This window comes from Hemiscyllium ocellatum, chromosome 28 (assembly GCF_020745735.1).
Source record: "Hemiscyllium ocellatum isolate sHemOce1 chromosome 28, sHemOce1.pat.X.cur, whole genome shotgun sequence".
Taxonomy (NCBI): domain Eukaryota; kingdom Metazoa; phylum Chordata; class Chondrichthyes; order Orectolobiformes; family Hemiscylliidae; genus Hemiscyllium; species Hemiscyllium ocellatum.
In genome coordinates, this window is record NC_083428.1 from 53038387 (window position 1) to 53110475 (window position 72089).

The 72089-nt window shown below is 43.4% G+C and overlaps 1 long non-coding RNA gene across 1 annotated transcript; it reads right to left on the reverse strand.

The window, feature by feature from the left end:
* Positions 1 to 56532: 56532 nt before the first annotated feature.
* On the reverse strand, positions 56533 to 57724 carry LOC132829153 (uncharacterized). Its single transcript, XR_009646215.1, has 2 exons — positions 57375 to 57724; positions 56533 to 56872 (listed from the first exon to the last, which is right to left on the reverse strand). It is a non-coding gene; the product is annotated as an uncharacterized LOC132829153 (long non-coding RNA).
* Positions 57725 to 72089: the final 14365 nt, after the last annotated feature.

The window sequence follows — 72089 nt, forward strand, 5'->3', positions numbered from 1 at the left end:
GTGAGCGGAGGACACAGCTGTGTGTGTCCAGGAAGTACAGTAGGGGGCTGAGGACATAGCTGTGCGTGTACAGGGAGTACAGTAGGGGGCTGAGGACACAGCTGTGTGTGTACAGGGAGTACCGTAGCGAGCTGAGGGACACAGCCGTCTGTGTACAGGGAGTACAGTAGGGGGCTGAGGACACAGCCCTGTGTGTACAGGGAGTACAGTAGGGGGCTGAGGGTCACAGCCGTGTGTGTACAGGGAGTACAGTAGCGAGCTGAGGGACACAGCTGTGTGTGTACAGGAGTACAGTAGCGGGCTGAGAGCACAGCCGTGTGTGTACAGGGATACCGTAGTGAGCGGAGGACACAGCCGTGTGTGTCCAGGGAGTACAGTAGGGGGCTGAGGACATAGCTGTGCGTGTGCAGGGAGTACAGTAGGGGGCTGAGGACACAGCCGTGTGTGTACAGGGAGTACCGTAGCGAGCTGAGGGACACAGCCCTGTGTGTACAGGGAGTACAGTAGGGGCTGATGACAAAGCCGTGTCTGTACAGGCGTATGGTAGTGGGCTGAGGGAAAAGCCGTGTGTGTACAGGGAGTACAGTAGCGTGCTGAGGGACACAGCTTTGTGTGTACAGGTAGTACAGTAGGGGGCTGAGGTCACATCTTTTTCTTCATAGGAAGTACAGTCGGGGGTGATGACACCGCCGTATGTGTACAAAGAATACGGTAGGGGGCTGAGGCCACAGCCGTGTGTGTACAGGGAGTACAGTAGGGGGCTGAGGGACACAGCCGTGTGTGTACAGGGAGTACAGTAGGGGGCTGAGGACACATCCTCCAGGAGTTCCAGTGTTGAGTGTTATTGTGGCGGCGTTGCAGATACCTATCTTCACTAATTGTAGTCTGTGGGTCAGAAACTGGGGGATCCAGTTGCAGAGGGTGGAGCCGCGACTAAGGTCACAGAATTTTCAGATCAGTCTGAACGGAATAATGATGTTTAAGTTGCAGCTGTACTCAATGAGCAGGAGTCCGGTGTAGGTGTCTTTGTTGTCCAGATGTCCTAGGGATGAGTGCATGGCTCGGTATACGGCATCTGTTGTGGATCCGTTACATCAGTCGGCATATTATAGGGCACCAAGTAAGGCTGGGAGATTGGTGGTGATGTGGGCCATAACCAGCCTTTCAAATCACCCCATGTTTATTGAGGTTAGAGCCATTTGGCGGTAATCATTATGTCATTAAATTATTAGCTTTCTCACTTACAAGGTTGATGTTATGATTTGGAGATGCCGGTGTTGGACTGGGGTGTACAAAGTTAAAAATCACACAACACCAGGTTATAGTCCAACAGGTTTAATTGGAAGCACAATGATGAAGGTTGATGTTGGTCTTTTTGAAGCAGGTTGAGATTTCAGCTTATGGGAGGGAAAGGCTGAAATTGTATGTGAATACCTCTGTCAGTTGGTCCTCACAGGATCTGAGTGCTCAGCCGGGAACACTATCCATGGCTGTCGCTTTCCTTGATTTGACCAGCAGGAAGACTGATCATACCTGCAGAGATGACAGCGGGCACAGGTACATCCGAGGCTGTCGGGGCAGGTTTCAGCCTGGCAGTCACACAATTATTCATCATAGACATCCCCGACCGACCTCCATCGTCATCAATACACAGTGACATGGTTGATGTGAGCACCAATGAGTTAGTATTGAGACGGAGTGACATCAATAGACTGGGTTTGTGCGCCATAATGAAGTAAACTCTCAACAAAAGGGGGTAGGGTGTGCTTCTACTGAGAGTCAGTGTTGCAGGGAGTGAAGACTTTACAGGTGTAATTCAAGTCAAGCCACTGCTTCAACCTGAATGGAGTCAAGCACTTTGACTGTTGTGCCTTGGAGATGGTGGACGGTCCTTCGGGAGACAGGAAATGTATTATATATGAACAATCTGAACAAAGGACTTGAAGACAGTTTTGCTAAGTATGCAGATGATATTGAGGAAGTGGGGAAGCTGCAGAAAGGTTTGATCAGTTCAGGACTGTGGGGAAACACGTGGCTGATGGAACACAGTATGTGAACGTGTGAGCATATGCACTTTGGTAGGCGGAATAGAGGAGACACCATGTTCTTATAGGATCCATTATATCTGAAGCACAAAATGATTTTGAAGCACTAGTCCTCTCTTATGGTTAACGTGCATGTTCAGTTGGCAGTTAGGAAAGCAAAAGCAATGTTCACATTCATTTCAAGAGAGCAAGAATGCAAGACGGGAGACATACTGCTGAGAATGTAATGGGCTATGGACAGACAGCATTTGGCCAATTGTGAGCTGTTTTGGACACTATCTCTGGAGAAAGATCTGCTGGTGTTGGAGGTGATCCATCCTCGGGATGATGGCTTGTCATATGAGTGGCAGTGTGTGTCCACGATCGAATTTAGAAGAATTGTGGGGGGTGGGGGAGGGGGTTCAGATTGAAACTAATGGATTACTGAAAAGGTTGATATAGTCAGTATGTAGAAGATATTTCCACTTTTCATAGAGACAATGACAAAAAGGCACAGTATCAGAGTGAAGGAATGGGCTGAATGGCCGAAGTCTATTGCTATATCTCATGTTGTTTCGGTCATAGGGTCTATTATTCAGTATAGACTTGTAAGTCTCTGACCTGCTCTTGTAACTCTTGTATTTGTATGTTGATTTGACTTCACGTTCTGGTCAATGGTAACCCCTGTGATATGGATGGTGGGAGGATTCAGTGTCAGCCAGCATTCCATTAATATTTGGAATATGAGCTGCTATCAGTGAGTCTTATCTGGCGGGAGTGCATTCTCTCTACGATGATTGCCATTTTCTGTCTGGTATTTTCAAAGGATTGATCCTGTTACGCCAGTATTGTTGATTTAAACAAAACAGGTGCAATTTATCACAGCAATAATATGTCATCGAATACTGAACACCCTTTAATAACAGAAAAGTCTAAAATGTTCAATATGAGAAACACTGCTTTCCTGTTCGTGTTCAAATCAGATACTCTGTCCCATCGAGATGCTCAACTTGGAACTATTTTTTAAAAAGATTTTTTTGGATGTGGGCATCGCTGGATGTGCCCAGTATTTCTTGCCCTTCTGCAGTTGCCCTTGAGACGGTGGTGGTGAATTGCTTTCTCGAACTGCTGCAACCTACCTGCTGTGCGGTGACACACTAGTGACTAAAGAGGGAATTCCAGGGTTTTCACGCAGCAACAGTGAAGGAACGGCAATACATATCCAAATCAGGATGTTGACTCGTTTGGAGGGGAATTTGAAGGTGGTGGTGTTCCCAAAAGTCTACTGCCCTTGTCATTCCAGATGGAAGTGCTTGTGAGATTGGAAGGAGCTGTCTGAGGATCTTTGGGGAATTTTTTCCATTGTGTCTCGTAGATAGTGCACACTGCTGCTCCTGAGTGACCATGGTGAAGGGAGTGGTGCAAATCAAATGGGCTGTTTTGTCCTGGATTGTGTCAAGCTTCTTTAGTGTTGTTGGGGATGTACCCATTCAGGCAACTGAGGATATTCCATCTCATTCCTGATTTGTGGCTTGTAGATGATGGACAGGCTTTGGGCAGTCAGGAGGTGAGTCACTCGTGCAGTATTTCTAGCCTCTGATCTGCTCTAAGATTCATGTGGCGAGTCCAGTTGATGTTCTGGTCAATGAACACCCCCCATCACCTTCCCCCCCCCCACCATCACTACCACCAGAATATTGATAGTGGGGGAGTTTAGTGATGATAATGCTTCTGAATACAAAGTGGTTATATTGTTTCTTACTGATGACAGTCATTGTCTGAATTTATGTGGCGCAAATGTTACTTGCCACTTGCCAGCCCAAGCCTGGATATTGCTTTGGGAATGGACTGCTTCCATATCTGAACATTTGCGAATCGAGATAAACATTGTGCAGTCATCATCGAATATCCCCACTTCTCACCTTATGATGGAAGGAAGGTCATTGTTCAAGCGGCTGAAGATGCTTGGACCGAGGACATTATCCTAAGGGACTACAGCAGAGATGTTCTGGAGCTGAGATGACTGACCTCCAACAACAATGACTATCTTCCTATCTGTCAGGTATGACTCCAATAATGGAGTGTTGGCCCGCGATACCGTTTTTGCTTGGGGTCCTTGATGTCACATTTGGCAGAATGCAGCCTTGATGTCAAGGGATGGAATTCAGTTAATCTTTCTATGTTTGAACCAAGGCTGTAACGAGGTCAGGAGCTGAGTGACCCTGGCAAACCCAAAACTGGGCGTCACTGAGCAGCTTATTTTTGAGCAGGTGCGGTTTGATAGCACTGTTGATGACACCTTCCATCATTTTACTGATGATAGAGTAGACTGATAAGGCTGTATTTGGACGGGTCGAATTTGTCCTGCGTTTTATGAACAGAACATACTTGAGCAGTTTTTCCCCATTGTCGGTTTGTCAACATACTGGAACAGCTTGCTAGGGGAGCAGGATGTTCTGGAGCACAAGTCTTCAGGACTATTACCGGCATGTTTTCAGGGCCTATAGTCTTTGCAGTATCCAGTGCCTTCAACCGTTTCTTGACATCAGTTAATCAAATTTGCTGAAGGCTGCTATCTGTAATGATGGGGACCACCGGAGGAGGCCGAAATGGATCACCCACTCAAAACTTCTGACTGAAGATTGCAACGAAAGCTTCAGCCTTATATTTTGCACTGATGTGCGGGGCTCTTCCATCTTTGAGGTTGGGGGTATTTGTGGAGACTCCTACTCTGGTGAGTTGTTTAATCGTCAGCCACCCTTCAGGATCAGATTAGGAGGACTGCAGAGCTTAAATCTGATGCATTGGTTCTGTGATCGCTAAGCTCTATCTGTCCCTTGCTGTTTATACTATCTGGCACGCAAGTATTTCTGTTTGGAAGCTTCAGCAGATGAACATTTTATCTTTATATATTCCTGGTTCTGCTCCTGGCATGCCTTCCTGCATTCTCCATTGAACCAGGGTTAATCCTCTGGATTGATCGTAATGATTGAGTGGGGGACATGCTGGGCCGTGATGTTACAGATTGTGCTGGAGTATAGTTCTGCTGCTATTGATGGTCCACAGTGTCTTATGGACGGTTAGTCTTGTGTTGCGAGATCTGCTGAAAGTCTGTGTCATTTAGCATGGTGATAGTACCACCCAACACAGTAGAGTTTATGGAGACAATAGACTTTGTCTCCACAAGGACAGTGTGGTGGTCACTTTTACCGATACTGTCATGGACATATACATCAGCAGTTGGTAGATTGGTAAGGACGAGGCCAGGTATGTTTTTAACCCTCTCGTTCATTGCCTCAACACCTTCTGCAGACCCAAACTAGTAGCTATTTCCTTAGGAGCCGACCAGCGTGATCAGTCGTACTGCTGTAAAACCACTCTTGACAGTCGTCTTTGAAATCCCCCAGACAGAATACACTTTGTGCCCTTCCCACAGTCAATGTTTTCGCCAAGTGTTGTTTAACATGGAGAAGGACTGATTCAGCTGAGGAACGACGTTACGTGGTAATCAGTGAGAGTCTCCTTTGTCCATGTTTAATTTCTGTTGTTTCTGTAAGGTATGATTCCGTGAGTATGGCTATGTCAGGCTGTTGCTTGACTAGTCTGTAAGGTAGTTGTTCCAATGTTGGCACTTGACTTCAGACGTCAGTAAGGAAGACTTTTCAGGTTCTACAGTGATGTTTCTAATGTTGACTTTTCCGGTGCGCATTTCGATGCCAGGTGGTCCATCCGGTTTCATTTGTTTGAAACTTTGTAGCGATTGGTACAACTAAATGACTCATTAGACCTTTTCAGGGGGCGATTGAGAGTCAATGACATTGCTTTGGGTCTGGAGTTGCATGTCAGATTCCTTCATTGCAGGATAATAGTGAACCAGATGGATTCTTCTGACAATCAGCAATGATTTCATTCTCATCAGTAGATTCTTAATTCCAGGGATATTTTTACATTATTGAATTGAATTTCCACCATCTGCAGTGGCGGGATTCAACCTGGATCCCCAGAACATGAGCTGATTTTTCCGGATTGATAATCTATCGGTAATACCATGAGATCTACTTGGAACCACATGTTTTACTCAGCTTCCAATTCTTGTGCTGCCATGTTTTTCATTCATTGCTTATGTTATTCTGGAATCTCATCCTTCATTAAATCCTGATTGAAATACACAGTCATGAACACCTTCTCGACTGCTCGAATTTCATTCAGTCTGTTTAGTTTGAACAGACATTTCAAGGCAGCTGTACACCAGAGAAGAGCAGGAAAAGATAATAGGTGATAGTGCACTGTACCTGTCACCGGACCAGCATGCCTGTCCAGGAAGTATTTATTGTGGGTCAAAGAACCTCAATTATTATGGAGTGGATGGAGGCTAATCAGCCCATTTTGGAGTCACAAGCTCACCAACTGCACAATTGGAGATCGAGAGAGTGTGTGAAGAGAGATTGTGTGTGAGAGAAATAAACAGAGAGAAAGCAAGTGAAGGGAGATCAACTGAGAGAGGATTGAAAGGGGAGCGACTGACTGAGTGTGAGAGGAAGAGGTGTTAGATGAGGGTGAAGTTAGATAGATCACAAGACTGCATTACGGTAGGTAAATATGGACAGACAGAGTTAGAAGCTTTATTCAGAAATTCCTCTGGACGGCAAGCCCTTTGTCTGGGTGCCGTACACTGTGAGCACTGTGCTGATACTGGCTGTCATCCCAAATAATTTAGTTCCAACAATATCACAGAGCTGGGTTACTGACAGCGAAACAGAACCCATTCGGCCAATAGATTAGTTACATAGAGAAAGCATAGTTTTTATATAGACTGTGTCAAGAGCAGCAGGAAATGATAACCACCATCCCGCCTCCAATCCCCCCCCCCCCCGCCCACATCGATACTGTATGAGAGACTAGGCCAGAGAATCTCGATGAGGGTACTCACTGACAGAGGTGAAATCATGATCTTAGTTGTGGGTCAGATAATGATTGATAAAGTTTGCATACCACTTTCATAGTTATGTAATTTACATTTCACTTTATATAGCTCAATATCAGGAGTGTATTTTAACAACCTTATCTCTTTGTACTTTGGTGTGTGCAGAAAATCATTTTGTTTCTGTATTTTATATTGCATAAACAGATTTCATTAATAATATCTCTGCTCATTCCTCATTGTAGGTGTACTCTTGAATCTGTTCTTCATATGAGTTATAAAGAGTTACATTGCAATTCTAGTAACTGGGGAACATCACTGTCCCTCTGCCCAATCTAAAAAGCCATGTCCCCCAGCCCTCTCCATCTTCTGTCTTTTCCCCGGTATCATAATCACAATCTAATTGAAGTCCATTAAATGACACTTCATGACAGTTCCTTAACATCGATAACATCAACAGCATGACCCACACCTGCGAATAACAATCTGAACTGTGTTTGTCATGTGCAATTCTCTGTTCACGTATCCATGCCGTTTGTTTGTTGTAACCCACGATGTTTTTGGCATATTTTGCTATCAGACCATGGATGATAGATATTTTCTAAATGTTTTACAGATATTGCAATGACTGATCAGTAGTTACGGGATTTATTTCTGTATTTATGAACAGAGAAGCATGTTTATGTTCCGTTAAACTTCTGGCCTTACTTCCCTATCCAAGGCTGACTGAATGATTACACACAATCAATCTGCCATCTTCAACATTCCTTCCTTCAGTCATACTCGCATATCACACCCAGAATGCATAAATGTTCAACGTTATTTTAAATTTTAATAAAGTAGCATTGAATTCAAAGGGGTTTACTGGAGCTATTTGTTCAGCCATTGTAATGATGTCAGTCTCCATGGATCGTATGCATCCCTAGAGAGTTTCTCTCTTCTATCACTAAGGGAATGCTTTCAGTGTTTTATACCATGGTGTGAGCGGTAGCATGTCCAACAGCAGTAATAGGGATCAGCAGCTTCAGAGAGAAGGGCAGGAGAGCTGAAAATCTGGGAACATTAGACTGGAATGTTCCAACAATGGATCAGACTCGGGGAACATTAGACTGGAATGTTCCAACAATGGACAGGGGTTTATCCGAAGGTCTTTGCTGGCTTTCACAGCCTTGGATATCATTAGCATATCGGATTGGAGATGTACTGATGGTTATTCAAGCTGGTTACTATCCTATCCTTGCTATAGTTGGTGTTCCTGGAAAGTCACTCTGTCTGTTTATTGAAATGGTCTAAACTGAATCGATTCTGATGATATGCAGACTTTGTAAAGGTGCAAGCCGGCGTTTTCAGCTCCAATCAAATTTCCATTCCTTACAAATTAAAACTAGCAAATTATTATTTACAAATTACTCACCAATACGCGACAGGAAAACACACTGTTCTCAGCCTCTTTGATTCATTTTCTCCTGCAAAGTGTACATCTTCATCTACTCCCCACATACCAGTCCTGTCCATTACCACCGTTAAGACGTCCCAGTCTCCTCCTCAGCCTCAGTTCAATTCCTGAATAAACCATCGTTTGTGCCTTTGTTAATTCCAGATATATCTGTTTCAAGTCCCTTCTAACCATGTGTCCAATACAAAATAATTGCACTTGAGATGTTTAACTTTTTCTCTGCACAAAATCTGAAAGATGGGCAGACAGTGTATGGTGGGTCACATCATTGGCTCGTATTCTAGAGCCACAGAATAATAATCTGTTAATGTCGACTTGCCTTATGCCCATTAGAGAAGCCAGTGAGTCATCCTTCTCTGGTCAAGTTTCTGTTTAACTGCAAACCCACAGCAATTTGCTTTACTATTTATTATCCTGTGGAACCGCTGAAACAGCCACTCAGTTCAAGATCGGCATAACATCCTGCCCTGACCATGGCTACACACATCCCGTGAGGGCAGAACAAAAGGAATAGTAGCTCCCTTCCTCTGCCTGCATCCCATATTCCAACTGCTCATTTCCATTAATGTAGGTAGCCATTCACTGTTTTAGATGTATCCTTTGTGATTGAGTCTCTTCCAAGAGTGATGTCCATCCCCAATGTCACCTCTGGTGCTGGTTCTTTATTAATGCTGACCTCCAGATGTGAGGATGTTTTTAAATTCTACATCAGTGGCAGTGCATTGTAAATGAATTGTTTCCTGTGTCACACAAAAGAATTGGAGCCAACTAAGTGAGGGAAATGAATTATTGTGAGCAAACCTGAGAGTGTTATTGAGGCAGTGTTTGGGGTATTGTGGGCAGATTTTCTTTCCTTTATATGGAGTGATCTCCTGATCACAGAGAGAGTGAAGAGGAGTTCTACCAGATTAATCCCTGGGATGATGGCACCATGAGGAGTGACTGAAGGTTGATCTTTAGCGCTGTGAGAGAATAAGAGGTGATTGCATTGAATCCTGAGAGGGATGGACAATCACTCCTTATATTCTAAACAGTCAATGAGAAGGTGAAAAATTCCATGCCTGCTATTTCACTCAGGATGCATGATTCGGAATATTTTAAGTGTCTGGGCGGATGTTACGCCCACCTACCCCAACCCCTACTCCCCATTGAGAGAGATGGAGTGGTCCAAGTTTTGAATAAACTCTCCCCACATTAATACAGTGCAGTTTGTGTTTGATCCTGCACGGAATGTCATATTATCCACCACCCTGTCAGCAGACACATTACCTTCATTCTAAAACAGTTGACTATTTCCAACAGTCTCTGACCTTCATGAGGAGCAAGAATCTATCTTCTCAGAGATGCAAGGTGCTTCCTTCCGGTTTAGACCAGAAGACTATAAGACATTGGAGCATAAATTAGGACAGTTAGCCCATCGGGTCTGCTCCGTCATTCAATCATCGCTGATAGGTTTCTCAAACCCATTCTCCGACCTTCTCTCCATAATCTTTGATCTCCTGGAGAATCAAAAACTATCGATCTCCGTCTCAAATATACTCAATGACCTGCCCCCACAGCCTTCTGTGGCAATAAATTTCAAAGATTCGCCATTCTATTGTTAAATAACTTTCTCCTTATTACTGTTCTAAAAGATGTTCCCTTTCATCTAAGGCTGTGCCCTCTGATTCTAATCCAATGGAAACATCTTATGAACACCTACTCTCTCCAGGTCATTCAGTATCCTGTCTATTTCACATTCCCTCTCATCCTTTCAAACTTTATCAAGTATAGACCCAGAGTACTCAAACATTCCTCATGCAATAAGCTTTTCTTTCCTATGACCATTCTCGTGAAAATATTCTGAACACGCTCCAGGACCAGTACATCCTTCCTGAGGTATGGAGCTCAAAAATGAGCACAATACTCCAAATGTGGTCTGACCAGAGCAGGATACATTCAGTTCTTATATTCAATTTTTCTCGTAGTAAATGCTCCCAATCATAATTGCAAATACTCTCCTAAATGCTGCCTCAACCTGCAAGCTGACCTTGAGAGAACCCTGCACTACAACTCCCAAGTCCCTTTGCACTTCAGATTTCTGAATTTTCTCGCCATTTGGAAAATTGACTATGCCTCTATTCTTCGTGCTAAAGTGCATGGCCTCACACTTTCCAACGTTGGAATACATCTGACGATCTCTTTATCTGACTAAATCCTTGTTCAGCCTCTCCGCTTCCTCAATATGACCTGTCCATGTGCCTATCTTTGTATCGTGTGCAAACCTAGCCGGAATGCCCTCGATTCCCTCATCTAGATTGTTAATGGAACAAGCCAAAATTTATGATTCCAACACTGAGCATTCTGGGTCACCACTTGTCCCCGGCTGCCATCCTGTGAAGTACACTTTTATCCCAACTCTCTGCTTTCTTCCAGACAGACACGCTTCTATCCATGTCACCACCTTGCCTCTAACACCACGGACCCTTATCATATTCAGTAATCGCCCGTGTGACACCTTGTCAAAGGCCTTCTTGAATTCCAGGTGGATACCATCCATTGGCTGTGCTTGGTAGAGCCTGCTCATTTCCTCTTCAAAGAATTCCAATAGATTTGTCAGGCTTGAACTTCCCTTGATGAAATCATGCCGACTTTGCCCTATTTTACCAAACACGTTCAAGTTTTCAGAAACCTCATCCTTCACAATGGATTCCAGGATCTTACCCATGACAGAGGTTAAACTATTCATGGTGGGGTTTTTTTGTCTTTTTCCTTACTCCCTTGTTAAAAAGGGGTGTCACGTTAGTGGGTTTCCGATGGTCTGGGATCGTTCCTTACTCTAGTGATTGCTGAAAGATCTCCACGATTGCCTCCACTCCATCTTCAGTATCTTCCTTATAATACTGGGATGTAGTCCATCTGGTCAAGGTTATTTAACCACCTTCGAGTCATTACATTTTTATCTAGCATGTTCTCCATGGTGGGGGCCATCATACTCAGCTCTGGCTCCTCTCTTAAATGTTTAAGGTACTACTCGTGCCTTCCACCATGAAAGCTGATGCAAAGTAATTATTCAGTACCTTTTCCATTTTCTCGTTCCCCAATACCATCTCTCCAGTATCATTTTCCAGCAGTCCAATGTTCATTTTTGCCGCTCTTTTGTACTTTATATATCGAAAGAAACTGTTACAATCTTCCTTTATCTTACTGGCTAGCTTACCCCCATATTTAATAATATCCCTCCTTATTTGATTTTGTTTGCCCTCTGTTTTGTCTTTGTAAGCTTTCCAATCCTCAGGTTTCCCACTGCACTTTGCCACATTATATCATTTCTCTTTTGCTTTTATGCTATACCTGACTTCCCTCGTCAGCTGTGGTTGTCCCATCCTCCCTATACAAGTCTCTTTTTCCTCAGGATAAATCTCTGCTGTATCCTGAATTAGTCCAGAAATGTCCTGCCATTGCTGTTGCACTGTCGTTCCTGCTGGGCCCGTCTCCCAGTTAATTCTACCCAGCTCCTCACTCATGTCTGTGCAATTGCCTTTATTCAGGTGTAATACCGTTACTTCTGAGTCTATCTTCTCCATCTGAAACTGCAGCTTAAATTCAATCATATTATGATCACTGTCACCTTAACATCCCCTCATCTAGTCTGCCTGCACAAGCTGCTCCAAAAAGCCATCACGTAGACATTCCACAAATTCCTTTTCCTGCCAACCACGATCAATCTGAATTCCCAGTCCATCTGTAAAATAAAATTCCACATGATCACTGTAACTTTGCCTTTCCTGCAGATCTTTCCAGCTCCTGGTGTATCTTACACCCCAGCTCCCTGTATATAATTCCAACTACATTGTCTCACTTTTTTGATTCCTCAATTCTACCGACACAGATTCTACACCATCTGACCTTATTACATTTCTTATTATTGATTATTGATTCGATTCCAATCTTAATACTGAGACAACTCTATCTCTCTGCCTACCTGCCTAGCTTTTCGGCAGGATGAATATCCTTGAATATTCTGCTCCCAATCCTGATCCTCTTGCAGCGATGCCACTGTAATGCCCACTATGTCGTACCTGCCAATTTATGGATGAGTTACCTTATTCCTTATACTGCATGCTTTCTGATATAATAGTTCAGTCCTGTGTTACTCGTCGCTCTTCTCATTGTCATTTGTTTGTCCAGCCGTTGGTACCTACACGGACCCTGACCACAGGATCATTCCCCTCCCGCTCCAGGTTCTGCAACCCAGATGATATATACCATGTAGGCAACACAACCTTCAGGACTCTTAATCCCGATCACGGAGAACAGTATCTATGCTTTTAACTATACTATCCCCAATTATCCAGCATTGGCCAGCATGGTGACACAGGAATGCTGCCTCACAGTGCTTGGGACTTGGGTTCATTTCTAATCTCTGGACTCTGTCTGTGTGGACTTTGTAGATTCACCCGTATCTGCATTGGGAGCATTAACTGTTTTTTCTCTCCACAGTACGTCTCTGTGTTTGCTTCAGATTTCTACCATCTACAGTATTTTTGCTTTTGTTCGATGGAGAAATGCAGCAAATGTGACAGGTTTTTGTAAAAGCAGCAGTGGTTCGGGAGTTCCTCTGGGTCTTTAGGAATCTTGCCCGGCCACTTGTCTGAGTGAAGTGTCCCTGGATGCCCATTCCATCTGTCTCAGTTCCCGCAGTCCACCGTCACTACATGCAGCCATTCCTTGTGCCATCCCTGGGACTCCCCACATCCCATTGCCTGGCACTAGATACTCCCTTCGCAGGACTGTGCACACAACGACACTGGGCACTTTCTGACCCGCTGGGGATGCTGGGTAAAGACCCTGCCATTGAAAGGAACAGAATAAATAGAATCCAATTAAATAGCAAAGCTGAGTAAACAGGCTGAATTACATCCATCTGCTCTGACGTTTTCTAATCTTCTGTTTATCCTCGTCCATCTGCAAATAGATGGTCCATATGTACGCCTTGTCAAACAGGTTTGGTGGCGGGGATAGATATCAGATCCGGTGGTCATTGGACTGATTCAGTGGTCTCACTTTCCTGACGTCACACTTAAGTTTTTATTATCAAGTCTAATCAGTTTTAAAAAGAAGGCCTTGCTGGAGTTGTGCTGAAAGGATATTTGAATTCTGGAGACATTAGAATATGTCACGTGCAAATGACGTACGGAATCGTAAGGTAACACAGTTACATACACGATCAAAGAGCTGGCAGCGGAGGCAGCACTTCCGATATGTGGATCATTGGGATTCCCGAGTCGGGAGGATACACACAAAAAGGACGGTATGATCCTGAACTGGCAGCAATTTATGAAATGTGGATTATTGGGATTCACGGGTCAGTATGATACACACAAGAAGGACGGGATGCACTTGAACTGATAACACTCTCCGATATGTGGATAGTTGGGATTCCCGGTTGATAGGATATAAACAAGATGGACGGGATGGACTTGAACTGGCAGCAACCTCCTGGCAGGCAGGTTTGCTATCGTCCTTTACGAGTGTTTAAACTTATGTGTGGCGGCGGTGGGGTGGGGTGTGTGGAACCACAGCAGTAGGTCCACAGGTGCAGTGACTGAGGAGGAGTTGGAGACTAATCCCAGTCCAGCTAAGACCAACAAAACAAAACAGTGTACTGAACACAATGGCCTGGCAGTCTGCAGTGTGCTGATGTTAATATGAGGAATCTGTTTGTTGGAACAGATATTTCGACGTCGCTGCATGTCAGAAAATAGGAAGAGATAATGGTTAATTGCCCACTGTGTCCTTCACTGGACCAGCTTGTCTCTCCAGGCAACAAAACTTGTTACTGTGGGTCAGAGAACTTCAGAATTAATACAACAGATTGGGGGCCATTCAGCCCAATATGCGTCCATGAGCTCTCCAACTTGAAAATAGAGGTAATGATCGGAGCTAGACTGAGAGGGAGAGAAATAAACAGAGAGAAAGACAATGAAGTGAGATAAACAGAGAGAAAAAAAGAGCGACAGAGTGAGTGAGAGCAAGGGGTGTCAGACGAATGTGAAGTTAGATCAGGAGACAGCATGAGGAGAAATACACAGAAACCTTTCTTAGAAACTCTCACAGACTGTCTGGTGCCATACCCTGTGAGCACCATGCTGATACTGGCTGTCATCCCAGATCATTTATCGCCAATAACATCCCAGAGCTGTGTTGCTGACAGCTAAACACAATCCAATAAACCAATAGATTGGTTCCAGGGAGAAGTTGGATTAATTTATATATTCTGGGCCAACAGGAACTTGTAGCCCCTCTAGACACTGCGTGAGAGGCAGGGTGGAATCTCAGTGAAGGGAATCACTGGCAGAGGGGAAATCAGGATCTCAGCTGTGGGTCAAATAATGATTGATAAAGTTTGCACACCACTTCCATGGTTTTGTAATTAACATTATAATTGATATAGTTCCACACAGTAAGTGTATTTTAACAATATTGTATTTTTGTAGTTTTCATATTTTGGGATGTACAGAAACTCTTTTTTAATCTTTGTATTTTGTGTTGAATAAACACATTTTATTACTGAGGAAGAAAGGACCTGCTCCGATGGCACAGTGGTCATCTGAACCTTGCTGAGACAAAGTCCGAGTGAATCCTAACTGGGGCTGCAGACAGAGCTTTAAACTGATTAGGAGTGCATGTGTGTGTGTGTGCGGGGTGGGGGTGCAGTTATAAGGTTTAATTAGAAAAGCCGAATTAAAAGAAGAGGCAAAAGTACAGAACTCAGTAGAGGTTATTAAAATCTCCAGCGCAGGCACAAATAGGATAGAGCATCTGGAAATGTTTAACATATCAATCTTCAGGCTCACTGCACAAATGAATGACAATGAGAAGAGGGACGGTCAATGCAGGACTGAAGGGGTTACAACTGAATGCATGCTGTATAATGAATAAGGTAAATCAGCTTGTGGCGCAGAATTAAATCAGCAGGTAAGAAGCGAGGGGCATCACAGAGATGTGGCTGCAAGGGGATCTGAATATTTAAGGATATTTATCCTATCGAAAAGATAGGCAGGTGGGCAGAGGGAGTGGATTTGCATTGTTAGTAAGAAATGAAATTAAATCAATAGTAAGAAAAAAAGTAAGGGCAGATGGTGTATAATCTGCGTGGGTAGAATTGAGGAACCACAAAGGTAAGACAACCACAGTTGAAGTCTTGTACAGGGCTCCAAAGAGTAGTCAGGAGCTGGGGCACAAGATACACCAGGAGATAGAAAAGATGTGTAGGAAAGGCAAAGTACAGTAATCATGGATGATTTCAGTATGCAGGGGAACTAGGAACATTAGATTGGTAGTGGTTCGGTTCGCAAGAAAAGGAATTTTAGGAATGTTTATGAGATGGCTTTTTGGAGCAACTTCTGGTGGAGCCCACTCGGGAACAGATGATACTGCATTTAATGACGCAGGATTCGTGATGGAGATTAGGGTGAAGGTAAATTTCGGAAGCAATGATCAGAACACGATTGAATTTATTCTGCAATTGGGAGAGAGAAGATAGAATCAGAGGTAACAGTATTTCAGCTGGCTAAAGGCAACTACAGAGGCATAAGGGAGAAGCTGTGTAGAATTGACTGGGGGAGTGGTCAAGCATCAAAAACAGGGGAACGGCAATGGCAGCAGATTCCAAGATTAATTCAGGAGTCACAGCAGCGATTCTTGCCGAGGAATAGAGGCATGGTACAGGGAGGATGAGGCAGTCAGAACTGACGACGGAAGTCAGGGATTGCATACAAGCAAAAGAGCAAGCGTATAATTTGGTGAGGGGCAGTGGGAAACTAGAGAATTGGGAAACTTACAAAGACTAACAGAGGGCAAAAAAAGGACAGAGAAGATTAGATATGGAGATAAGCTAACCAGTAATACAAAGGAGACTGTAAGAGGATCTTTAGATATATAAAGTGCAAAAGAGACGCAAAAGTGAATATGGACCACTGGAAAATGATGCTGGAGAGACAGGAGTGAAAAACAAAGACAGAATGAGGAACTTTGCATCAATGTTCATGGTGGAAGACACAAGTAATTTCCCAAAAATTGAAGAGAGTGAGAGGGCAGAGCTGGTATGGTGGTCATCACCAAGGAGAACATGCGAGAAAACAGAACGGTCTGAATTTGGATAAATCACCTGAACCATATGGACTACACCCTGGCATTGTAAGGGAGGTAGCTGAAGAGGTAGTGAAAGCGAAAGTGGTAATCTTTCAGGAATGACTAAAATCAGGAATGGCTGGAAAATTGCTAACGTGACACTCCATTTAATAAGGGAGTTAGGCAGAAGATGGAAAAGTACAGATTGATTAGCCTAACCTTGTTTGTGGGTAACAACCTGGAATCCATCGTGAAGGATGGGATTTCTGAATACTTGGATTTAGCAAAATAGTCCAAAGTCAGCATTGTTTCATCAATGGGAGGTCATGTCCAACTGGAATACTTTGAGGGAGTAACGAGCACATTTGACCAATGAGAACCAGTAGATGTTATCCACCTGTTTCTATAAAATCCTTTGATAAAGTGGCACGCAGGAGGCTATTGAAAAAGATTAGTGCCCCTGGTGTTACAAGCAAGGTGCTAGCTTGGATAGATGCATAGCTGTCTGATAGAAAGCAGAGATGGGCATAAAAGTGTCCTGCTCAGGATGGCATCCAGTGACAAGTGGTATTCTTCAAGACTCAGTGTTGGGACCACAAAATTCGCTTTGTGCATTAATGGTCTACATGAAGGAACTGAGTGCATTCTGACTAAGTTTTCAAACAGTGCAAAGATGGAATAGAGGGATAGGTAGCATCGAAGAGGTGGTTTGGCTGCAGGAGCGTGCAGTAGCATCCTCTAGCAACCCTTCTGATGCTCGGCTTCCAGACCACCAACCTCAGGATACAACGCATCATCCTCCGCCATTTCTGTCACCAACAGTAAGACCACACCACCAGAGATATACTTCCCTCCCCAACCCTATCAGCATTCTACTGAGACCATTCCCTTCACGACTCCGTAGTTAGTTCACGCGTCCCCCCTCCCACACCCCAACAAGCCACCTTCCACTCCCAGCATCTTCCCTTGCCATTGCAAGAGGTATGAAACCTGTGCCAACAACTTTCTCCTCACCTCAATCCAAGGCCCAAAAGGATTCTTCCACATCAGGCAGAGAAGATCCTGTGCATCCAAACACCTCATCTACTCTGTCAATTGCTCCTGGTCTCCTCTACACTGGGGAGACAGGGCGTCAACTTGCAGAACGGTTCAGAGAACACTCTCCGTCACAGACCCAACAACCCCACTTCCCTGTGGATGAATACTTCGCCTCTCCCACCACAGCTCCAAGGACATGTAAGTTCTTGGCTTCCTCCACTGCCACATTCTACCCACCAGACGTCTGGATGAAGAGCGCTTCGTCTTCCACCTTGGAACCCTTCAGCCACATGGTATCCAGCGCAATGTCACCAGTTTCCTCATCTCCCCTCCCTCCACCTTATCCCAGATCTAACCCTCCAACTGAACACCGCCTGTTGAACTGTTCTACCTGTCTATCCTCCTTCCCATATATCCACTCCACCTTCCGCTCTCACCACTCACCTCGATTTAGACATCGTCTTCCAAGCTGCTTTCCTCCCAGCTCCTCCCATTCATCTCTCAATCCCTTTCCGCCCACCCACTTCATTCCCGATAAAGGATTTATGTCTGAAACGTCGAATATCGTGTTCCTCAGAGTCCGTCTGACAGGCTGTGCTTTTCTAGCACCACATTTGTTGACTCTAATGTCCAGCATCTGCGGTCCTCACTTTCTCCTGCTGAAGGATTTGCACAGGTTAGGGGAGTGAGCAAAAAAGTGGCAGGTGGAGTATAACGTGGGCAAGTGTGAGGTCATGCAGTTTGCAAGGAAAATTAATGGCATGGACTATTTTCTAAATAGCGAGCTAGTTCAGAAGACTCGTGGGTGGGGGGTGGGTGGGTTGCTAGTCCCAGGATCTTGAAAGGTAAACCTGCAGGTTATCAGCAGTTGGGAATGCAAGTAAAATGATTCCATTTATTTCAAGAAGGTTTGAATATAAATGTAGGGATGTACTTCTGAGGCTTTGTAAGGTTTTGGTCAGGCTACAGTTGGATTATTGTGCACAGTTTTGGGTCCCATATCTCAGAAAGGATGTACTAGCCCTGGAGCATTTTCCAATAAGATTCACGAAAGTGGTCACAGGAATGAAAAGCTTAACATATGAAGAACATCTGAGGGCTCTGAGTCTATATTTGATAGAGTTCAGAAGAATGTTAGGAGGTCTAATTGAAACTTATAGAGTAATGAATGAGTTGAACAGGGTGGATTTTGGGAAGATATTTCCAATGGAGGGGAGACTAGGACCCAAGGGGACAGAGTAAAGAGAAGACCTTTTCAAACACAGATAAAGATGAACCCCTTCAGCCAGAGAGTGGTGAATCTAGGGAAATCACTGCTACAGAAGGCTGTCGAGGCCAGGTTATTGAGTATATTTAAGAGTAAGACAGATAGGTTCTTGATTGTAAAGGGGAAGAAGGGTTACAGATAGAAAGTGGAAGAATGGTGTTGACAAGCTTAACAGCCATCATTGAATGGCGGAGCAGGCTCAATGGGCTGAATGGCCAAATTTCTGCTCCAATGTATTCTGGTCGTATGGTTAATATTGGCTCTCCTCACTCCTCATTGGAGATGTATCCTGGAATTTGATTTTCTTATGATTTATAAAGACTAACATCCCAATACTGATGACTGGGAAATATCATGTTCCCTCCCTCCAGTCTCTGCAGCCATGTCCCCAATAACATAATCACACTGAAATTGAAAACCAATGCATGGTACTTAATCACACTTGATTGACATCGACAACATTAACAGCGTGACACTCACATGCCCTCTCTGATCCTGGACTAACCATCTGAATTGTGTGTCATATCATATTCTCTGTTAACACATCCATGCCATTTGTCTGTTATAGCTCATGTTGTCGAAGGACATTGGTCAGATTATGGACTAGAAAAGTTCTCTCCATATTTTACTGACATTATAATCACTGATCAGTAGTTACAGACTGTATGATTCCATTTATAAACGGAGAAACTTGTTTATATTCTGACAATCCTTTAACATTACTCCCATATCCAAGGCAGATTGAATGATTACACGCAATCAATCTACCATCTCCAATATTCCTTCTCTCCGCCACCCTCACATATCCCAAGCTAAATGATTAAATTTTAAACGTTCTTTTGAATTTTTATAAAATCAATATTGAACTCAAAGAGGTTAAATTGAGTTATTTGTTCAGTGACTGTGATTAATGTCAATCTCCGTGGATCCTAATCATCCCAGTGGAGAGTTTCCATCGTTGGAAGATAAGTGGGCTCTGTTCAATGTGCTATCCCATAGTGTGTGTAGGAGCATCACTTACAACACTAACAGGGATCAGCAGCTCGAGAGAGAGGGAGAGGAGAAATCAGAATCTGAGAACATTAGACAGGAACGTTACAATAACGGTTCATATTCTGAGGACAATGGATTAGAATGTTCCAACAATGGATCCGAATCTGAGAATATTAGACTGGAATGTTCAAACAATGGACAGGAGTTTATCCGATGGTCTTTACTGGCTTTCTCAGCCTTGGGTATCATTAGCATGGCGGATCCAGGATATCCTTTGGATTATTCAAGGTGGTTACTATCCCATTCTCGCGATAATTGGTGTTCCTGGTAAGTCTTTATATTTGTCCAGTAAACTGGGTTGAACTGAATTTCGGCTCATGATATGTATATTTTGGAAAGTGCAAGTCAATATCTTCAGTTCCAAACAAAAAATCATTTCCTTATATATTATAACCATCAAACTACGATTTATAAATTACTCACTGATATGCAAAAAGGAACCAGACTCTTCTCAAACTCCATAATCCATTTTGTCCTTCACAGATTTACATCTCCATGTCCTCCCAACTCACCAATCCTGTCCAATACCACCATCATGATATACCAGTCTCATCCTCGGTCTCAGTGCAATATCTGAATAAACCATTTGTGCCTTTGTTCAATCCGGATGCAAAAGTTTCACGTTCCTAGTAACCATGTCCGTCACTAAATAATTGCTATTGAGAATGTTTAACTTGTTCTCTGCACATACGGGAAGACAGTTTATAGTGGTCAAGCCATTGACTCATAATCTAGAGCCACAGAATAATGGTCTGTTGATATCTCATGAAAGAAATTGGGGAGTTTAAAAGCAACCATTATCATTTGTTATAAAAACCAATCTGTTTGCCTCAAGACCTTTAGGGAAGTCAATGTGTCATGATTCCCTCCTCAGGTTTCCGTGTGACTTCTGTGATGAACACGTGGGTGTACTGTACCTTTTAGAGAATTAAAAGCCAAAAATAACGACCTGACAGCACAAAGAGTTCTGAATAATAGATATAATGTAACATTTGGTCGAACAACCTGATTAGCTCATTGTCTCGAAACAAATTCAGCAAAACATTTTAAATTATACCCCAACATACCCACCTCCAACCAAGTTTCAATTTATTATATTGACAATCTTAACAACCAATGATACAATCCAATAGTTTGGCGGTACAAGACCATGGAAAATTGAAAAAATTGAGAGAAGAACGGCCAAGCTACCAGCATGCAAAGACTGTCTGAAAAATAGCTTTCCTATAGGTACCTTTAACTGGTGAAGCAGAGTCCCCAAGAAGAAAAGAAGACAGGAAAATGGAGAAGAACCAAAAGCTTCCTGGTTTTGAGATAAGCAGTTTTGTTTTGTATATCTTAATTAGGAGTCTTGTCGACCTAGTATTGTGGAGGGGGAAGGTTAAAGACAGGTTAGAGGAAGAAGTTGTAAATAGTCGTTCGTTTATTATTTTCTGTTATACTTTAAGAAACAATGTTGTTATTTTTTACTTTAAATAGATTTGGACTCTAGAATTATCACAGATTACTGCATGGGATAAATCTTTTCTCTGTTGCTGGTTTTAATTAAGCAGGAAGATTTATCCTCTGTTGTGACACTAAAAATCCAAAGCTTTGCGTTTTACTATTTATGGTACTGTGGAACAGCTGGACCAGCCACTCAGTTCAAGATCTGTATAACATGCTGCCCGGACCAGGGCTTCGTACATCCTGTGAGAGAAGAATAAAGGTAAAGATAGCTCCCTTTTTCTGTCTGTTTTCTGTATTGCTGCATCTCATTTCCATTCAGGTACGTGATCATCCCCTATTTTAGGTGTATTCAATCTCATTGAAATTCTCCCCGAGAGTGATGCACATCTCCATAGGAATCTCTGGTGCTGGCTTTATTGATGCTGACGTACAGATCTAAGGCATTTATAAATTCCATGTCAGTCGTTGTGCACAGAGAAGGAATGGCTTTTTGTGGCACATGAAATAAATGGCGAAGTCTAAATGAGAGAAAAGATGTTTTTGACAATCCCTAAGAGTGTTGTTGAGGCAGTACTTGGGGTATTGTGGATAGACTTTATCTCAAGTTTAAGCAGACTAATCCCTGGGATGATGGCACCATGAGCAGTGAGTGAAACTCAGTGAGAGAATAAGAGGTGATTGCATTGAACCTTAAGGGGGATGGACAATCACCCATGATGTTCTAAACAGACACTGATACAGTGATAAGTTCCATGGCTTTTTTCACTCAGATTACATGATTCTCGATAGTTTAAGAGCCTCTGAGAACGTTCGACCCAACCACCCCCACTCCCTATTTCAACTGAGACAGAGAGAGAAAGAGAGGGGAGAGAGAGAGAGAGAGGGGGGGGGGGGTGGTTTCAGTCTTTTGAATAAACTCTCCCAACGTTAATACAGTTCAATTGTTGCGTGATCCTGCCATGAACGTCATGTTATCCATAATCCCGACAGCAGCAACAGTACCTTCATTATAAAAGTGTTAACTCTCTCCAGCATTATAGAGAGAAGGAAAGTCTTTTTTATGCCACAGGAAAGAAACGGAGATGTCTAAGAGGAAAAAGAGTTATTGTAATCATCGCTGAGAATGTTGTTGAGGCAGCATTTGGGACACTGTGGACAGACTTTCTCTCCTTTATAAGGAATGATCGCCTTGCCACAGAGAGTGCGCAATGAGGTTTGACCAGACTAATCCCTGGGATTATGATACCACGAGAAGACAGTGAAGATTAATCTCTGGCGTTGTGAGAGAATGAGAGGCGATTGCATTGAAACTTGAGGATGAGGGACAGTCACTCACGATGTTCTAAATAGACACTGATACAGTGAAAAATTCCATGGCTTCTTTTTTATTCGGGTTACATGATTGTCGATAGTTTAAGAGCCTCTGAGAATATTCCCCTCACTCCATACCCAATCCCCATGTCGCATGAGAGAGCCAGTCTTTGAATAAACTCTCCCCACATTAATACAGTGCATTTGGTGTATGGTCCTGCACTGAAAGTCTCGTTATCTGCAATCCCTACAGCAGCCACAATACCTTCATAATAAAACAGTTAACTATTCCCACCAGATTCTGACTTCCATGGAGACGATGGGTGTGTCTTCTCGGCGATGGAAGATGCTTCCTTGAGACTTGGCACAAATCATTTGGCTTCCCTCCTCATTGCCAGCAAACTATGTTAAAGCAACACACGTTCTACAGCAATGGAAACATGATTAACATCATGGAGTCCTCTATCAGTGCAGTCTCGGTTTCATTGGTTTGTCATGTTGGAATATCAATGACCCCCTCATGTTCCGTATAACTGTCTCGTAGGGATGAATAGACACCTCCTGGCCTCATGGAACAGGTTTAAATGTCTGATTGGGCTCTGCCTGTTCCTGTTTAACAGCTCGATGCACTGAACAGACCACTTTCCTTCCTGTCTAACAGGCAGGAGTATTGAACGTACGTCACTCTTCCTGTTCCTGAATGCCAGCTCATACCCGTGTGCAACCAGTTTGAGATGCTGAATGATCTCCTTTTCTAGCTGTGGAAATGTGCAGTGTCTGGCAGCGCTGTTACATAAATGTTACCGACACTTTAACAGCACAAACCGGAATGCTGTCCGGGTCTTGCTGCACATGGACACAGAATGGTTCAGGAGCTGGTGGGGGACAAAATGTTCTGAACATTCTGTGATCTTCAGTCATCATACCTTCTTCAGATCTTATGATAGGAAAATACATTGATGGAGCAGCTGAAGATATTTGTGCTGAGGGGGCTAACCTGTGGATCTCCTGCAGGGATGTACCGAGACTGAGAGGATTATTGGTGACTGACCCCAAACCTCTTTATTTGTGTTTCAAAAGACCCGGTCCAGTGGGAAGGTGACACCTGATTTACATTCAGATCAAATAAGTAGGTGGTCCCGATGCCATCCTCAGTCAAATACTGCCTTGGTATCAAAACCATTCGCTCTTTCTTGAGCCCCTGTGTTCGCCTCTTGTTCATATCAACAGGTGTTGGTGTATGTGTAGGGAGGGCTTTCCTCTCACAGAAAGTAATCACTGTCAGGAATTATCTGGGCGAGAGAGTTAGGGGAGCTTTATCTCTGAAAGCATTTAAGGAAGACGTAGATGGATTTTTGATCTGTCAGAGAGCTAAGGGGTGAAGAATTGGGCATTAAAGAGGGGTTACTGTCAACAGTAGATCAGCCATGATGTTATGCAATGGCTTGATCATCCAAATTACCTGATACTGTTCCTTTTGTCCTCATATTCAGTAATTGCAAAGTTAATGGCTGTAATTTTCCCGAATGTTCTTTTATTGAATGTTGCAAACAGAGAGAGTAAAGTATTTTGTGAGTTATCTCTGGTTGAAGTATGGGGACTGTATTCACGGTGAATCTGGGTCTATGATATCACCAACAAATGAACCACAAGTTGCGGAGAGGAAACATTCTGTAAAGAAACCAGAAGCATCTGTGGAAACAAATAACCATTTTCCAACCAACACCAAACTATGTGTGACAGTCTTGAGGGACTGAAAGACATTCTGTATTACTGTTGAACAGGTATTTGGAGCAAGTAGCCTCCATCTATTCCTTGCAGGAGATGTGAGGGGTTGAATAGAACATAGCAACACAGGACTGAGCAGCAGGAGTGGGCTATTAAATACTTTGTCACCGCTTCATATGCTTTTGCTCAGAGCAGCGCATTTCTGTCTGTATAACATTTTACGACATACCAAAACAAATTTGAATAAATGCAAACATCCAGGCACCACAATCCTCTGGGGAAGGGAATTTCCACTTGAACAGCCCTTTTAGAAATTCTCATTTGTGTTCCAACAAATGTTGAAGGGTTACTATGTCCTTTTCCAGTCCCAACCCTCCACTGTTTACACCAATCTTAAATGCAGCCAGTTTCGTGAGGTGGTTCATGATTTAGATCTCAGACTCCGCCATTTTCTTGAAAAATGTGAGCCACAGAAAGTTGAACTCATAACAAATGGTAAAATGATAGAGTGCCCCATAATGTTATTCTGCCTTTGAAGTTATTCTGCTCACACAAGTTACTGGTAGTGGGATTGTTTTCTGGAACAGTGGGATTTGGCTGAATTCCCTTCGTTTCAGGCAGTGGAGAGATTTCAATGAATCCTCACAAGGAACACTTCACAAGTGGTAAAGATGACGCAAGGATTTTATGATCTCACACTTTGCTATCTGGCGGAACAAAGTCAGAGAGAGGGATCAATCGGCTGCTTCTCAGGCAGGGAACAATTTTCCCCCTTTCTGTGTTGGAACATACAATTTTGTCACTGAACACCAAACTGGGCCATATGCGATCTCCTGGAACATTCTCTGGAAAACCTGATGATGGATTATATGCAGGTGCGTCATTGCTCTTGTTGTACGCAATTCCTTCCAATCACAAAAAAAGTCCCCACTTTATAATTTGCTGACATGCTTACATGTGTCTGTGTAATTTGTAAATTTTGGTAGGTGTCTTCATAGTATGTGTGTTAATATTAATACATCTTTTTCTTCAAGTTTATTCTCTCGTTCTGATCTCGCTGACAGGAGATAATAAGTATCCAGCTGATACACTTTCCAGAAAGACATGAATGGTTCAATACTATTTCTCAGCTAAGATCGAAACTGATAATCCCCCATAACAAAAGGCCGGCATTCCTGGAATGAGTAAAGGGAAACCTCTTTGAAAATCTTCGAAAATAATTATATCTTTTTATTTTAGTTTGGGGAGCAATCCTGCACACAGTACATCGGGTGTGGTCTCAGCAATGCCCTGTACAGATGCAGTAAAACATTCCTGTAATTAAACCTGATACCTTTTGCCAAAAACAGCATCATTCCACTTACCTTCCAAATCACTTGCTGCATCTGACTTCATATGATTCATGTCGCAAGAACATGGAAACCTCCTGTATCACAGAGTTCGGCAATCTCTCTCCATTTAAATTGTTTACCATTGTTTCATCCTTCATGCCAAAATAGACAACTTACCTTATGTTATTTCTGCTGAAGGTTTGCTCACTAACCTTCCCTGCCTATATCACATTGCAGACTCACTACCTCCATTTGATGACACATTGAATGACCATCTTGGTTTATGAACTAATTGAGCTCCAAGTCATTCCCTTCCCTTCCTCCAGATCTTTGATACAGATTGTTGATCATTGATGTCCCCACAATGATCTCTGAGGCACTCCATCAGTTACAGCTTTGCAGCCTGAAAATAAACATTTATCTCTACTTTCTATTTCTTGTTAGTGACAGCTTCCCTATTCCTGTGTAGCGGCTCAGGTGGGATGAATGGCCTCCTCCTGGACTGTGTAGTGTACTGAATGAGCTGAATGACTTCATTCTATATTATGTGTAATTACCTAGAGGGACAGAATGGTCTCCTCCTGTGTCATTGTAACGATCCTGTCTGACTGAATGGAGTGGTTCCCAACCCTGTTACAGTCTCGAGGGTGGATTGAGAAAACAACACATGGAACAGGGCCAGCAGTATATCTTTGTTTGTTCCTCGAAGAGTGGATTAAGGGAACAATACATGGGATAGGGGCAGAAGTTACCCATTCGGCTGCATCATACTGAATGTTCATGGCTGATCCGACCATCCATTTCCTGTCTGTTCCCAATAAACACTGACCCTTCTGTCCAGTAAAGATGAGTCGACCTGAGCCTTGAATATCTTCAATAACCGAGTCTTCACTGCTCCCTGTGGATGAGGACACCACAGGTAGCACAACACTAAAGTGAAAGGGACATCCTTATTTCATTTTGGGACTGTTATTTTAAAACTGTATCAAATCACCACCTCTTTTCAGACACAAGGACAGAAAAGTTAATAATAATTAGGAACATAATCTATTCCGGACTCCAAACCTATCCGACACTCTCACTGACCTTTTCCAATCAACTATGTATCACACCCAGCCTCTGCTGCTGTCTTAGGAAGAGAATGCCTGATAGCATAATACTGCAGGAGCATGAAGGAAATGAGCAGATTGAGGCCTTTCAGCCAATCACGTCGGGAAATCCATTCAATAATTTCTTATGTGTAACTCGACCTCATTCTTCTGCCTTCTCCCTAGAATCCTTGATCCCCTTACAAATCAAAAACATATCGATTTGTGTCTTAATAACACTAGTATCTGTGTCTCTGTGTATCTGTATGAGAGTAAGTGTTTGTGCGTATGTATGTGTGTGTGTGCGTGTATGTGTCCATGTGCTTGTTATCTGTGTGTTTGCGTGTCTACATCTGTCTGTCTGTGTCTCAGCCTGTGTTTCCATCTCTATTTATGTCGATTTGTATGTAACTATATATGTATTTGTGTGTTTATACGTGTATGTATACGTATCTCCTTGTAGAAAGTTACAAATCACACAACACCAGGTTATATTCAAACAGGTTTAATTGGAAGCACACTAGCTTTCGGAGCGACGCTCCTTCATCAGGTGATAGTGGAGGGCTCGATCGTAACTCAAAATTGATAGCAAAAATTTACAGTGTGATGTAACTGAAAGTATACATTGAAAAATTGATTGTCCGTTAAGCCTTTCCTCAGTTAGAATACAGTGATAGTTTCACTTCTTTCATGTGTAAATCACAAAACCTTTTTTTTAAGTTGCATTCTTGGGTTAGCTGTTAACAATGGTGATAGCTAGACAATATGTTGAAGGTGTTAGCCCCTGTGTTATTTGTCTATGCCATGATGTTTAGTTTGATTCACTCTTTGGTCAGCGATGATAGAAAAGAGCCAAGCAGTGCTCCCGCATTTTCTTCTCTATCCTCCTGCGGTGTTCCTGCACATATCTGGTCAGGACCAGGAGTTTTTAGAAATACTACAAAGTCTAAAACATGCGTCCATTTATTTCAGGTACAAACACCAAAGTGTGAGAAAGTGACTCAATGATGGTTAACATAACAAATTGGAAAATATGTTAATCATAGTAAGTGAGTTCAGACGAATTCCAGCTATTGTGGAAGCCTGAGAATTCTCAGAAATTAATCATCCCAAAAAGGAAGGCCATGAAACTGAAAAGGAAATCAAGAAGAGAACATACATGCTAACAAACAGGAATACAAAGACTGCATCAATCTACGATCTATATTACAAAGGAAAAAAGCAAAGTCAAACGTGGAAATTTGTAATTGGGAGAGGAGAGGTCATTGTGGAGAACAGGGAAATGGCCAAGAAAACAACCAGTTACTTTGCATCTGTCTTCATGGAGGAAGATCCAGAAAATCACCCAGTAATACCAAGTGATCATATCGGACACCTGGAGCTAAAGACATAAAGTCAATTCATATCAGTAACAAGGTAGTACTTGAACATGGAGCTGGATTGAGCATTGCTAAGTCTGACGAAACAGATGTACTTGCTATCAAAATGTCAGAAATAAATCACCAATAGTAGTATTAATTGCACTGTCGATGACTGTGTTTTATTTTCCTGTACATTCTGCAGAGACCGGAAACTATTGTGGATAAACGTGAATCAAGCACTATAAATGAATGGCAGGGATCCAAACAGCTACAAAGGGAAAAAGACACAGTGTGGAAAACTGCAGACCAGTTAACTTGACATTTGTAGGGAAACTGTTGGAAGCTATTACACTGGACGACATTTTTGCTATTTAGAAATTAACAGCTACAATGAAGAGAATCAGCATGCTTGATAACATACTTGATAAACTTCGGAATTGTTTGAAGTTGTTTCTTACAGCATAGATAATGGGGAACCAGTAGAAGTGGCATAGATTGGATTTTCGGGAGGGTTTCTATAAGATCTCAGTGAGATCGTAAATGCAATGAATGTGAAGGAAATTTGGAGGAATATATGTAAGTGGAAAGTTAAAGTTTGGTTCGCCTTCATTTAAGAGAGTCAGAACATTGATGTAAAGACATGTTGAACCAGTTTCACTGCGTGTTGATAGGACTGTACCTGGAGTATTGTGTACAGTTTTGGTTACCGAATCTCAGAAAGAATATACTGACCACAGAGGAAGTGCAATGGATATTCTCCAGATTAATCCCTCAGATGGTGAGATTGCCTGATGAGGAAACTCGGCCTGTGTTCTCTAGAGTTTCAAAGAAAGACAGGTGGGTCACAGTGAAATTTAGAAAATGCATAAAACATATGACAAGTTGGAAATTAACAGAAGGCTCCCCTCGCTGTCTATTCCACATTCAAGTCAAATAATGGCAGGATCTGGGACAGGCCAGTTAAGACTACAATAAGGTGGAAATTCTTCACTTGGAGGGGACTAACTAACACAGGGGCATGGCAACCTACTGACAGGCAAGATTAGTGAGAATCTCCAGATATTCTACAAGTGTGTCTAGCGGAACAGAATAACCAGGGAACAGGTAGGACTAATTAGTGACTTGCCAAGTAGCATCCTAATCAACTTTAGTGGTCGGAGACAGACGGTGGTGGTAGAAGGCTGTTTGTGTGATTGGAGGCTCTTGTCCAATGGTGTACCACAGGGATCAGTGCTGCGTCTCTTAGTATTTGTGATTCGGAAGTGTTGGTGTTGGACTGGGGTGGACAAAGCTAAAAATTGCATAACACCAGGTTATATTCCAAAAGTTTTATTCGGCGACATTAGCATTTGAAGTGCTTCATCAAAGTGCACAAACACCTGATGAGAGGGGAATTGTCATGGTAACCTCAAAACCATTAAAAAATACATGGTTGTGCACTTGAACTGCCATAGGATTCACAGCGACGGGTTTTGTGTTGGAAGGTTCGGCTAATGTAGACCGTGCTGCATTTCTGATAGTACAGAGTTTGTGCTTCCGTGATTGCATGGCTGAGGAAGGTGAATCATTTAGTAGCTCATGGTAGGAATTGATGGGTTTCTGAAGAATATGTCATCAAAATGTATATGAGTGAACTTGTAATATCTTCTGAAAATACGTCAATGGCAAAATTAAGAGAAAAAGGTGCAGCTTTCTTAAAGTCTGATACCAGATAATTGAGGACAGGGAAATAGCAGATCAATGGAGCAAATACTTCAGTTATGCCTTCACAGAAGGAAGCAAAACAAAACTAAAATTTCCTCGCAATACTAGGGAACTTGAGTCTGGTGAGAAAAAGGGAATAGAATGAAATTAGCAACTAAAATGTTTTAGAGAAAATATTGGACTGAAATTAGTAGGCATAGATAAAGTCAACAGGATTCATATTTGAGAAAGTGGCTTTTAGCAAAATTATGGAGAATGTATCAACGCAATACGATTGGAATCTCAGAAAGAGTTTTGATTAAGCCCCAGTTTGTGCAAATTCGAATTCTATGGCACTAGGGTTAATATATGGTCATTGTTTTAGAATGGGAGAGCTGGCAGGAAACAGTGAGTAGGAATAAAACCATGTTTTTTTGAATGGAAGGCTTGGAGGATATAGCAAGGATCGAGATTTGGCATCCAGCTATTCCCAATACACATCATATCTTTGGTTAGATTAGACTTACAGTGTGGAAACAGGCCCTTCGGCCCAACAAGTCCACACCGACCCGCCGAAGCGCAACCCACCCATACCACTAACCTAACACTATGGGCAATTTAGCTTGGCCAATTCACCTGACCCGCACATCTTTGTGACTGTGGGAGGAAACCCACGCAGACACGGGTAGAACGTGCAAACTCCACACAGTCAGTCGCCTGAGTCGGGAATTGAACCCGGGTCTACAGGCGCTGTGAGGCAGCAGTGCTAACCACTGTGCCACCGTGCCGCCCACACGGTGGTTGAGGGGCTCAGTTGCAGTATTCACAATTCTGCTGACAGCACTAAACGATATCAGCTTGTGAGTGGATGAGGAGGATGGAAAAAATGCTCCAAGGTGATTGAGACAAGTGGAGTGACTAGGCAAATACCTGGCAGATGGAGAGCAGTGGCAGAGATGAGAGGTTGTGTACTTTGATGGGATCAATTGAATGGCAGCCTATTATTTGAAAAGGGATTGGTTAAAAAATGTTGATCTGTAGATGAACTTAAGCTGCATTTTTGTTTATTTCTACGCAGCCTTCAGAGTCCATGTAGGGCAGTGAGTTCTGAACACGGAAATCGATACTGGGAATGGCATTGGCACGCTGTATACAGTGTACATAGACCCAGCATGTGGGAGCTGTAACAGTGAACAAAATCTGGATCTCCCTGTACACCAGTCACTGAAAGCAATATTGCAGGTTGAGAAAGTAGGCAGGAAGATAAATGGTTTATTTACCTTCATTTCATGGGGTTTTAGAATACAGGAGTAAGGGTAATTTACTGCAACTGTACAGGGCCTTGGTGGGACCCCATCTCTAACATTGTGCAGATTAGGTGTCCTTCCCTAATAAAGGGCAACCCTGACATTGAGGGAGTGCAGTGACCAGACTGATCTCTGGGATGACAGGTTAGTTGTGGGAGCAGAGTTTGGGGTGACTGGGCCTGTATTCCATGGGCTTTAGGAAAATGAATGGAGATCTCAGTGAGATATATAAAACTCTGACAGGGTATGACAGATTGGGAGCAGGGATGATAGTTCACTTTGTAGAAAATAGTTCACAAATCGCATTGCAGTCACATCGTAGTTAATAAACAAGTGTTATCAGAGAACTCCCGAGATATTGATGGACCTAAGGCACTATATTTCATAATGTTTAAACATATTTTGGGATATGAACATTGTGTGGGGAAAACTGCATTGAGGAGATGTTTGGCCATGAAATATCATGGGGAAAGCTCAATGTGCTGATTGACCTCCTCCTTTCCCGATGTTTCTGTGTAGTCTGTGAGAAAGCTCTGTAAAGGTTGTCCCAAGCTCTCAGATGTTAGGAAGGCTGTCTATGCAGGGTCAACAGGACTTTGTTTCCCATTCCCTTTTCTGATAACGAGGGTTGAAGCCGGATGTTCTGTCAGGTTTTATCCTTTAAGACCTCAGAGTAGTTTGATACAACTGAGTGTCTCACGTGGCAGATTCAGAGACCATGTCTGTGCGTCTGGAGTCTCTTTTAGACCAGACCAAGAAAGCACGGGAGGTTCACTTCCTGAAAGTACATTGGTGAAGGAGATCGATGTTTACAATCAACATTAGGCACAAGATCACTATTACTGTCACCAGATTTTCGGTCTCGATATTTTATTAATTATTTCTAACTTCCACCAGCTGCCAGAGCATTGGCCTGGTCTGGATTCGTAATCCAATGATATGTCCACTGCAGCACCATCTCCACATGGGGACATATCGGAAACCACAATGTCCTGATTATTTCGGTGCTACTTGACAGCTCTATCAAAAAGAATTCCCACCAATTTGACTATCGTGATGGGACTGAGGGTGTGGTAATTGGTCAGATTGTAATTATTCTCCTATTCAGGGACTCATAGTTGAGTAATTTTCCACACTAGAGAAAGTGAGGACTGCAGATGCTGGAGACCAGAGCTGAAAATGTGTTGCTGGAAAAGCGCAGCAGGTCAGGCAGCATATAAGGAGCAGGAGAATCGACGTTTCGGGCATGAGCCTGAAGAAGGGCTCATACTCGAAACGTCAATTTTCCTGCTCCTTGGATGTTGTCTGACGTGCTGCGCTTTTTCCAGCAACAGATTTTCAGCTAATTTTTCACATTACCAGGGAGATGTCAGAGTTGGAGCTGGAATGAAACAGCTTCCCCAGGGACACGGCTTGTTGTGCAGCACAAGTCTTCAGTCCGATTGCAAGAATGGGGTCAGGGCCTATTGCCTTTGTCACATTTATAGTGTTCAGGTGTTTCCTCAAGACCGTACAGCAAATCGAATTGCTTGAAGACTGGCATCTGTGATTCTGTGGGAAGCATGATGAGTGTGAGGTGGATCATCCACTCAACACGTCTGGCTGAGGATAGTGCAGACACCACATCCTTGACTTTTTTCACTGACGTACAGAGCTGTTCCGATATTTAGGATGAGGATATTTGTGGAGTACTCTGCTCCAGTAAATTGTTTAATAGTCCATCGATATTTATGTTTGGATTTGGCAGGACGACAGAGCTTAGATCTGATCTGTTAGTCTTGGGATCATTTTCCCTCTCCATCAGACATTAGTTCTGCTGGTCGGAATTTAACCAGTTAAGCGTGGTAGCTTTAATGGGTTGTCAACAGGTTTAGATCCACGTGATTCCGACCCTGGCATGTTCACCCACATTCATCACTGAACCACGGACTGGCTTAATGGTAATGGTAGACTGATGAATTATCGTCTGGAAAATGTTACAGATTGTTGTTCAAAACAATTCTGTTTCTGCTGCTGCTGTGATCTACAAAATCAAATGATAACCCAGTTTGAGTTGCAATATCTACAACTCAATTCTACTGACTGTCCCACAGTTCACACCGGGACCCATTCACCCATCAGCCCTGTATTCTATACCTAACCTGGTTTCTGATGCGGTAACACTTGTATTTTCATATTCTCATTCTGCTGAGAGCCTCTCCCTGATGTCACACCTCCAATTTGTTATTTGAACTCAATCCATTTAAACTAATGATCTAAATCGTATCTCTTCCACAATGTCGACTTCTGTATTTGAAGAGAATGTGTTTCCCTCTGTTTTTCTCCCTGACAATTTTTTAGAGCTCTGCAGTGTCAGTGATGCTAACCTTATGCAATTTCAGAGTCAAGGAATTTCTGCACCATGCGTTATTGTTCAGTTCCCAGTGTACGTCTCTCCATGTTGGACAGGATGTTTGGGCATCTTTGACATACGTCAATGGAAATTGTTCAGAAACAGAAATTGCTGAAGAAATTGATGAAGATGTTGCAGCATCTTCTGGAATGAATGTAGTGTTAATCTTTCAGGTCCAGTGACCCGAGACAAAGTTCCCAGTTTCTCAAGAAATTTTGGTATTTTTATTACCAGTAGCCATAGTTATTTGTTTTGCGAAAAGGTGTTCTGTGCCTATTCATTTCTGGAGAAACTCAGCAGGTCTGTCAGCATCTGCAGAGACAGAGAAACGGCGTTAGCATTTGAAGCGCAGTGTGACACGTCTTCGTAACTGAAAAGCATTGGAAACTTTGCTTTTTAATACCTGGGCAGAGGTGGGAGATTTGTGACAAGGAAAAGAGGGCGTGGCAAAGATAAACCGGCTTTTCACAGTGGTGAACGAGAAGATGATAGAAAATGGGTTTAAATTAAAGTGTGAATGGGGAAAGGAGTTCTCTTTATTGAGTGCAAGATAAAGAAGACACAATCACACAACGTCATAGGGAGGCCAGGAGGGAGAATGTTGACTATGTGGCACTATAAAGGTCTGGCCATAAATAGATTCTCACTATCGAGATCATCACCCGCTTTAGACAAAGGATTTCAGGTGCTTGACTTCTTATTGGCACTAGTAAGCGTTTCATGCTGCCTTAGTTTTGCAATAGGGAGAAAAAACACAAATCACAGAATAAAGTTTGGGCTGAGTATTGTTTACCTGTCATGTTTACTATAGATTCAAATTTGCAGTATTTATCTTTAACTGCTTGTTCTTGAAGTTATTATTGGATGGAGTGTAGAAGGTTGAGGGATGGCATTATAGAAGTTTCTAAAATCATGAGGGGTATGGACAGCATGAATAGCCAAGATCTTTTCCACGGGATGGGGGAGTTCAGCCCAAGAAGGCATAGGTTTAAGGTGACACAGGGAAAATTTACAAGGGATGCAGGGGCAGTGTTTTTACCCAGAGGGTGGTGTGGGTATGGAATGAGCTGCCAGAGGAAGAGTGGTAGATGGATGTATAGCTAAAACATTTAAAACTCATTTGTACAAACATATCAATGGGAAACATTTCGAGGCATATGGGGCCAAATGAAAGCAGATGGGACGAGCTTAATTTGGAAAACCTAGCCAGCATGGACATTTCGAAAAGCTTCACGCAGAATCAGTGTGATTTTGTGAAATCATGCAAAGTATTTCAGGAGGTGCCTGAGAATGTAACAAGTGGACTTGATAAAGGAGATCTGGTAGACACCAAGCTTTCCAGAGATTTTCCACAACGTATTACAAAGTAAAAGTTCTTACACAAGACAGAAGCTGGTAGGATGATGGATAATGTATTAACATGGGACATTGATTGGTTAGCGCATCGAAATTGGAGAGTCAGGATAAATGAATCTTCATGATAAAGGTGTATCTGTTGGAGGACTACAGCTATCAGTCCGATGGCAACAGTTATTTACACTCTATACTGGTAGTCTGAAGGAGGGAGCTGAGTGCAATATACATCCGAGTTTGAGGATGACACTGAGCATCAAAAGCATGTTGTTATTTAATGGAGAACGTTTCCAGAAAAGAACAGTACAAAGGGATTGGAGGGTTCCTGTGTCTGAAACATAACGTCAGCATGCTGATGCAGCAAGTAACTAGGTTGGCTCATTCGCCAGCTTCCAGGGATGAAAGGGTTGTGTTATTGAGAATCTCTAAAATGGTGAGGTGATAATTCATTGGGGTTTAAATAAATGAGGAGTGATACTGCTCAAAATTACAAGACACAGAAGGGATTTGAGAAGGTCGATGTTGAGATGTTGTTGCCATACTTGAGTGGAGTCTCGAACTCGTGGACATGGATACCGAATATGGAATATCGATTTCTATCTGAGACACAGAGTGATGCCTTCTCTCAGAAGGTAGTGAATGTCTGGGAGTCCCTAATCCGGAGAGGTATGGAGGGATACAAGGAGTCGGCAAGAAAGTGGCGTTAGACCTGGAGTAGATCAGTCATGTTCTTATTAAATAACAGGGCAAGCTTGAGGGGCCGAATAGCCTACTCTTGTTCCTATTTATTAATTTCACATGTTATGCTTTTGCAAAGTAACTGGTTATTTTCCCAGAAGTTGTGTTGTGTAATACTACATCCGTATGAGCAGAGGATTTGTTTGAGTTAACACTGGGTGGCGTATGGGGGCTGTATTCACAGTAAATCTGGGTCTGTAACACGACCCACATCTGGAGCAGACATCGCCGAGAGGGGAAGCCTGGAAACAGGGATGAAGGGGGGGGGGGGTGAGTGTCACTTCCAGACCCAGCCTCGATTTTCCAAGTATATTTCCAAAACTGCACCTAACCATCAGAGTGGCCTTGATCTGCCCCTGTGTAGCACGTCTCAAGGGCTGAATGGAATATCAGAACACAGGACTGAGGGACAATTCGGCCTTTGACCCTCCTCCACCAGTAAATAAACTCGTGGTTCATCTCATTGTGGTCCCAGCTAGACTTTTCTCTCTATGCACCATTATCCCTGATTCACATGTCGATGGAAAATTAGACAAAGCGTGCTTCGATATAATATAAAGATTCAGCCATCCATCTTCTGGGAAAGAGAATTCCCACTTGAAGGAATTCCCACTTTCTGATTTTATTTCACACTCCAGTTGTGACTGAGGATGGAGGGTGTCACTCTTTCCTTTTCTAGTCCTACAAATTTTTTTTTGTAACCAGGTTGGGTGATTTGGCCGATGATAAAGGTCTCAGACTGGGTCAGGTTCAGTGATAAGAACAAGTCAGGCAGATTTCTTTAGTCAGCCACAACTTACTAACAGAACTAACAGAGGGATATGTTGGATCTGTGTGTAGCACTGCTGCCTCACATCACCAAGGAGCTGGGTTCAATTCCAACCTCGGGCGACCCTGTATGCGGAGTTTGAACATTCTCCCCATGCCTGTGTGGGTTTCCTCCCAGTGCTCCAGTTTCCTGCCACAGTCCAAAGATGTGCAGTTTAAAGTGGATTGCCCATAGTGCCCAGGGAAGTGTAGGTTAGATGGGTTAGTATGGGAAATGCAGGGTTACATGGATAAGATTGGGGCACGTCCAGGTGGGTTACTGTTTGGTGGGTAAGTGTGTACTTAATGGACGGAATGCCCTGTCTCCACACTGTAGAGGTTCTATGACAATGACAATAAATTTGGACTTTACAAACACCCAGTGGGTACATACTAATCCACACTTATCAAGGTCTTGTCTGTTTCAATCTCATTCCAAGAGTAACCTGTTAAAGCCTTTATAATATAAGCCCTTTACCCCAGGAATACGTGAAATGAAATATCTCTGAACTGCTTCCAATGTAATTATATCCTTTCTCACATCAGGAGATACAAAAGACTAATCTCACACTCAGATCATAATGCTTATAATTGTTTTCTCAAAGTGCTGAGAGTGTTTGGAACACTCTTCACCACAGACCATTTTAGCCAGAGATATTGAATATTTTTGAGGCACAGATGGAAGGTTCATAAATAACAACACAGTCAAGGATTATCGAGGAATGGGCAGCAATGTGCAGAGTGGGCGGACATGTAGACAGTGGTATCAAATAACACGGCTTCAGAACCTCCAGGAATATAATGCAAAATGAAATGATAATATCGATAAAATGTTAAGGGGGAATACAAGATGGCTGCGATCCAGAAGGTCTGCTTTTCTGGGCTCTGCATCAACACACGGGCAAAGTGGTTCGCTAACCTACCCCATCCCAGCCATTTACTTAAATTCCAACACTAAAAGAGCGATAGAATCTTTACTGATCCCGATTTGTCAAAGGGAAATGACAAAACATGGGGAAAGGATCGAGTACTCCCAACAAGTGTTGCACCCGTCAGAAGAATCGAGCATACTGAGGCGATATCTGCAACCCATTCTGCTCGTTCGAAGGACCAAGTTACTCACCAGGCCTTGGTCACTGAGTTCACCAAGTTACGTGAAATGATTGAAGCCATGATTGAAGAACAGTTCAGCCGTGGCTCGAGCCGCTCACAGCCGTGCTCCAAAAACATGAGCAGCAACTTGACAGCCTTGGAAAAAGAACAGACGATGCCAAGCACCGAACTGCAGCGGCAGAGACCGTGATCGATTCCTCTCGGGAGAGGATCCTCGTCCTTGAAAAACAGGTCTGCACCTTAACTGACCAAGATGACGACCACGGGGACAGGGGTAGGATGAAGAATATTCACGTTGTCGGTTTGCTGGAGCGGACAGAAGGTGATCAGCCGGTGAGTTTTTTCAAGAACTGGCTGCAGTGATTCCTTCACTTCGAAACTGAGGAGGGTGAAGACTGAGACAGTTCATCGGGTTACGGCACAGAAGTCAGACTCAGACCAATGCCTTCATCCTGTCCTTGCGCAGTTACATAGTGATGGGGACAAACAAAGACTGATGGAAGCTTTCAGAACCCGGGGAAAGATCCGATGGGTTTAATTCACGAGAGCTCCAGGATTATGTTCTTTCAGGACTTTTCAGCGGCGGTGATTCAGGAAAGAAAATATTTTGCTGAGATCAAAGGAAGAGTAAGGGAACTCTGGATTCAGTATTCCTTACGGTACCCAGCGGTGCTCCGTGTTGCTTTCAGTGAATTCATGAACTCGTTTGACTGTCCAGAGAAAGCGAAAATTTTATGGACATTTTAAAGTAAGCTGGATATTTAGATAATCATATTTCTCCTAAAGACATTTTGTTGATTTTTCTGGTATTAAGCCATATTAAATTATAGCTGAGACTGGGTTGAGTACTCATTTTTAACTTCTTCATTAGTATTACTACTCTTTTTCTCTTACTTTGCTTGTGTTAGGGGTGCAGCTCAAGATGGAGGGAGTTACAAAAGTAGTTGTCATGTCTAAGTGCCAACCGAAGGGCAGTTCAAGCCCGATTTTTGTTGTTAATTGCCCAGGATTCCATATTGGTAGTGGGCACAAGATAAAGTTTTGAGATATGTTAGCGTCCCCAGTAGGCGGTAAATTCCCCAATCGAGTGTGATTGGCATTTTGGATTTTATTTCATTCTTTGTTTTTTTAATGTGTTTAGCTTTGGAAAGTTTTAAGACCTTTTTAGTTGTACTAGTTTTAGGTTGTACAGTTTTTAGGCTCAATGAGTCATTTTTTTCATTAATCATCAGCGATGTGTAATTCGATGTGAAACTCTAGAGTTAAAATGTTGCTACAATGAGTTATGGATAATGATGTGCTGAAATGTTGTACCTGGAACATTAAGGGGAGCCATCTGCCAGTCAAGAGGAAAAATGTACTTTCTAGTCTTCAAAAAGAGAGGGTGAATGTTGTCCAATAGCAGGAGGTGCACCTTGATGGCAAGGAACATTTGGCGTTAAAGCATGGCAGTTTGCTCGTTTTTCTCTCTCGTCTTTTAATACAAGGAGTAGGGGAGAAGCTATCCTAGTAAAGAAGAATCTTCCATTTAAATTACTAGATTGCATTAGACACTCACGGGACGATCATCATCCCCAAAGTCTTGAACTATGGGAAGTAATACAGTATTTTGAATGTTTATTGCCCCCCGGTGCACCATCTTAAAATCCTGGTAGATGCATTTTCCAAATTCAGTTATCTTACATCGTGGCACATAACTGTAGAAGGAGGTTTCAACTGTCTTATGGACCCACGGTGGACAGAGTGTCCAAATGTCCCCCAATACCCTCGTTATAATGTAAACAATTAGTTCTCTAGCAGAATTAGAGCTGATGGAAGTCTGGAGGCAGATCTACCTCACAAGTAGGGATTTTATTTTCTCCTTTAAGCCGCAGAAATGGCACACGAGGGTTGATCTCTTCCCCATCCCTGCAACAATCTTAGATACGGTGGCATCCTACACAGTTGGGAATATTATTCCAACATTCCTGCCCCGGAAGTAAGATAGAAGTAACATAAGATTATGGTGTATGCAGATGAGGGTCTTATGTTTTTGTCAAATCCCACAGTTTCAGCAACTAACGTGATGCAATGCATTAATTCGCTTATCACCTTTTCGGGCTATAAGATTAATTTTACAAAGTTTGTGTCCATCCCTATGGGAGGTCTCAGGGAAATACCTGATGTTGAAGGCAAATCCTGGTTTCCTTTTAAATGGTCACGAGGGTGGTTTACCTATTTTAGTATATTCATTACATCCGTCTTTGATCTTTTATTTAACGTGAACTATGTTCATTTGTTTGACAAAATTAAACAAGACCTTCAAAGCTGGGATGCACTTCCAATATCCTGGCTAGGTCGGATCGCTGTTCTTCCAATGAATGTCCTTCCTTATTTGCTATACCCCGTGTGCATGCTTCCTTTGATGTTTCCCAGACAGATATTTAGGAGACGTAATGGCTGGTTTAGCTCTTTTATTTGGTACCATAAGCGACTCTTTATCAAGCTAACCAAATTACAACTACCCAACAGGTTGTGGGGAGTAGATGTCCCAGATTAAAAGCTATCAATTAAGCTCTTTTTTTATCCTATGTTAGTGTCTGGGCCACTGAGGACTCGGTGTCAAAACGGTTAGATATTGAACCCTCTCAGACAAAGTGAACCCTTATTAGTCTGTTGTTCTTAGGCAAAATGACAACATTTATGGAGTATTGTCATAACCCAATAATTATCAATAAAGTTAAAGCATGAATGCCAATATGTCAGGTCGAGGGCAATATAGCAAAAACTATGCTGCTTACCCCTATAATTGGTATAACGAGTTGTCAACCGGGGATAATGGATTCCATGGTTAAACTGTGGGAAGCCAGGGGTGCAACTTGCTTGAGTGATTTAGAATTAATAGAACCCCTACAGTGTGGAATCAAGCCCTTGGGCTCAACAAGTCGACTTCGATCCACACAGACCTATTCCCCTGGTATCCTATATTTACCCTTACTAATGCTCCAACCTATATATCCCTGATCACCATGGGTGATTTATGAATAGCCAATTCATCTAACCTGCACATCTTTGGATCCTGGTCCTTTGAGGCCGCAGTGCTAAATACTGAGCCACCACATGTTATTTGAGGGAGAGAGAATGACATCATTTGATCAAATAACTCGTAAGTATGGACTACCTAGTAGAGACCTCTTCTGTTTTTTTTTATCCAGATCAGTGATTTGATTTTTAAAAAATGCACCTTTAACAGACTCTCACAGATCGGATAGAGAGAAATGGGTGCTGATTGCTTAGAATACACTCTCTGTCAGTACCCTTTATCATTAGTTGGAGTGTGTACCCTTAGATGAGACTGTGCAGCTTTGTGATGTCTGCGAGAGAGAGATATTGGGGTTCAGAACACCTCGGAGAGATGGGACGATATTTGTGAAAATTCTCAAAGGATTTTTATCTGTAATAGGACCCATTCCATGCAGTTGAAAATTCTTCATAGGGTCTATTTGACCCCAGATTGACCTTCAAAATGTGAAGTCGGATTATCTTCAGCCTGTCGTAAATGCAGAATGACTACAGGTACTCTTACTCATTGCTTGTTGTCCTGCTACAGGCTTCAAATGTATTGGAGCACTGTGGTAGCTGTGATAGAGTAGATATTGGGGACTGAATTGGAGATGGACCCAGTTTTTCTTTTCCTGGGCTTGCTCAGGGTACCTTATGCAGATGCACATGATGAAAAAATTATATCCTTACTTTCTGTGCTAGGAAACATGTTCTGTTGTGTGGGATGTCTGAAAAACGTGGGTCTGTTGTGTCGTCGTCAGTTCTTCATGGAGAATATACCTTTGGACTTTCTCACCAGTATAAAGCATTAAAAAAACAGAGATTTATATAAGACATGGCAGCTCTTTTTGGATTACCATGATGCAGGTTTATCTGTCACATTAAGAAGGGCTTTTATATAGCCATGACTATATTGTCTAATGAATCTAATATCCAGCAAGGAACAATTATGAACTTAAAAATGCGTATCAGTTAATGCTCTTGAAGAACGAGAGCTATTGTTTTGTTATGCTGAGGTGTACTATTTTTTTCATTACTTATTGTTTATTTTTGTTTTTCTTCTGTCCATTTTGTGTTTTTAAGTTGTTTTGTAAGTACATGCACATGAGTGTAATTTTGTTCAGTTATTTGAGTTGTGTTGTTATTGGGTTATTATAATATAAAAATCTCTTTTCAATAAGATTACGTTTAAAAAAAATAAAATGCTAACATTGATAGAATAGAGACCCAAAGAACTCTCATTGGAGAGACCACACATGCTGGTTTACCCTCAGGGTCACCACATCTCGGGTGATGGGGTGAGGTTGAGGTTGAGAGAGCGTCCCCTTCATGGTAACCTCTGTCAGTGTGAGGAACTGAACCTGCGCTGTTGGCCTCCCTCTACATCACAAACCTACTGTCCAACTAACTTAGTGGGAGACTGTGCAACTGTCACAAACAGAAACAGTCACAGGGAAAGGGCAAGAGAAACTTTTATAACAATGAAAATGGTACAATTCAGATAATGGTCAAGATAACGGCTGAGAGTAAAAACGTTCTCTGCTCGAAATTATATTTTATAACAAGATGTGTTAAGAATCTGTTTTTGATTTAATATCATTAAGGTGAGTCAAGTGAAATAACCAGAATTACTAAGTGTGAGTGGACATCTAAACCATAAAATAAGTGTAGATTTTTTGTTTGGTCGGTGTAAAGCATGCTGGCTGTCGTATGAAAGTATAAAGCAGAAGGAATATAGTGTTAGGACAGTGCGTTCCATGGGAAATGCCCTCGAACAGGCACTTGAAGAAAACTGGGGTAAAAGTGCCGGAGTGCCGTCTGGTCAATCGTGATGGGTGGGGGAATCAGGCTGGTATTGAATGAGACGGACACCATGGGGTGGGATGGGTAGCTAATGAGGTGAGTTCAATAAGATAGCACCACAAAACTAGCTCAGCTTTGTACAGACAATCCCTCTGTCACACTCAACGAAAATGAAACTGAGCCAAATTACTGTTTTATGCAGCTCAATGTCTCGAAGACTCTGCAGTCCTCCCTCCCAGTTACAAAGCTGCAGGACAAATGCTCATTCAAAACTCTCCATCGCCTGAACTCATACTAATATACCATTCACTCATAATTCTTCATAATACTGACCCGTGTTGCATGATACTATCAAAATGTCTTAATATCAGCATTCTGGAATCAGTGAACATATCTTTCCATGACATTTTTTCTCAGTCTCCACCTCGCTGTCTCTATCCCAAAACACACGTATTTACAGTCATATAGTTCTACAGACGGAAACAGGCCCTTCTGCCCAGCTGTTCCATGCCGAACCAAATGTCCATCCACACTCATCCAATTTCTCTGCCCTTGCTCTGTATCCTTTAATATTTTCCTATCTGTGTACTTGTTCAAATGCCTTTTCAATGTTGTTATTGTATGCACCTCAACCACTTCCAGTGGCAGCTCAGTCCATATGTGTACCATACTCTGTGTAAAAAAGTTGCCCCTACGGGCTAATTTTTATTTCATTTCTCTCGAAGCATTGATGGATTACCTCTAGCCCTCCAATCCCCAACCTTGTGAAAAAAAATGAAGTATTCACCCCGATGCACGACTCTCATAATTTGATAAGATCTAAACTTCCTGCTGTGGTTCTGTTCGCCGAGCTGGGAATTGATGTTTCAGATATTTCGTCCCCTGTCTAGGGGACATCCTCAGTGCTTGGGGGTCTCCTGTGAAGCGCTTCTGTGATGTTTCCTCCGGCATTTATAATGGTTTGTCCCAGTCTATGTTAGTATAATTAAAATCGCCTATTATGACAATACAATTGCTCCTGCAAGTCTCCCCAGCCTCCCTGCATATTTGTTTCTCTAATTCCCATTGATTATTTGGAGGCTTATAGTGCAACCACTATAACATCACCAACCCCCTCTTACTTCTGTGCACCATCCACAAAACCTCACTCAACATTATCTCAGTTGTTTCATCTTTAAATACTGGTGTGTTATGCGCCTGAATCGGAACTATTGCTATTGAAACTGTTTCAATTTACATCTCTCCCTTCCAGTGATTTTCACTCCCACAGCACCCCTTGTCAAGGTGCAATGGAGATATAAAGCTGTAAATGGATGGGAGCTGCACATTCTGTTACTTCCAGCATTGGCTGCAAGTTTCCCCACGCTGGGCAGTGATCCAACACAGTGTTACCGAACAATGCAAAAGCCTGAGGTTATATATGAATGAACCAGTGTGGTCTGCACAGCTCCCTATGCTGGACATTTGGCAAATGATTATGGATCAAGCATTGGTGTGTGCTGCACAGATATCCACTCTGGATATTGCTGGGTTGCATTCAGCAGTACGCTAGCTGGATCTACACAGTGCTCCATACTGAATGTACAATGGATGGGCTGCTTATGTGAGTTGGATTGCAATTGTGAGAGAACTAAACATCTGGCAGTGCCTTTATTTTGCGTTTTCATTCTCGTGATTAGACCCTTCAAATCCTGACTCATCTGATTAGACCCGATCCTCTGGATGAGTCATGGTGACTGTTGTTACAGCATCAGGGTCTGCAACACGACGAATAAATGGAGCAGAGGCTGCAGAGAGGGGGTCTCCGTAAAATGGCATGAGGGAATCACTATCAGATCAGCTGTGCTCTGAGTTTATGGTGGGGCGGATTGTGTGGACTCATGAATGCAACTTATTCATCTATTTCTGTTTGCAACAGGCAAACTCCCCTTCTCTGCCAGTGCTCAAAGCTGGTGGGGAGTGAGTCACCTCCTGCTGTCCCTGCGTAACAGGATCCTGGGGCCTCACAAGCCTCCAGATTTCCCAGTGCCAGCCTCGAGCAGTTGAGTGACTCCCTCCTGCTCCTGTGTCCCAGTCTCGAGCAGTTGCGTGACTCCCTCCTGTTCCTGTTTCCCAATCTCGAGCAGTTGAATGACTGGCTCCTGTCCCTGAGTCCCAGTCTCGAGCAGTTGAATGACACCCTCCTGTTTCTGTGTCCCAGTCTCGAGCAGTTGAATGACTCCCTCCTGTTACTGCGTACCAGTCTCGAGCAGTTGAGTGACTCCCTCCTGTTCCTGTGTCCCAGTCTCGAGGAGTTGAATGACTGCCTCCTGTTCCTGCGTCTCAGTCTCGAGCAGTTGCGTGACTCCCTCCTGTTCCTGTGTCCTAGTCTCGAGTAGTTGAGTGACTCCTTCCTGTTCCTTTTGTCCTAGTCTCGAGCAGCTGATTGACTGCCTCCTGTTCCTGAGTCCCACTCTCGAGCAGTTGAATGACTGCCTCCTGTTCCTGCATCCCAGTCTCGAGAAGTTGAGTGACTGCCTCCTGTTCCTGTATCCTAGTATCGGGAAGTTGAGTGACTGCCTCCTGTTCCTGTGTCCCAGTCTTGAGCAACTGAGTGATGCCTCCTGATCCCAAGTTTGTGAAAATAGATGTCCTCCTCTTGCTACTGACTAACAGGCTCCAATCGCTCTCTGCTCACCTGCTGCTCCTGTGGAATGGACTTGAGGAACTGAATGGTCGCTTCACATTCCTTACAGCTTCTCTTGACTAATAGCCTTTCTCCTGTTTCTGTAAAATATCATCAAATTCTGAATGATGTATTTTTGTATTTGACTCTCAGTAATTGAGCAAACAAGCTGACTGACAGAATTCAGAACCTGAATAGCCTCTTCCTGTTCCTGTGTTATATACTCAAGAGTCAACAGAGTCTCAGTGATGTACAGCATGGAAAAAGACCCTTCGATCCAGTCGTCCATTCTGACCAAATATCCTAATTTAATCTCGTCCCCCTTGCCAGCACTTGGCCCATATCCCTCTAAACCCTTCCCATGCACGTACCCATTCAAATGCTTTTTAAATGGTGTAACTGTGCCTGCCTCCAGCAGCTCTTTTGGTGTTCAGTCCATAAACACAGCAGTCTCTCTTTGAAAGTGTTGTGCCTCATTTCCCTTTACAAATCTTTTCCCTCTCACTTAAACCTTTGTCCAGTAATTTTCGACTCGCCTATCCTGGTGTAAAGACATTGACTGTTTACCTTATCTATGCCCCTCATGATTTTATAAACCTCTTTAAGTTCACCCCTCAGCCTCAACACTTGAAGGTAGTCCCAGCCTATTCAAACTCTCCCTGTAACTCTAACCCTCCAACACCTGCAACATTCTTTTAAATCTCTTCTGCACCCTTTAAAGTTTGATAACATCTTTCCGACAGCAGGGGGACCAGAATTAAAGGCAATATTGCAAAAGTAGCCAAACCAATGTCCTGTACAGATGCAACATGTCATGCAAACGCATAGACTCAAAGCACGCACCAATAAAGGGATGATCACCAAGTGCCTTCTGTACTGCGCTATCTCCCTGTGACAGCACTTTCAAGGAACTGAGAACCTGCATCACAAGGTGACACAGTAGCTCAGTGGCTAGCATTGCTACCTCAGAGCGCAGCGATCTGGGTTTAATTCCATCCTTGAATGACTGCCTGTGTGGAGTTTGCACATTCTCCCCGTGTCTGTGTGAGTTTCTTCCCAGTGCTACGTTTTCCTGCCACAGTACAAAGATATACAGGCAAGTGTAGATTGGCCATGCTAAATTGCCACAAGTACCCAGGGATGTGTGGGCGAGGTGGATTAGCCATGGGAAATGCAGGCTCAGAGGGACAGAGTAGGGGTTTCTCCAGTAGGATACTGTTTAGAGGGTCGTTGTGGCCTCGATGGGCCGAATAGCCTGTTTCCTCACTGTAGGGATTCGATAATTTCAATTGAGTTCTCTTTGAGTGGCAACTTTTGACAGAACCCTACCTACATATCTTGCCCTGATTTGTCTTGCCAAAGTTCAACACCTCATATTTATCTAAATTTAACTCCATCCACCACCCCTCGGCTCACCTAATCAACTTTCACTTTGTTCGGAGATATAATTTTTCACTGTCGATTACACCACCAAATTTGGAATTATCTACAAGCTTACTGACCATACTCCATATTCTCAAATGCAAATGATTTGCATAAGTGACAAAAGGCAGTGAACTCACTATTGACCTTCGCGGCACACCACTGGTCACAGGTCTCCAAGGTCATTGAACAAATATCCAGTGTCAGGCCCTGTCTCCAATATTCAAGAAAATGTTGGATCTAAATATTGAACTCTCTCTGGATCCTAGGCAGTCTGACCGTGCTAACCAGTCTACCGTGTAGAACATTTTGGTTTTCTTACTGAGTTCCATAAAGACCACATCAACTGTCCTGCCTTCATCAATCATCTTCATCATTTCCTCAAAAACTTCCACCGAGTCAGTGAGATGTGATCTCCAATCTACAAAGCCTTCTTCAGTCCTTGTCTGTCCAAATGCGGAAACATCCTTTCTCTCAAAATCTCCTCCAACAATTTAGTCACCATTGATGTCAGGCTCACCGATCTATATTTACCTGGTTTTCCCTTCCTTTCTTAAATAATGACACTACGTTAGCAGCCCTCCAATATTTTGGCACCTCACCTGTGGAAATAAATGATGCAAATATATCAACAAAATGCAGAGAAGTCTCTTTCCTAGCTTCCCACAAATGTCTGAGATACAACTGATCAGGTCCCAAGGATTTGTTCACCTTTATGTGTTTTAAAATGTCCAACACGTCCTTGTAATATAGACAAGATATCACTATACATTTCCTCATTCTCTCGCTCTTGTAACTCCCTCCACATTAAATACTGAGGAGAAATGCTCGTTTCATTTCCCTCCCATCTCTTGAGGTTCCACATATAGGTAGCCTTACTGAACTTTAAGGTGCCCTATTCTCTCCCTAGTTAATCTTTTGCCATGAAAAGATTTGTAGAATTTCTTCGATACCTCGTTAACCTTATTTCTAAAGCCAACTCATATTCATATTTTTCTAGCCCGATTTGCCAATTGACTATATACTTACTGCCCTTATCCTCTGGGGATCCACTTGATTTCAGTTCTATTTACCTGATATCTGCCTCCTTTCTTACCTTGATCAGCGCATCAATATGTCTAGCCACCCAGCACTCCCTGCACTCACCAGCCTTGCCCCTCTCACTAACAGGAACACGTTGGCTCTGGACTCTCTAAAACCAAGTATTGATGGCCTTGCATTTACCAACCATCACTTTACCTGCAAATCGAGTATTCCTATTAGCCTTTCACAGGGCTCGACTAACACTTTCAAAATTAGCCTTGTTCAAAGTTAGAACCTTATTGTTTACATCAAGTCTTTCCTATTCCATAACTACTTTAAACGTAATATTTATGCGTAACAGACTTGAAATGTTAAATAAACTCTTCCTGCTCCTCTGTAACAGGCTCGAGAGGCTGCATGGGATCCTCCTGTCCCTGTCTAACAGCCACAAGACATTAAATGACACAGCAACCCCTGGATTACGAGAAGCCAATAAACTGTATCTGATGGAGGTCCATCCCTTCTCAGTTACAGAAAAAATGAATTCCAGGTGCCCTCTCAGTGACACCTCATACAGCTGCAGCGACAAATCCTTTTATTTTGAATGATTTTGTTGGCAAAATGTGCTAATATTCCAGAGTTCCACCTTTTCAAGTAGCAACAGGCCAATATTGGCTGAATTGCCTTCTCTTATCCCTCTGTAAGAGGTCCACAGGACAGAATTGCTTTGGCCTGTTCCTAAGCAGCAGTCTCAATGTTCTGTATCGAGGTCATGAAAGGATTTGATAACCGGGCATTAAAACCAGGAGTAGCCTCACACTGGTTAGTAAGTACCGTACTTTGGGTTAAGGCATCTAGAAACTTGCCCACCCGACCTTTTTTTATGTAGCCGATCTGTTATTTTATAACTGCTTTCTTTCATAAACAGAGTGGAACACATATAGACCCCTGCAGTGTTCTGTTAATACTCTCAGATACAAGGAAAAAGAAATAAAAATTGAAAGATTTATGGTCTATCTCTCAGCACCCTCATCCATTCTATCCAAAACCAGTAAATGTCCCTTTTATAGTGATATGAAAAGTGATGTATGGAACTGGTTAACTGATCCTATTTGTTCAGTGACTGTGATTAATGCCAATCTCGATGGATATTAATTATCCCAATGGAGGGTTCCCATCTTTTAATGATAATTGGGCGCCGTTCAATGTGTTATTCCATAACATAAGAGGGACCATCACCGACAGCACTGACAGGGATCAGCAGATCCAGAGAGAGGGGGAGGAGAGATCAGAATCTGAGAACATTAGACTGGAATGTTTCAACAATGGATCAGAATCTGAGAACATTAGACTGGAATGTTCCAACAATGGATCATAATCTGAGAACATTAGACTGGAATATTTCAACAATAGACAGGAGTTTATCCTATTATGTTTGGCGTATTTCTACATATTATTGGATGTCATTATCATCAAAGATCTATTACGCTCTTCGCATTATTCAACATTTTTATTATCCCTTCCTGGCTATCATTGGTGTTCCTGGTAAGTGTCACTGTCCATTTTTTTCTATAAACTAGTTATGACTGTATTACTGTTCTTTCATATAGTCTACACTTCTTGTCACTATTATTGTTCCTGTTAAAACTCTGAATCCAGATATTTACTCTACGGACCACAACTAACTACATCAATGAAGGTGTTCAATTACTGCCTCCCTCTTCTCTGGCAATGTTACTCATGGGTCTCTGTGTTGACCGACTCAGTTTCAGTAGATAACCGCAATATACTGTATCTTTGCCTTTGTAATTTAAATATTAAGAGCATGGAGGTCACTGCCTACTGTTCTGGTTACAAACTCCACTTCCTTCCAGTGTTTCCATCCCATGCCTGGCCAATGTTTGCAGCTGAAGCAGACGAGTCATAAATGTGGGAGATCCCTTTGACCATGAGCTGATTCCTGACACCATGCCCTGTCCACTTCTACTTTGAAATACTCACCACTCCACAATGTATCTCACTGACTTATTCCATCTCCTGTTTGAACTTTGAATTATAAACTACAGTCTTTAATTAAGTTAATAATCTGCTGCTGACGCTCCTGGCTTCAAACCTGTTGAAGCAAATCTGATTCGAACACACACCAACCTCCCATCCATCTGTCATTCATGTTCACGCAGATATATATTGCTATTTTTATGGCAATGCCTTTATTTTAACATTTTCAAACACTTTACCTCATCTGTCCATGAAAATTCTCTCGTTTTCTCTCTCTCTCAATTAAATAAAAGCCTGCCAGTTGTTCGTATTTAAAATAGTTTCCTGCATGTGCGTTTCTTCTCAATCATTGAGTTTCACATTCAACCACGCCAATCGCGAACGCGCACACACTCTCCCTCAGTCTCTGATGAACACACACACACAGATAGAGCAAACCTTCCCATTGTAGGCAGTCATGTGATGCAAGTATAGTTAGCATATGATAGTAAAGTTTGCAATGCTCTCCATACTGGGCAGTTACTGCAGTTTACTGAGCAACACACTAGCATGGTCTGCACAGCCCTCGATGCTGGGCTGTCATCTTGTCCCAGTTTATGTTGTTTGTGGTGTTCTGTCAAGCAGATTCAGAATTTGATGTAACAAACCATTTCAGATGATCTGACAATGCCTTTATTCAATGTTCTCATTCTTGTAATTTTACTCTCGAAGATCTCTCTTCTCCAGTTAGTCCCACTGCTGTCTTTTTCCCCATATTTCCACAACCTCCTCCCAGTTAATTAACTGCCTGTTTCTGTATTTAATGTGAATCTCTCTGTCCCTCTGTATCTTTCCCTGGCCTTGGGTTTTGTCTCCCTAGTGTATCGAGTGCTGGCATTGTGTAGCTCAGAAACAGTGAAATGGTGTGTGTCAGGCTGTTGTTCACTTCCCGGTATGTCCCATGTGATGGCCCATGGACAGGTGTGTTTCAGAAGTTATGCGACACATCCTTGTAACTTGGAGTGTACCTGTGTTTGCCAACTCAGGTGACCTTGCGATCAGTAACATAGTGAAGCTCATTGAGTAAAGGACCAGGCGTCTAAATTGTGTGAAAATGCTGTCACATTTCATTTTAAATGAAGTTATTTTCTCTTTTTTTTAACAAGAGATCTTAAAGTCCAAACTGCCTACTGTAAACGGCTCAAGTAAATAACTTTCAGGGTTTTTGGGTTTTAAATAAGTAGTAGTAACAATGGTCAGCTCGCACAGACCAGGCTTTCTAGTTTTTTCCTTATAGCTGTAAGTCATTAGGTGCTTGTGTCCCAGAAGGGTTGGAAGTTTTAGTAAATTATCCCTAACTGCTATTCTCTCTGAAGTTTCACTTGATGCTGTTCCCTCCTGGATTGGAGAACTGCATGTCTGAATGCACCTTGTTACCATGGGGTGTGTTTAGGTGATGTTAGTATATAGGAACAGTTCATTTGTAGAAGATACTGTATCCATTGTTCGCTTAAGGTTTCCAATAGTTAAGTTATTCTCAAATCCTCTTCATTTTGTATGGATTTTCATTACACTGTTTAAATATATTGTGTTTTAATTAATGGTGATTGGCTTGACTAGTAGCATCATATCTGGAACTGCCACTTCGCATCTGCCTTTAAAATAAGAAATTGTTGGCATCCAAGCGACTTTCTTGAAATAGTTTGAGACAGTCTGGTTGGTCTATAGCAAACTGGGGACTCTTGTCTGGTTCTAAATTGATAATTCCAAATTGGGTTTACAATTACAATCCCTACAATGTGCAAACAGGCCATTTGACCCAACAAGTCCACCCTGACCCTCCGAGGAGTGACCTACCCAGAAACATTCCTTTACCCTATTATTACACATTTTCCCCAACTAAGGCATCTAACCCACACATCCCTGAAAACCACAAACAATTTAGCATGGCCAATTCACCTGATATGCACATCTTTAGATTGTGGGAGGAAACCAGAGCATCCAGAATACTCTCATGCAGACACTGGAGAGGATGCAATGGAGACTATTGGGTTCAAAAGTCACGTATGGTAGTTGTTCCAGATGTTGAATTTTCGGTTGGTTTAAAACGTGTTTTGTGTATAAAGATTCTTTCAGTCACTGAGAGTTCTCTGCGTGTGGACGAAGTGAAGTTGGGGGTTTTACAAAAGGTAATGAAGGCAAAGCTGGAGGAATTGACAGACAAGCTGGAGTTGGAGTTGTGTTTGTCTGTGAGAAAATGAGAGATAATTACAGCGATAGCTCGGCAATGACATTTGGTGGAACCGCCATCAGACTCTTTGGAAATGGCTCGAATTCAATTTGAAATGAGGCGCCTTGAACATGAGAAGGAATTGAAACCATTTAAATTAAAATGAGAAGTAGAAATAAAAGAAAAGGAAATGAAGAAGAAAGAGAGAAAGAGAGAGAAGAAAACCAGAGATTTTCAACTTCAAAAGTTAGTAATTAGAGAGGAAAGTGGACATAGAAGTTGGAGATGAAGGTAGACAGTAGGTTGGAAAAGGATGATAGTGAGGATGAGCAATCCTTTAGTAGCCAAAAGCCTGATGGGGTTCTGTTTAAATATGCCCAGGCATTGTCCAAATTTGATGAGAAGGATGGAGAAGCCTTTTTAATTTTATTTGAGAAAGTGGCTAAACAAATACAGTGATCAGTGACCATGTGGATTTAGTTGATCCACCCAGAGCTGGTAGGTATTTGCATCCCGATCAGTGGAGGTACCTGGCCAGTAGGAGGAGGTGAAGAAAGCCATCTGAAGGGCATATGAACTTGGGCCAGAAGCTGCAGACAGCGTTTCTGGAATCTAAAACAAACCTCCCTCGTTAAGCGTGCATTGAATTTGAAAGAATCAAACAAAGTAATTTTGAAAGGTGGGTATTGGTATTAAAAACAGAGCAAAGGCTATGGCACTCTTAGAGAGATTCTTATTTTGGAGAAGTTCAATAATTCACTTCCTGCAGTCGTGAGAACTCGTGTGGAAGAGCAGAGAGTTACAACGGCAAGATTAGAAGCTGAAATGGCTGATGATGATTGGGTTCAGAAATCAAAGTTTGGATTCTGTGAGAGATGGAGAAGAATGTGTGATATCTTCTTGAAACATATACCTGTGAGAGTAAGGTTTACCGGCATAGGCCAGGAGTAGCAGGTAAAGAGGTTATAGCATTAAGCGGTACAGAAGTATGTAATTCTTTTATGCAGAGACATGAGGAGCTATGTCACTCAGAGGGAGTATTGGAGAGATGAGAAGTGCTCCATTATGTAACGTGCGGTTGGAGTGTCCAGTGGAAACATCAACAGATTTATTCCACAATGGAGAAGGAGGCCTTCAGCTTAATGTTGGCGTTACGACATTTCAGCATTTAAATTGCAAATAACATACATGAGACAAATCTTTATCACTGATCGTGACCCCTTAAAACTTTGGGGGCATTCAGGTGAAAAAATACCAGTCTGTTTCGAGTGAGCTTATCATTGCTGCCATTCAATTTGAAATTATACAGGTGACAGGGCGAGAAAACTAAGTTTTGGCACATTCTGGAGACATGGATGAAGAAAGACAAAGGCATTCTGTGGCAGTAGTAAAATGATTGAAATCGAATCTCGTTGTGAACATTTATATGCTCAGAGTCAATATTATATAGTCATAGAATCACAGAGTCATAGACATGAACAGCTTGGAAGCAGAAACTTCAGTCCAACCCGTCCATGCCCCCAGATATCCCAACCCAATCTCGTCCCACCTGCCAGCACCCGGCCCATATCCCTCCAAACCCTTCCTATTCATATACCCATCCAAATGCCTCTTAAATTGTATCAGCCTCCACCAAATCCTCTGGCAGCTCATTTCATACACGTATCACCCTCTGCATGAAAAAGGTTGCCCCTTAGGTCTCTTTGATATCTTTCCCCTCTCACCCTAAACCTATGCCCTCTAGTTCTGGACTCCCGACCCCAGGGAAAGACTTTGCCTATTTATCCTATCCATGCCCCTCAAAATTTAATGAACATTTATAAGGTCACCCCTCAGCCTCCGACGCTCCAGGGAAGTTAGCTCCAGCCTGTTCAGCCTCTCCCTATAGCTCAAATCCTCTAGTCCTGACAACATTCTTGTAAATCTTTTCTAAACCTTTTCAAGTTTCACAACATCTTTTCGATAGGAAGGAGACCAGAATTGCATGCAATATTCCAACAGTGGCTGAACCAATGTCCTGTCCAGCCGCAACATGACATCCCAACTCCTGTACTCAATACTATGACCAATAAGGTAAAGCATACCAAACACCTTTTTCACTATCCTTTCTATCTGCTACTAATAGAGGAAGATTAGGAGGTCTAAAACGAATCCATCTTTGTATATTGACAGATCATTTTATTAAAGGTGGAGTTGTGAGGATACTATCACTATAAAAAGGTTATTTTCTCTTGCTTTTTTTAAGAGAGGTTTTAAAGGCAGAGTTGCGGATCTGCTGTCTGAAAACAGTTTAAGTAAATAACTGAGGATGCCTTTAGGTTTTATTAAAACGGTGATAACAATGGAAGGGCAGTGGCCAGCTCTCCCAGACCAGGGTTTCACGTTTTGTTTTTAGCTGCAGCATTCAGAAGCTGTTGGAGATCCCAGCAGGGTTAGAAGTTTCCATACATGATCCCTAGCTGCCTTTCTCTCTGAGATGGTTGTCGATGTTGATTTCTCCTGGATCAAAAAACTGCATGTAAGAATCTGTATTTGAATTGATCTTTGTCCCAAGCAGTGTATACCAAGAAGGTACGGTATCTATTGTTTGTGTAAGTGTACCAACATATAAGCTCTCGCAAAATTTTCTTTTCTTTGATTGTATTTTAACTGAAGCATTTGAATAGATTATATTTGGCTTAATGTCGTTTGGTTTGACCAGTCACAACATATCGGAATGCACACTTCACATCTATATTCAAAATAAGGAAAGGTTTGGATCAAAGCGGCCTTCTTAAAATATTTTGCGGGGATCTGGTCTCATCGACAATACTTGTAGCTGAGGGGTTTCTGACTGACTCCTGTAATTGAAAAGTTAGTGGAGGTGCTGGGGATGGTTTGCTGGAGGTTGTGCTGTGAGCTGCCTCAGACATTCAGTGAGACCGGAGGATTTGGTGACCCAACCTTGGATGGAGCATGGGGACTGTGGTAACAGCATCTGGGTGTGTAACATGAACACCAAATGGAGCAGAGGCTGCAGACAGGGGAAGCTCTGAAACCACGGAGTGAGTGTGTGTAGGGAAAGGGATCTGCTGTATCCACTCCGGGTTTTCCAGGTGCAGCTTCCCAAGCTACACTTAACCCAGGAACAGAGTGTTGAGGGGATCTGGACTGAACAAGGAGCTGGTCACAGAGCGGTGTCACCTTCTTCAACACGACCTGCAGCTTCACACCAGGGGGAAGACGGTGCTGCCGGTGGCTATTAGGGTCAGGGTTTCATTCAGCTTCTGTGATCCGAAACTTTCCAGGCCGTAGTCAGTGACAGCTCCATCATCTCCCAGTATCTCAACATCAATGTCACCATTCGGTGATGGAGGATGTATATGGTGGATGAGGTCAATACATTGCTTCTCCCTCAGCGGGAGCTGCCATGTGTATCTTTATTTTCCCAGTATAGTGGGATTCCTGAAGGTGTACATGGAATCTGCAGAGTAGCCATTAAATGGGGAGAGGTAGAGGAACTGAAGGAGCTCTCACTCTATTAATGTTACAGTGTGTCCATGCACAATACATTATGTTGGTGAATACCCCTGTCCTGAAAGCAGCCACAGTTCTTTCATTCAGAAGCAGGCAGCCGTTCCCATCGTCTACGGGTCTCCATGTAGAAAGGAATAATTGTATCTTGGATAAAGGCCATCCCCTTGATACACATTTCAAAACACCATCCCCACCACCAACCAACCACATCAAAATATTCTATGTGTACGGAGAGCAATGTGGTCACTTAGAGTGTCAATGAGCAGACGATCAGGAATGGAGCAAAACCTTCCATGTCCGAACGGGTCTCAGTGAATCCCCCAATACCCAGTATCACTGAGTCCTGTAATCCCTCTCCATTTCAGTAACATACTGCCTTCCATTATTCCTGTAAATGAAATTACAGGTTATATTATGTTGTATTGCTCCTTCCAAATTATTATCCATTGCCTTGAACTTTCTGTATCTATTTGCAGACACTCCACCCTCTCTTGATAATTTAATCTCTTGCTTATCCAAGCGACATCACCAAACTCAGTATCTGGATATCTGTTCCAAACTCCTGATCATTGATATAGATTGTAAATAGTTGAGGTCCCCGCAGTGGTCACTGTGTGACTCCACTGGTGACATTCTGACAAACTGATTAAGACTGACTTATCCGGAGAGCCTGCTTCCTGTTTGATAGACAGTCCTCCCTCTATACTGTGTAACACGGTCGAAAGGCTGAGTATGGATGAGGAGCATCAGTCAGGAATTCAACCTCTCGAACCAGCTCCGCCATTGAATACAATCATGGCTGATGTTATCGCGGCCTCTGTTCCATTTTCTTGCTATCTCTCCATCCTAAGACATTTTCTTTGCAGGAATCAGTTGAGGGAACCATCTCTGAGCTCCTTCCAACATAACAATACACTTTCTTCATTGAGTAGAAAAGTTCTTTACACACTACTCCAGTGTCATCTCACTAAGATCCTGTACAGAGGCAGCAAAAACATTACCAGGGTGCTGAAAGGTTCCCACCCAGTTTAGAGCAGTCTCAGCTCTCTAGGGTAATACACAGCATTGTCTAAAATCATTGTCCTTCTCTACTCCACATGCATAACGGGAGATCTAGAGAAAATCTCACAATAATGCTTGAGAAGAGCATGAATAACATGGCGAGATGACCTCTAACATTAATTTTGTTTAGAATCTGACTAGGCGAGGTGCCAGAGTACTGGAGAACGATTAATATGATTCCACTTCACAGTAATCATGATTTGGAAATGCCAGTGTTGGACTGGGGTGTACTAAGTTAAAAATCACACAACACCAGGTTATAGTCCAACAGGTTTAATTGGAAGCACACTAGCTTTCAAAGAACCGCACCTTCTTCAGGTGATTGTGGGGGACAAAATTGTAAGGCACAGCATTTATAGCAAAAAATTACAGTATGATGTAACTGAAACTACACATTGAAAATTACCTTGATTGTTGAGTCTTTCATCTGTTCGAAAACCATGATAGTTTAGCTTCTTCCGTGTGTAAATCAAAAAACCTTTTTTTTAAAGTTGCATTCTCAGGTTAACTGTAACAATTGGGTTAGTTACACAATATGTAGAAGGTGTTAGCGCCCTGTGTTCTCTGTCTATGCCATGATTTTAGATCGATTCTAACCTAAAAAGTCAGATAACAGAGTTTTACTGTTTTTGAGCAAAGTGCAATGTAACTCTGCAAGTACAAATTCACCCCACAAAATGTATGTGCGCATGTGGGTCTTTGTGTCTGTCTGTGTGTATGTCTGTCTGGCTTGGTGGGGGGGGGGGTTGTAAGTGTGAGAGAGAGTGTACATGTGTGTGCAGTGATTGCAGAGTGTCTTACTTCAGTGAGGGGGTGCATGTGTGAGTGTGGTAGTGTGTATGTGTCTGGGGTGGGGGTTTGCGAGTGTCTGTGAGAGAGAGGGTATATGTGCCTGCATGAGTGTAGAGTGGTCTCAGTCTCTGAGAGGATGCATGTGTGAGTATGGGAGTGTGTGTGTCTGTAAGGGTGTGCGTGAGTGTCTGTGTGCGTGTCTGTGTATATGTGTGTCCGTGTGTATGTGTGTGTATAGGAGTGACTCTGTGTGCTTGTGTGTGTGTGTAAGTGTGTCTGTGTGTGTATATAGTGCAATGGTGGTCACCTGTAGTATGATGAACCCAAGGGCCCAGTTGAGGCCCTCCCTATGGGTACTGAACTTAACTATCAGCCCCTGCTTGGCTACTTTTCGCTGTTGCCTGTCCTGAAGTCTGCCTTGGAGGATGGTCACCCGAAGGTCCGAGGTCGAATGTCCTGTACCGCAGAAGTGTCCCAACTGGGAGGCAACACTTCTGTCTGTTGATTGTTGTGTGGTGCCCATTCATCTGTTGCCGTAGCCTTTGCTCGGTTTCCCCAATGTACCATGCCTCTGGGCGCTCTTGCCTGCAATGTATGATATAGACAATGTTGGCTGAGTCACATGAGTACCTGCCACGTACATGGTGGGAGGTGTCCTCACATGTAATGGTAATACCCATGTCCACATTCTGACACGACTTGCAGCGCCTACCATGACAGGGTTGTATGGCGCTGTCCTGAAAGCTGGGCAGCTTGCTGCGAACATATGATCTGTTTGAGGTTTGGCGGTTGTTTAAAGGGAAGCAGTGGAGGTGTGGGGAAGGTCTTGGTGAGGTGCTCATCCTCGTTGATAATGTGTTGCAGGTCACGAAGAACATGGCATAATTTTTCAGCTCCTGGGAAGTACTGAAAAACGAAGGGTACCCTGTTGGTTGCCACAGCAAGGTACCGTAATAACTTCCTTAGGAGATAGACACGTGTTCCCTATAACAAAGTGACAAAACCTGAACACAATACTCCAAGTGCGGCCTTACCAAAGTCCTGTATAACTGCAAAATGAATTCCCAACTTCCATACTCAATGTCCGGCCTGATGAAGGTCAGTGTGCCAAATGCCTTCTTCACTGCCCTGTCTACATGTGACTCCACTCTCAGAGAACCGTGCACCTGCATACCAAGGTCTCTCTGCCCACTACACCCCTTAAGGCCCTCTCATTCGCCGTGCAACTCCTACCTTGATTGGGATTCTAAAATGCAATTCATCACACATCTATATTAAATTCCATTTGCCATTTCTCGGCCCACTTCCCCAACTGATTAAGGTCCTGCTGCAATTTCTGATAAACTTCCTCACTGATCATGCTCCCAATTACTTTAGTGTCATCTGCAAACTTACAAATCATACCTTGTATAATCTCAACCAAATCATAGATAACAAACAGCTATGGACCCAGCCTCCAGTCTGACAAGCACCCTTCCACAAAACCCTCTGCTTCCTACCATCAAGCCAACTGTGTATCCAATTGGCCAGTTCCCCAGCATTCCACGTGATGTAACTCTCCAGAGCAGCCTGCCATGTGGAACATTATCAAAGGCCTTACTGATATCCATAGAGACTATGGTTACCGCTCGGCCCTCATCAACCTTCTTGGTCCCTTCATCAACGAACTCCAACAAATTTGGGAAGCATGATCTCCCACTCACAAGTCTATGCTGACTGCTCTGAATCAAACCCTGTGTAAGTAATGGGTGCAGTCAATGGTGGGCTGTCCTTCATTGTAGGATGATTCAAGTACATAAGTAATGCCATCTTCCTGCTGTTGTAGAGCCTTGCTGAGACTATGGTTGGGACACTCCCTACGGATTTGATCTCCTTTGTAAGGAATGATCTCCTTACCACAGACACGGGTGGTGGTATCACGAGGATAGAGTGAAGAAGCTGAGTGTTTAATCAGTACAGCTGTGAGAGAAGAAGAAACGGTGACGTTAAACACGAGGAGTGGCAGCGATCACTTACTTCCAAAAGAGACATTGACAGGGTGAGAAATTCCATACTTTACCAAGGATTGGTTGGTTTGATTTATTGTCATGTGTACCTCAGGACAGGGAAACGCTTTATTTATGAGCAGTGGAGGAAGATCATAGTAAACATGGCCAGACAGATCATAGGGTGGAAATAGACTTGGACAGAGTAAGGCACACAGGTTACACTGAACAGGATGTGCACTAGACAAGATCAACATGAACAAGATCAGCATTATTTGAACTTAGAGAGTCCATACATCAGTCTAACGTGACCTTCCTAATAGTTTATATGCCTACATTAACTCTCCCCACGTTATTGTGCAGCCGGCGAGTGAATCTGTACTGAACGTCATGTTGTTCACAATACACAACAGCAGCCACAATACCTTCATTCTGAAACAGGTAGCCATTCCCATCCACTTCCACGCTACACAGAGAACACCAGGCTGGCTTCTCGGAGGTGGAAGGTGCCTTCTTGTGACTTCACACAACACATATGGCTTCCCTCCTTACCGCGAGAAAATCACGTTAAAGTCCCACGTGTGTATCATGACAGACGGAGCTAAGAAGAACAACGTGGAGCAGTCTGTCTGTGCAGCCTCTGCTCCACTTGTTCACCATGTTAGAGCATCAGTTAGGAGACAGCGAGGATTGTTGATTCTGAAGATCAGAGTAGACAGTGGTTTGCTGGAAAAGCACAGCAGGAGAATCGACGTTTCGAGCATAAGACATTCATCAGGAATCAGCATCAATTACCTCATTCTGCCTATGTGTAAGTGCATTGAGGTGGGAATGGCCTCCTACTGTTCCTGTGTAAGTGACTCAAGGGACTGACTGGCTTCTTCCTCGTCCGATTGGACACGGCCAAGGGCCTGACTGGGTTACCCTGGTTCCTGTATGACAGCTCGATGTGCTGACTGGTGTGATGATGCTATAGCTTTAAGAGGTTATTTTGTTCTGGTTTCTTTTACGAGAGAGATTGAATGACTGTTACCAAGCTGGCTAGTTAGGACCACTTGAGTAAATAACTAGTGAGGCCTTAGGTTTATTTTAATGCAGATGGAATGGGTATGGTCAGCTCTCACAGATTAGGATTTCTGGGTTTTGGTTTCTCAGTAACATCAGAAATTATTGGGGTCTCCACCGAGTTGAAAACTTTAGTGAATGTCTCCTGGCAGCTACTCTCTATGGACTTTCTCTTGGTGCTGTTTTTAAATCCTGAATTGGAGAAATATTTGTGTCATTCAGTGTCTGAATATTCCTTTTTGCCAAGGGCTGTGTTCATGTGATTTTCCAGTATTGGAACAGTTCATTAGTATTAGGTCCTAGATCTATTATTCTGTTAACTTGTCCAATATAAATACGTTATTCTAAATTCTTCTTTCTTTGGTTTTATTTCATCTATCGTGTTTACATAAATGGTGTTATGCTTCACACCGAGTTGTTTGACCACTCACATTGCATCTGGAACAGACACTTTACATTTTCTTTAAAATAAGAAAACATTAGAGTCTAGGCTACCGCCTTCAAATATTGTCGAGGGGTTCTGGTGTGGCCCATCACACTAGAATCCTTCTCTTCCTGAGTAATATGTTAACTTGTCCAATATAAATACGTTACGGGCGGCACGGTGGCACAGTGGTTAGCACTGCTGCCTCACAGCGCCAGAGACCCGGGTTCAATTCCCGCCTCAGGCGATTGACTGTGTGGAGTTTGCACGTTCTCCGCGTGTCTGTGTGGATTTCCTCCGGGTGCTCCGGTTTCCTCCCACAGTCCAAAGATGTGCAGGTTAGGTGAATTGGCCATGCTAAATTGCCTGTAGTGTTAGGTAAGGGGCAAATGTAGGGGTATGGGTGGGTTGCGCTTCGGCGGGTCGGTGTTGACTTGTTGGGCCGAAGGGCCTGTTTCCACACTGTAAGTAATCTAATGGCACTGAATGGGCTGTCCCTGTTCTTCTCCAATAGTATCAATGGGCTGAACGACTTCCTCATATTCCTGTGAAACCAGTGAGAGGTGCGGAATGATCTCTTATTTTACTGTGGCAATCCTTTATATGAATGTTATGGACTCTTTAAAAGCACAAGCCTCAATGGAGTCCATGTCTTGCTGCACATGGACACAATCCAGTTCAGGAGCTGACGGGGGCGTCAAATTATTCTGAACATTGTGGAATCCTCAGTGACCATCCCCACTTCGGATCTTATGGTGGGGAGGGTGTGGGAGGGGGAGACATTGATGAAGCAGCTGAAGATGTTTGTGAAGAGGAAGCTTCCCTGAGGATTTTCCAAACAGGTGACCCAGGACTGAGATGATGAACATCTTCCTTTGTGCCATGTTTGACTCCAAACACTGGAGAGTTTTCTCTGATTCCCATTAAGTTCAGATTTGTTAAGCTCCTTGATGTCAACAGAAGCCTTGATATCAGGGCCAATCATTTTTACCTGACCCCTTGTGTCCTGTCAGAGAGGTGAGGGCGATGATGAATTGGGTATGAAAGAGGATTTGAGACCAAGAGCAGATCAGTCAAGATCTTAGTGGAGGACAAGGCAGGTTTGTGGAGTGAACGACCTGCCCCTGTGTCTGATGTTCTCACATTCTGTTATTGGAAAGTTAGTGGGTGTTATTTTCATGAATGTTCTGTTATTGAATGTTGCCGTCAGGGAGACCAGAGGATTTTGTGAGCCATCGCTGTGTGAGGTATGGGGGCTGTATTCATAATGAATTTGGGTCTACAATATGACCAGCTAATTGAGCATAAGTTTCAGAGAGGGGAAGTTCTGTAAAGAGAGATGAGGGGCCTCTTTCATACCCAGCCTGGGTTTTACAATTACATTTCCCAAATCACCTCAACGGGTGTGGGACAGTCTTGAAGGGCTGAATGATCTCCTCTGTTTCTGTGCAACAGGTTATAGAAGTAAGTAGCCTCTAAATGCTCCTGCCTAACAGGTTTAATGGGCTGAATGGAACACAGGAACACGGGATTGAGGGACAGGAGTGAGTCATTAGATACGTTGAACCTTCTCCACCAGGCACTAAGATTCTAGCTGATCAGGTTGGGGTCTCAGTCCCACTTTCCTGTCTGCATCCCATTATCCATGACTCAGTTCCCTGTCAAATATTTCACTAACGCAACTTTCAATCAATGTGAACGTAGAGGCACGATAAACTTCCAGTGAAGAGGATTCGGATTTGAACGGTACTTTCAGAATTTTTCGTCATCCCTCTTATAGAATCAGAGAGTCATACAGAACGGAAACAGACCCGTTAGTCCAATCTGTTCACTCTGTTGAGATTTCAAACCTGATCCAGTCCCATTTGCCAGCATTTGGCCAATATCCCTCCTTTTTCAGATACTTTTTAAATGTGCGATTGTAACTGCCTTCAGCACTTCCTCTGAAAGCACTTTCTGTACGCACACCACTCTCTGTGTGAAACATTTATCTTCAGGTCCCTTCTAAATCATTCGCCCTCTCCCCTCCAACCTATGCTCTCCTGTTCTGGACTCCCCTACCCTGGGGAGCAGAACGTGGCTGTTCAGAATATCCATGTCCCTGATGATTTTATAAACCTCTATAATGTCACCCTTCAGCCTCTGACACCCCAGGGAGAAACACCTCAAACTAATCAACCTCTACCTAAAGCTCAAACCTCCAGTCCTGGGACATCCATGTAAATCTTTTCTGCAGAAAACCGAGTTGTACGCAGTATTCTTAAAGTGGTCTCACCAACATCCTGTACAGATACAACATGCCACCACAACCCCTATACTCAATGCTCTGACTGATTAAGCCAAATTTGTAAAAGTTTTCTGTACCGCACTGTCTGCATTCAACTCCACTTTCAAGGAACAATGTACCTGCAGCCCTATGTCCGTTTGTTTCACAACACTCACCAGGACCTTACCATTAAGTGTATCATTTCTCCCCTGATGTACCTTCCCAAAATGCGTAACCTTGTATTTATCTAAACTAAACTTCATCTGTCACTCCTTGACCCTTTGTTCCATCTATTTGTGGTCTCGTTGTACTCTGAGATAATCTACTACAGCACCTTTCTGATGTCGTCTTTAAACTTACTATCTATGGCCCCAATATCCACATCTAAATCCTTGACATAAATGATGAAATGCAGTGAACTCAGTCCTGATTCTTACAGCACACTGCTGCTCACAAGTTTCCAGGCTGAAAAAATCCCTCTTCCTTCAAGCCAATTGTGATTAGCTTCCTCTGTATCCCATGTGACCGAATCTTACTGATCTACCAATCAGAATGTTATGAACACCTTGCTGAGGTCCATATTGACAATATCTACCAAACTGCCTTCTTTGTCACCTCTTCATAAAACTCGATCAAATTAGTGAGACATGATTTCCCATGCAGAAAGCCACGTTGTCTACCCCGATCAGCCCTTACCTTCCCAAATGTATGTAAATGTATCCCTCAGCATCCCCTCCAACAACTCACCCACCACCGACATCAGGCTCACCGGTCTATAGTTCCCCGGCTTTTTGGATCACTGTGTCCTTTTCTAATCCCACTCCTCCACTGCTCACAATAAATGTTAAATGTAACCAGGTCGGTGATATGGCCGACGATATCGGTCTCAGACTGGGTCAGGAACAAGTCAGGCTGGTTGCTTTAATCTGCTCAAATAGCACATTTATGATCCAGAGCTATGTTACTCCAACTATGATGGAATGATGAATGACAAACTGTTTGGGTATTGCAAATAAAGAATCGATATTTCCCGTTACAAAAGCACTGACACACACACACACAAAATAAACACAATCTCTGCAATTTCACATTGAACGAACCTTGTCCAAATATTAGTGTAACTCATGACAAAAGGAAAAATTGTGAGATTGTCCAAAATGTTATTCTGCTTCTGAAGATATTGTACTCCCACAAGCTGCTAGCAATGGGATTTTATCCTAGGAGAGTTGGATTTTGCTGAATTCCCTTTGCATGAGGCTGGCAGGAAGTTCCAGGTTAGCACAGTGGCTCAGTAGTTCGCACTGCTGCCTCACAGCATCAGGGGCATGAGTTCAATTCCAGCCTCGGGCGACCAGCTGTGTGGAGTTTGGATCTTCTCCCCTTGTCTGCGTGAGCTTCTGATGGGTGCTCCCGTTTCCTCCCACAGCCCAAAGCTGTATAATTCAAGTGGATTGGTCAAATAGTCCACAGTGTTCAGCGATTTCTACTTTAGGTGCACTAGTCAGTTGTAACTGTAAGGGCATGGGACGGTTACTCTTTGGAAGGTTGGTATGGACTTGTTGGGCCGAAGGGCTTGTTTCCACACTGCAGAGATTCTATAAAAATAAGAATATAACGATGACAGTAGAGTTTTGATTTAGCTCGTACACGTTACTGTGATGAGGAATAATGAAGGAGAGAGAGTGCAATAGGATGTTTCGTCTCAGGCAGATGACATTTTCTCCCTCTCTGAGTTGAATCACACAATAATGTCATTCTCCCCAAAACTGGACCATGTGAGGTCTCCTTGTACATTGTCCAAACTATGTCTCCATCACATTCCCTGTTCCATGTCGGTGCATCATTGCTGCTGTCATACACAGAGCCATACCCTGAGCAGAAAATGGTTTCGGTCAATTTGAAGGTATGTTTATATGTCCCTGCGTCATTAAAAAATAAAATGTCTAATGTATTCAGAATACAATGAACATAGAACATAGAACAGTACAGCACAGAACAGGCCCTCTAGCCCACGATGTTGTGCCAACCATTGATCCTCATGTATGCACCCTCAAATTTCTGTGACCATATGCATGTCCAGCAGTCTCTTAAATGTCCCCAATGACCTTGCTTCCACAACTGCTGCTGGCAACGCATTCCATGCTCTCACAACTCTGTATAAAGAACCCGCCTCTGACATCCCCTCTAGACTTTCCTCCAACCAGCTTAAAACTATGCCCCCTCGTGTTAGCCATTTCTGCCCTGGGAAATAGTCTCTGGCTATCAACTCTATCTATGCCTCTCATAATCTTGAATACCTCAATTAGGTCCCCTCTCCTCCTCCTTTTCTTCCATGAAAAAAGTCCGAGCTCAGTCAACCTCTCCTCATAAGACAAGCCCTCCAGTCCTGGCAGCATCCTGGCAAACCTCCTCTGAACCCTCTCCAAAGCATCCACATCTTTCCTATAATAGGGTGACCAGAACTGGACGATGTATTCCAAGTGCGTTCGAACCGAAGTTTTATAGAGCTGCAACAAGATCTCACGGCACTTAAACTCAATTCCCCTGTTAATGAAAGCCAAAACACCATATGCTTTCTTAACAACCCTGTCCACTTGAGTGGCCATTTTAAGGGATCTATGTATCTGCACACCAAGATCTCTCTGTTCCTTCACACTGCCAAGAATCCTATCCTTAATCCTGTACTCAGCTTTCAAATTCAACGTTCCAAAATGCATCACATCACATTTATCACGTTGGAACTCCGTCTACAACCTCTCAGCCCATCTCCGCATCCTGTCAATGTCCCGCTGTAGCCTACAACAGCCCTCTATACTGTTAACGACACCGCCAACCTTTGTGTCATCTGCAAACTTGCTGACCCATCCTCATCAATCCCCTCATCCAAGTTATTAAAAAAATTACAAACAGTAGAGGCCCATGGACAGAGCCCTGTGGAACACCACTCACCACAGACTTCCGGGCAGAATACTTTCCTTCCACTACCACTCGCTGTCTTCTGCTGGCCAGCCAATTCTGTATCCAGACAGCTGACACAGATACCTGTGTTAAAATGAATGTTTTGTTTTAACAAATACAGAAATTGCTGGAAAAGCTCGGCAGGTCTGTCAGCATCCAGATGCCTTTTACATGATGTAGTTGTACCAGCCTCCACCACTTCCTCTGGCAGCTCATTCCATACGCACACCACCCTCTGTGTGAAAAGATGCCCCTTGGGCCTCTTCAAAACAAACCTTTCCCCTCTCACTTTCCACCAATGTCCTCTAGTTTTGGATTCCCCTAACCTGGGGAAAAACCTTGACTACAAACCCTATCCATGACCGTTCTGATTTTATAAACCTTTACTGCTGCGAAATGTGACTTCAATCAACACGAATGGCTGTACTTTCAATAATCCCGGGCCGAAATGCTGAAATTCAACACCGACACCTGTTCTTTCTCAATCAAGTCACAATTCTAAAACCAGTTTCATCAGTTTGTTCAGACATATTAAGAGACCCTTCTGTGGATTTACACCTGGACCTTTGTGCCCAGAGGTAGGGACACGAGCACCACTCGGCAATACTCATAAAGCTGGAACATTATTCTCCTGTGTGTTTGTTAATCAGCCTGTTCTGACACCTTCTGGTCCAGAGCTAGGAACACTACCACACAAGTTCGGGAATTGGAATCAAACCTAGAGCCATGGCTCAGAGACAGGGACACTACCTACTACACTACTATACCCAGATTTTGGGTCACATTATAAGGTGCAGCGTTCAGCTCGGTGTGGATTTATTATAATCAGGTTACAATTACTGAACTACACAAAACATTTTGTTTTGTTAAACAAGTGCAAGATCGAAATTAACTATGAACATCTTTAATCGCTATTATCTGTAGTCTGCAATATTAGGGAATGAAATCCTGCAGACACACTCTGCCCAATGAAGGGTCTCAAATAGATATGTATTACAGAACACCAGACACGGAGAAGGACCATAATTTCTGGTCCCAAAACACCGAGCAGTATAACCCAACTCTCACGTGTGTCTGCCCTCTGCCTAAAACCATGAAATGATACCAGGCCGCTGATTACTGTCCAGCCTCTCCTCCCGACTGACTGTGTCTGCAATCTGTCCCTCCTCTCCCTAACCACACAAGTCAAACCAAGGTCAGGGTCTTTGTGAAAATCAAGGCCGGAGTGTGCAGGCCTCCTGGAGAGGGCTGGGCATTTTAAAATTAAACGGAGAAGGTCAGGAGGTGGTAATATCACTCACTGGCCGAGGTGTGGCAGATGGAGTTTAGTTTGGATTAATGTGAGGTATTGGATTTGGTAAATCGAAAAAGAGTAGGACTTATACAATTAAACGTAGGGCCTTTGGCAGTGTTGTAGAACAGAGACCGCGGCCATCAGGTATAATTCTTTAAAAGTTGCATCTCATATAGATAATGTGGTTAAGAAGGTGTTTAACACACTTGTCTTCAATGGTCAGACCTTTGAGTATCGGATTTGGGATGTCATGTTATGGTTGTACAGGACATTGGTGAGACCTCTCCCGGAATACTGTGTCCAGTCTGGACATCCTGCCTGCTCATTCCATAGGCACACCACCCTCTGGGTGAGAAAGCCACCATTAGGTCACTTGTAATTTTTTCCCCTCTTACCTCACAACTATGTCCTCTAGTTTTGGTCTCCACTACCCTTATAAAATACTTTGACTATTCACTTTGATATTATTGACCTTGATATTATTAAGCTGGAGAGTGTTCAGAAGTGTTTGACCTGGATGTTGCTGGAAATGGAGGGATTGAGCTATAAGGAGAGGCTGGATAGGCTGGGACATTTTTCACTGGAGAGTATAAGATGGAGGGGTAACTTTGCAGATGCTTATTAAATAATGAGGAGTACAGATAAGCTGAAGGGCTGATATCTTTTCCCTAGAATTGGGGATTCAAAACTGAGGGATATTTTAAGGTGCGGGAAAAAAGATTTACAAAAGTCAGGAGAGGTAATTATTTTAGACAGAAGCTGGCTTGTGTGTGGAATGAACTTCCAGAGGAAGTGGTGAAAGCAGGGACAGTTACAAAGTTTAAAGGACATTTAGATCAGTACATGGATAAGACATCAGTTTAGATGGTGCTGTGAGCAGCTGCCCTCTCCCTCCCCCTCTCTGAATGAATCCCTCTTGGTTTTCACCCTCTACCAATGCCGGTACAGTGGCGTGGGGAGGCCAGCAGAGGGTGGCATTGCATCAATTTCAGCACCACAGAGACTGCCAGACCTGTCCCACACAGAGACACACAGATACACACACAGCAATTGTTAGGACATGGCATAGATCTCATCTGGTAACTTAAACTAAACATAAATAAATGCTCAATTCGCCTCGTAAACTGTTAAATATGAGTGAGAGTGAATTCCCAAGTTCCACTGTTTAAATAAAAACAATAATGTATTTTTTAACACTGAAAGTGAACTGAAAGGCCCTCTATCTCTTAACTGTTTATAACCCGACTCCAGCTCTGTAGCGATAGACTGTTTCTGGGTCTGCCATCCTCTCATATCACAGGTATTTCTAAGCTCTCAGTTCAGAACAGCATTCACACTCTCTTAAAGGTACAGTACATAATTTCACCTTCATCCCATTATTCCCTGATGAATATCGATAAGTGGAACCTATTCGGATTTCTCTTGCTCTGTGGTTTGCCAATATTTCTTCTACTCTATCTCGTATATGTCAGGATTTTTGTTACTCCATTGACAGCTTGTCATTATTCGACTCTGTCCGTGGGAATATATCAGAATTTCACTTGCTCACACTCGTGTGTGTGGGGCAGGATTTCAGTTGTTTCATGGGGACTGTGACACTGTAACAATCTTAATGTTTGTAAATGTTACCAAACCTGCAAGAATGGTAAAGTCTATAGAGGACAGTGTGGAATTCTAACAGGACAGTGACACGCTGGTAGATGGGAATCAATGCAGAGCAGTGTGAGGTGATGCACTTTGGTATGAAGGATGAAGAAAGACAGTTTTAAACAGGCTGTGCCATTATAAAGGGCTGCAGGAACAGAGAGCGCTGGGTGTTTCTGAGCAGGAGCTTTGTTCGGGGGTCGGTGCTATAACAGATATACCGTGAGTGTGAGGGAGCAGAGAGAATGCAGTGACCCTTATCCTGAAGGTTATTGATGCTTGTCCTGTATTGTTGTACACTCCTTCAGACCGCAGATACTGCACTGATCTGGGTGGGGAGCTCAGACCATGTTCAGTGGGTCTGGTGGTGTGGCTCCCTCTGGAAAAGGAATGGTCACCCTCTGTACTAGTCCATCCACCAGGAGCTCCGTGCCCCTGTGGACAAACCGTGGTGTAATTGCCCCTTATCTGCCATGCTCCGGGTAAACTGTACAGGGCAGATCCAAACTGAGAAAGCTCAACTGTGTGCCTTTCAAAGATGGCACCAATGCCAGGGGTCATGGAATAACCAGGGGAACCCGGGCGACTCTGAGTCCCTCCAGCCATGATGAGTGGGAGAATCGGGTTGGTATTGAATGACAGGGACACCATGGGGGTGGGGGTGGTGGGGGGTAGTCAATGAGTTGTGTTTGATAAGATAGCACCAGGAATCTCGCTTGGCAGTGGTGGTCAGTGCAGCTCCCCACGCTGGACAGATACGTAGCCTGTGCACAGGACATCATGTTGGTTGGGTGGATGGGGTGGGAGGAAAGGTGATGGACAGGTCACGGAGCTCCACGGAAAAATCTGTCCCCGACATTCTATATCTGACATTCCCCGGAACGTTCTGTCCCTGACGTTGTTTGTGAACGGCCGGATATCAGTGAATTGAACAAACGATAAGATCCCGAGGGAAGAGATCACGTTCCAGGGAGAAGGAGACACTGTTCCGAAGGCCCCTCAGGCAGTTAAAGTGGTGAATATGTTTTCCCTGCGTTTACATTTCTCCACGACACAGGATGGACCACAATTTAGACCAAAATACAGGAATTCCCAAACTCCGTTTGTCTTCAGGAAACTGGGAGAGAATCCTTCAGGACAGCAACGTTTCCACCCTCGTATGAGGAACTGGGAAGGAGTGACCTGTGTCTGCTCTCGAGTGATCGAGTGTGTGGGAATGTTCTAGAAACCATCTGTCCTTATGGATGTGTCTCTGTGTGTTTGGGGAGGGAGGGTTTCTTGTGGTTTATGTCACATTTTTGTCAGTAATTCCAACCTTCCCATTTGTTATTGCAGCTCCAATTATTTTAATAAATCCCTGAATACAGGGACACATTAGAAAATCTCACTGGGTCCCCGATGAAACGGGTCCCTTTGCCTCCAGGCTGATGGATAATGGGTTTGTTTTCCTTCCTCACAGTTAACGTAGTGACCATCTACGTCCTGCTTTATAAAGATTGTGGATTGTCTCCATGTGTCAGACGTTACCTGGGGGCCATGGCAGCGGCGGATCTCCTGGTCATTATCCTCGACCTGATCCTGAGACAAATTCCCATTGTTTATTGGGAACAGTTTTATTTCCTGAGGTACTCCGTCCCCGTGTGTAATATCCACGCCGTCCTGCTTTATGCAGCCACTGACTGCTCTGTCTGGTTCACCGTCACTTTCACCTTTGATCGGTTTGTGGCCATTTGTTGCCAGAAGCTGAAAAGTAAATATTGCAGTGAGAAAACGGCGGCTGTGGTTCTGGGAGCAGTGACTGTGCTGAGCTGTTTAAAGAACATTTTCTGGTATTTTATGCTCACGGCTCGGTATTTGCTGGTGAACTCCCCCTGGTTTTGTGATGTAACAGACGCTGTTCTATTCTCCAGTGTCTGGGTCACAATCGAGTTCCTCCACCACATTCTAACCCCGTGTGTCCCATTTCTCCTGATTCTGCTGCTCAATGTTCTCACCGTCAGACACATTTTAGTGACCAGCAGAGCCCGCAGGAGACTCCGCGCTCACACCAATGGGGACGCTCAGTCTGACACAGAAATGAGAAACCGAAAAAAATCCATCATTTTACTGTTTGTGATCTCGGCCAATTTCATCCTGTTATGGTCAATGTTAATGCTGTATTCTATATGGAAACGAATGTGGGATATTGGGTATTACTCTGTGTCTCTCAAGGGCTTTGTGGGGGAATTGGGCTTCATGCTGCAACTCCTCAGTTGCTGCACAAACACCGCGATTTATGCCGTGACCCAGACTAAGTTCAGGCAGCAGCTGAAGAATGTGCTGAAATATCCCTTCACCCAAATCCATCCATCCATCAAATTCCCTCATTAATTAATCCATCCGAGATTTTCTCATTTCAGTTCAGTGTTTCAGCGATGGAGCAGCCTGTCGCTATGGTAACAGACTGAGGGGAGCGCTGGTTTGTCCATCCTTATCCCACAGGGTGGTTACAGGGAAACATTTCAATGTTTCTCACAACTCAGGGGCCAGTGAGAAAAGGCACCATCCCACTGACTGTATCCATCACTTCCATTTGTAACCAATAAAAATGCTGATGAAAGCGTGCCGAGCAGCAGAGGGACCGATGTTGTTGTGTGTCTTTGTGTTGGAGAAGCTGAGCTGGAGAGTGACAGACTCAGCCCAGAGTCCTGGTCCTCAGGGAAGGGGAGGGCACCGCGCCCTGAGCTCAGGAGCTGGGGTTAACTCCCTCTGCCCCCCTCCCCATCCCCTTTCCAACCTGGCCTCCCCATTTCATCTCCCCCACTCTTACTCCACATTTCTCCCTCTCTCTCCCGCCACACTCACTCTTTCTAACAACCTCCCCCTTTCACTCTCCCTCGTTCTCCCTCTCACACCAACCGCCCCAACCCCGGTTTCTCCACCTGCCTCCACTCTTCACTTTCCCCTCACCCTCACACTCTCTGTCCTGCCCATCTCTGCCTCCTCCAGCAGTTCCATCTCTACCCCATCTCACCCCCACCCACCACACCAGTCCCACGACCAAACCCACCACACCTCCAGTCTCGGGGTCAGAGGGAGAGGGAAGGAGCAGGGATAAAGAGTGTGTCTGAGAGAAAGGGAGGGAGGGACAGGAGGGAGAGAGATTCAGTCAGAGAGAAACGGAGGGACCTGGGCAGAGAGAGATACACCGATTGAGTGCGGTTGAGAGTGAGAGAAAGTGGAGACAGAGTGAGGGAGCAGGGAGAAGAGGGGGGAAAGTGAGAGATAGGGTGAGAGAGGGTAGGGCGAGAGAGGAGAGGGAGAGATAGTGGAGGTCAAGGGGTAAGGGCGAGAGAGGGGCAGGTGAGAAGGGATGGCAAGGAAGGGGAGGAAAGGCGGGGAGGGTG